We start from the raw sequence: 72,089 nt of genomic DNA, 5'->3' as shown, positions 1-72,089 counted from the left end.
TTGCTGGTACATATTTCATTCAAAATGACATGATTTTACATTGCTAAAGGCATTCCAAAAGCTGAGGTATCTCTGGTTCGACCAGTCAATGGATCCTGTTTATATTCTTTTAACAAATCGTATTTTGGAACAAATTGTGTTTATCCAATCTTCTCAATATGATACTCCTATTGCAGAATCGTATATGAATATTCGACGTGGAATACATTTGGTTCTGACACCATCACAATTGTTGAGCTCCAGCTACTTTGAATCATCACAATAAAGTCATTGTCCATCATGAAACTAATCTCTTCCCTTATTTGAGCTAATTACTCAGGGTTGAGTCTGGATCAATGTTATTTTATGGGTCATATATTCCCTAAATTAACATCATATATATTAAAAGATGTTTTTCCTGGCTTATAAATGCAAATTAATTTCTGAGTCAGTAATAACTTTTATAAGTCACATTGATAGTTTACTACCTAATAGCATAATATCTCATTTAATTTCTCAATCACCTCCATGCTATTCAATCTGACTGTTGAAGAGTCTATTTTAGAAATTTCAATTCCTGAATCTTTCTCCATTCACATTGATATCTTTGTTTCACTCCATATTTCTTTCACCGCTGCACATATACTCCTGTTCTGCATCTGCTCCCTGTCATGATATCAGTTTAACATATTAACATGACCCATTCTCTGATGTTTTATCCGTCTGAAGTACTAACTACATAATTTACACTATTGAGTATCTTTCTTATTTATCAACGTCCAATAAACTTTGCTTTTAATGGTTTCCAAAGACAGGTAACATTATTAACATCTTATCATTTTTAATTTGCTCAAATTTTCCATGTTTGTTAAATACTTTTCAAATGATATTTGGCCAACTCATACACTTTAGTTGGTTCTTCTTGGAAACTTGAGAAATAAGTTGGAAGCGTAATCTCTCAGTTTTGGTTAATATATTTTTCTCTAATTAACTGAAGGTGTCCTCTCACTTGATGTCAATGCATCAGCTGAAAATTTGATCAAGACTGGAGAATAAAGTATGCAAATGAAATTGCAGGGAATGTAGAAACTGACTATTGAAGCTTCTATAAATAAGTGAAAAGAAAAAGATTAGTAAAGAAAGTTGTAGATCCCCCACAGCCAGAAGTTGGGAAAATTATAATGGGAAACAAGAAATGGCAGAAGTATCAAATATGTACTTCACAAGAGAGGACATAAATAACCTTCCAAAAATATTAGGGAAATAAGAGTATTCTGAGAGGGCATAATCAATTATAATCAGTATTAGGAAGAAAATGGTGTTGAGAAAATTAATGAAGTTAAAGGCTGATAAATCACCATAGGTTGACAAACCACATACCAAAGCAGATGACCATGGAAATGGTTGATACATCAGTGGCATCATTCAAAATTCTATAGACTTTGGAGCTGTTCCTACAGATTGGAAGGTGGCAATGTAACCCCCCTCATTTAAAAAGGAGGGAGAAAGAACAAAGTCAAAAAGGGTGGTGTGGGGGAAAAGCATAACAGGTCAGGCAGCATCCAAACAGCAGTTGACATTTTTGGCATAAGCCCTTCATCAGAAATATTGGAGGGGGCTGAGAGATAAATAGGGGGGTGGCAGTGAGGCTATGGGAAAAGTAGCGGGAAAAGCAATAGTTGGATGCAGGTGGGGAGTAATTGTGATTGGTTAGTGGGGACAATGAATCAGATAGGTAGGAAAGAAGATGGACAAGTTGGACAGGTTAAGACAGTGGTACTAAGTTGGAGGGATCTGGGATGAGGTGGAGGGACAGGAGATTTGAAACTGGTAAAGTCAATGTTGATGTGGTGTGATTGAAAGGTTGCAAGGCAGAAGATGAGGTGTTCTTGTTCTAGTTGGCAGGCTGGTTTGATTTGGTGGTGGGGGAGGCTCAGGATTTGCATGTCCTTGGGGATGTGGGTAGGGGAGTTGAAGTGGTCAGCCACAGGGCGGTGGGGTTGTTTGATGCTCATGTCCCAGAGATGTTCCCTGAAACACTCCACAAGTTGGCGTCTTGTTTCCCCGATGAAGAGGAGACCACATCGAGAGCAATGGATGCAGTAGATGAGGTTGCTGGAAGTGCAGGAAAATCTCTACTGGATGTGAAAAAATCCTTTGGGCCTTAGACAGAGGTGAGCAGGAAGTGTGGGCACACGTTTTACACCTCTTTTGATGGCAAGAGTAGGTGCCAAGTGTGGAGGGAGTGTTGGTGAGCGATGTGGACATAACAAGGGAGTCACAGAGGGAATGGTCTCTGTGGAACACAGATAGGGATGGAGACGGAAATATATCTTTGGTAGTGGAGTCTGATTGTAGGTGGCAAAAATGGTAGAGGATAATGCACTGTATTTGGAGATTAGGGAGTGAAAGGCAAGGACCGGGGGGGATTCTACACTTTTGCTTCGGAGAGGTGTGAGAAGTGGAGGAGATGTGCTGGAGGGCATTGTTGATCACATGGGAGGGGAAATTGTGGTCCTTAAAATAGGAGGCCATCTGGGATGTCTTGGAGTGGAATTGATCCCTCTGGGAGCAGATAGAGTGGAGACGCAGGAATTGGGAGCAAGAGTTCGCATTTTAACAGAAGGGAAGGTGGGAGGAAGTGTGGTCCATGTAGCTCTGGGAGTCAGTGGGTTTGAAGTAGATATCTGTATTGAGTCAGTCACTGGAGATAGAGATGGAGAGGTCTAGGAAGGAGAGGGAGGTGTCCGAGATGTTCCAGGTGAACTTGAGGGCAGGATGGAATATGTTTGTGAAGTTGATGAACTGTTCAACCTCCTCGTGGGAGTATGAGATGGCGCCGATACAGTCATCAATGAAGTGGAGGAAAAGGTGAAGCGTGGTGCCAGTGTAACTGAGGAAGATGGACTGCTCCACATACCCGACAAAAAGGCAGGCTAAGCTGTGGTCCATACAGGTGCCCATGGCTGCCCCTTTGACGTGGCAGGATTCAAAGCAGACATTGTTGAAGATGAGGACCATTTCTACCATTCGAATGGAGGAGTACTGCCTGGCTCAGGGGAGATGAAGAAACAGAGGCCTCCACACCCAGCACCTTCCCTTTCTGCAGCACGAGGTGTCAAACCTGCACCCACACCTCCCTCATCACCTCCGTCCAAGGTCCCAAAGGATCTTTTCACATCTGACAGAGATTTTCTTGCTCATCTACTCCTCCGTTGCGCTCAATGTGGTCTCCTCAATATTAAGGAGACGGGACACCAACTCACAGAGCGTTTCAGGGATCATCTCTGGGATACAACCCCACTGCCCTGTGGCTGACCACTTCAACTCCCTCTCCCACTCCCCCAGAGATATGCAACTCCTGGATCTCCTCCACTATCAAAACAAACCCGTCCGCCAACTGGATGAAGAACGCCACATCTTTTGCCTTGAGACCTTCCAACCACACAGCATCAATGTCAACTTCACTAGTTTCCAAATCTCCCCTACCTCCACATCATCCCAGATTCAACCTTTCAACTTGGCACTGCCTTCTTGACCTGTCCTGCCTGTCCAAAAATTGATCATTTTCCAAGTGGCATCTAGTGGCTCGTGGGGTACTGCAAGGATCAGTGCTTGGATCCCAGTTATTCATGATACATTCAGGTTCAAATGGCCTGGATGAGGGAACCATAAGAACTTTTTCATGTTTGCTGTGATGACACAAAACCTGGGCAGGATAGTGAGTTGTGAGGAGAAGGCAAGGTGGTTTCAAGGTAATTTAGACAAGTTGAGTGAGTATCAAACACTTGGCAGACATCATACAATGTGGCTAAATGTGAAGGTATACACTTTGGTGTGAAAAACAGAAGGGAAGAGTTTTACTTAAATGATGATATATTTGGAAGTCTAGGTGCACACCGAGACCTAGTGTTCTTGCACACTAGTCAATAAAAGTAAACAGGCAGGTGCAGCTAGCAATTAGGAAGGCAAATAACACATTTACTTTCATTGCAAGGGGATTTGAGTTCAGAAATTGGAATGTCTTCCTATAGTTTTACAGGGCCTTAGTGAGATCATATCTCAAGTATTGCAAGCAGTTTTGGTCTTCCTACTTAAGAAAAGATATACTTGCCATTGAGGGTGTTCAGTGTATGTTCACTAGGCTGATACTGGGGATGGCAGAAATGTCCTCAGAGGAGAGATTGGTTAGACTTGGGCCTGTATTCACAGAGTGTAGGAAGCTGAGTGGAGATCTGATTGAAACACATAAAATGCTAACAGGACTCAACAGACTAGATGTAGGGCAAGTGTTTTCCCTGCTGAAAAATGTGTTGCTGGAAAAGTGCAACAGGTCAGGCAGCATCAAAGGAGCAGGAGAATCAACGTTTCGGGCATAAGCCCTTCTTCAGAAGGAGGATTCCTGAAGAAGGGCTTATGCCCAAAACATCAATTCTCCTGCTCCTTTGATGCTGCCTGACCTGCTGTGCTTTTCCAGCAACACATTTTTCAGCCCTGATCTCCAGCATCTGCAGTCCTCACTTTCTCCTAGATGTTTTCCCTGGCTGGGGAGAATAGAACCAGGGGACACAGTTTCAGTATACAGGGTCAACCATTTAGGATTGAGATAAGGAAAGATTTCTTCACTCAAAGAGTCATAGATATGTGGAATTCTCTACAACAAAAGACTCCGGAGGCCAAGTTACTAATAAATTCAGGAATGAAGTCATCTTATTCAGATGTTAAAGATATAATGGTCTATGTAGAGAATATGAGATAATGGCATTAAGGTACGGGATCAGCTATGATCATATTGAATGATGGAGCATGTTGAAAGGGCTTCATGGCCTATTCCTCCTGCTAGCTTCTATGTTTTATGAATCCTTTGGACTATTTAGGGCTATTCCTCATGGCAAACAATAACAAGGTTTACCCCAATAATTTTGAATAAACTTGACAAGTTTTCTTCATAACTGATTTTTTTTTCAATGCAGCTTAAGATTATGGATGATGAACTAAAGATCTAAATTATTTTATTCCCAACTATTCACTATTCCTTTGAATATCCATGAATCTTGATCTGTTTGAATTTCTTTGGGCAAACCATGTCTTGTAAAACAATTGTACTAACTTTCCCACGATCATTTTTGCAATCTATTAATACTCTACTCAATGGTTGTTTAAAATATGGTATTGAGGTGAAAGATGAAGGTTAATTGATGTTGGAATTTTGTAATTATCAGACATGTGTGGTGTGTGTCGTAATATAACCAAATCTTTGATGCTTTTATATTTTAGCTTGATTTTTCTTAATACTTAAGGGACTGCCATTGAAATTCTGTGAGCCACTCAAAAAATTTTGTTACAACAGTCAGATGGAACATCAGCCTGAGAGATGACAGGACATTTTTCATAAGCTAGTATCTGATGCAGTCTCCATTTCCATGTGAGGAGAGAGTCTGCTTCTGTAACAGATCACTAGGCATCCACATGAAAAGATCATTAGTGGTGAACACAGAATATGTTGACCACATTGGCATGAAGGATGTCATTCCCTGGCTATCCTACACCTATATATGTTGGATAGCTATCTGAGATCTATAATTCCACAGATACAGCTAGCCAACTAGTAAGCAACGTTGAAGTAGAGGGGAGCGAATGTGCAAAGTATTGGAGGGATCCATTTGAAATGCATACATGTATTGCTACCCATTCTCCTATACAATGTGTTTAATGTTCAGTGTACACTCCCAACCATTGCATCTCAATAATGCCCATTGAGTGAAGGTGTAGGGCACTATTAGACATCTACACAAGGACAGGGATAACCACAGGAATGGTGAAAAACAAGGGTTTATGAAACGAAGAATCTATTCAGATAACGTTTTGTGGAAAACGATATATCTACATTAAATTCGATTGACTCCACATATTATCAAGAAATGATTGGAGGCATTGGAAACTGCAAAGGCTATGGGCCCTGACAACATTCAGGAAATAGTATTGAAGACTTGTGCTTGAGAACTTGTTGCTCTCCTAGCCAAGTTCTAGCTAGCAAAATTGACATCAATGGATATCAGGAGCAAACTCTTCTCTGGCTGGAGTCATACATGGGACACAGGAAGATAGTTACAGTTGTTGGAAATCAGGCATCTCAAGTCTAGGACATTGATGCAGGCATTCCTCACGATAGTGCACAAGATGGCATTGCTGCCACTGGTCAGTAGAGGTGTTCAATGCATTCCTCTGATCACCTGGTTAACAGTGGAATGACAAGTGTTACTTACTTGAGTCCTAGGTCATGGATGTCTCTGCATCCTCACATGAGTGGTCCAGTGAGGGTGTGTTCTTTCCTCAGAGGAGCGAAGGATATAGCTGTCTGGCAGCACACCCAACCCCACTACTCCAACCTCACTTGCCTAGTTGTGGGATGTCTTCTCCTGTAATGGCAAACAGATGGGTGGCACAATGGCACAGTGGTTAGCACTGCTGCCTCACAGCGCCAGAGACCCGGGTTCAATTCCCACCTCAGGTGAGCCTCTGTGTGGAGCTTGCGCATTCTCCCTGTGTCCACGTGGGTTTCCTCCGGGTGCTCCGGTTTCCTCCCACAATCCAGACATGTGCAGGTTAGGTAAATTGGCCATGCTAAATTGCCTGAAGTGTTAGGTGAAGGAGTAAATGTAGGGAAATGGCACTGGGTGGGTTGCGCTTTGGCGGGTTGGTGTAGACTTGTTGGGCCGAAGGGCCTGTTTCCATACTGCAAGTAATCTAAGGTGCTGAATGAGTAAGTTGCAAGTGGATGGCACAGCTAAAGAGCCAGTGTACAGTTGTTGAAGCATTCCAAGTGAGTGAGAAGGCAGTGCAGGGATCATACAGGATTAATGGTATGGAAGGATAGGCGTGTGGCAATGAGAACAGATGGGGGAAGGTAATGCATGTAACAGAGGGTGTGTCAGAGCATGAGACTTAATAGGTGGCAGGTTTGGTGGCAGAGATAGAGTGAGTGTGAGGTGGCAAAGAAGATCATTCACCTTTCTCCCACACAGCAGCCCAGTTGTCATCAGCTGGAGATGACACTCTCCTAAGTAGTGATCGCTGATCAGGTTGGCATGATATGGTGACATGGCTGCCTCTACCAGTCTTTCAGGAAGAGAGTTCATCTTCTCGTGATCACTTGTCCAGAGGAACCCTAGATCTCTGTGCCAGCCTCCATATCGCCAACATCTCTCCTGACTCCTTCATTGACTGTGCAGGACAGCTTCCAGATGTTATTATTCCTGCAGATACCCTACAAGCTTTGAAAAATGGTATGGATGCAAGGGGTAATTCAATGAGTGGCAAGTTGCTCCATGAATGGTGCACAGTAAGGTGGGGAAGACACCATATATGGTTCTCACCACAAGGGCTGGCACACCAATTGATCCAGTGAGTTTGGTAAGATACAATAAAACAACTCACTCGGCTTCATAGTGAGCATGATTCCACCAAACTCAACTTTGAGTAGAATAAGGCTCATAAGACTCAACCCATGGTAGAGCTATTTAGTGGGAAACAAAGAAAAACAAAGAACAAAGAATATTCCAGCACAGGAAAAGACCCTTTAACCCTCCAAGCCTGTGCTGATCCAGATCCTCTATCTAAACCTGTCACCTATTTTCAAAGGATCTGTATCCCTCAACTTCCTGCCCATTCATGTATCTGTCTAGATACATCTTAGATGACGCTAAGGTGCCCACCTCTACCACCTCCGCTGGCAATGCATTTCAGGCACCCACCATCCTCTGCATAAAGAACTTTCCACACATATCTCCTCTAAACTTTTCCCCTCTCACCTTGAACTCGTGACCCCTAGTTTTGGTCCCCCACTCTGGGAAAAAGCTTCTTGCTATCCATCTCATGGTTTTGTAGACTTCATTCAGATCCCCCTTTCATCTTTCTAATGAAAATAATCCTAAACTCTTGAAATAAACAAAAGCAAATATATAAACCAGCTCTGCTTTGCAGAATTTCCCGAAAGAAATACATTTGGATGCAAACAGTCTCTCAGCTTTGTAAAAAGTCAACAGGAACTTTATTATTACTGACATTATCCTGTTTGTAGCTGACACCATCCTTTCTTCACCCCAACCCCCATTCTGAGACAAATTATATCCAAATAAGAAATATGGAGATTTTGACAGTGAACAGACAAATGGCATGTTACACAGCATCAAGGACACAAAGTCAATAATCCTGTTGAGAATATATTAACCACCCAATTGTCTTCTACAAAGTTCAATATGTTTTTGGCTGATAATCATTGCTAATCTGTGCTTTAACAAGTGGTGAAGATGCTGAAAATGCTGTGAACAGCATTCAAATAAAAAAAGACAACTCTACTTTACTGATCTTTACTCCACCAAAAGCCACCTTTCTGAGTTTTCAATTGGGATGTCAAGGTAAGTTTCAACATTCTATGAGGTTTATATTTGCATCTTTACAGCATATTCTAACCCAATTTGTCAACTTCAGTGACAACTCATTCTTTACTCCTTTAATTTGCACAGTTGTGGAATAGATAAGGATTTTTAACATCAGAGAAAACTTTTTACTGCATCAGGCAGCTGTGACCAGGCAATAACAAATAATAACAAAGAGCAACATTGTAATAATAAGACAGCTCTCAGTGATTATGCTGCAAACATGAACTAAACGTCTAATATTCTGTATCCAAAATGGCTGTGCCAAATGCCAAGGCTAAGTTTCCCACAATGCACTTTGTCCATGATACTGTACCCAAGGCTACCCCCTTGGATGGCTTGCCTTAAGGGCTATTCTGGTGTATATTGCAGATCTCTTCTAAAATCTCTTCCAGACATTTGTATTGTGTTTTGAGGACCAGAGTCATGTGTTGAATGATATTTTAATGTAACAGAATGGTTATTATTATATGCATGCATGCGGTTGAGTTGTGGAGGTTCACCTTATCACAAGTAGCCATTTTCTGATTTGACAAGGTGGCTCAAACACTGATGATCTCACCAACTGGTGCAAAATAGTGGCATCATGAACCATCAGCAGGTTTTCACCAACTGAACACTCGGGACATGGAACATTGGTAAACTTCTGTATTTAGATGTGACGTGCATGAAGCCATATATGTATGCTAATGAGATTCTGCATTTTCAGCTTAAATACCTTTCCAGCCGCAGGACTCACATTGAGCTCAATCAGTTTAGAACATAAACTCTGGGTTTCTCCACGAAGTGTCTATCCTGCATACTTCCAGTGTATGGTAACATCCACATTAATGTCCACACCAAAATGAAAGGCCAAGCTGTGAAAATCAGGTCCATGCCCCCCTGACCACCCACCCTCCCCTCCTGACACCTTCCCCTGCCACCGCAGGAATTGCAAAACCTGGACCAACACCTCCCCCTCACCTCCATCCAAGGCCCCAAAAGAGCGTTCCACATCCATCAATGTTTCACCTGCACTTTCACACATGTCATTTACTGTATCCATTGCTCTCGATGTGGTTTCCTCTACATTGGGGAGACAGGATGCCTAATCGCAGAGCCCTTCAGAGAACATCTCCAAGATGCCCGCACCAATCAATCTCACTGCCTCATGGCTGAACACATCAACTCTCCCTCCTAATTTGCCGAGGACATGCAGGTCCTGAGCCTCCTCCACCGCCACTCCCTTACCACATGATGCCTGGAGAAACACCTCACCTTCCACCTTGGGACCTTCCAACCCCATGGCATCAATGTAGACTTCACCTGTTTCCTCATTTCCCCTCCTCCTCCTTAAACCAATATGAAGCACCAGAAATATGTAGAACCATATCAACAATTCAAATAAACCAATGAGGAACTAACCAGAAAGTACTGAATAAGTAACACTAATGTATCCAGAAAAACTAGAAACAAAACATCAAATGCAGCAGGGACCTCTGCAATAGTAACACTAATATCAGCTGATTAACTAATGATCTGGGTCCTCTGCATACTTCCAGTTGACATTCACTATACGCATTAATGTCCGCATTAAGATAACCTCAGGTGTGATGTATACCAATGTGCTTGCATGCCATTTTTGCTATTTTGGAATTTCAATGCTACTTGTAGCATACAAAACATAAATACTACGAGGCCCAATTTCTCACCTATATATATATGCAGAAGAACTTATACTCCAGTTACGAAGTGCATGAAGAACATTGTAGTAGTAAATGACAACACAAGTCATTATTTCCTTTGTTTTCATTAAGGAAGAGTGAAATCGAGAAGAAAATTACATCAAATAAAAGTAAAAATTATAACTAGTGATGTGAATATTTAGTGTATTTGTATTACATTTTTCTCCTCACTACTTCTGTGGAGAGCTCATTTAAAATAAACAGGTTAATATCCTTGTTAAATAGTGGAGAAAGCAATTTAATGTGAGCACATTATTGTAAATGTCTGTCTAACAGACCAATAGTAACTTTCATTGTATACAGTTTCAGGAATGTAATACATATTTAATATGAAAATGTAACATTATTCTGGATGATGTGTTTCCATATTGTAAATTTTTCAATAAGCAAAATATGTGAAAATGTAGGGATAGCAAATGAAAGTGGAAATTTATGTGCAACATCCAAAGAGAGTTAATGGGAGAAACAAGTATTGACTTATTCGAAAGGCAGCAATCATTGCTGGCAGATTTAATTTTGTCAGTACCTGATGCATGGAAACCCACCATCACACTTAACATTTGAGACCATAACATGGTGTTTATCTGTTGATATAGGCCTTATTCCTTCTCCATAGAATCACATCCCAGCCACATAGGCCCAGACAACACAGGAGTTTGTTATGGGGTTTAACTGCATTACATGATGCAACGTAGCAATGCAGAACACTGGGAAGTCTCCTGTCTTTGATAATGTTGTCCACCACCTTCTTGACCATCTTCAGCAAGAGAATACCTAATTACAACACTTTGACATTCAGTGCCATCTCCATCTCTGAATGCTCTCAGTATCAACAACGAGAGGGTTTCCATTGACTAAAAACTGAACTGGACTATTATATATGTAATGGCTACAAGAGTAGGTCTGAGGTGAAATCCTGCAGCAAGTAACTCACCTCATGACTCCCCAGATCGTGACCACCATCTACAAGGCACAAGTCAGGAATATGATGGAATACTCCCTACTTGCTTGGATGGGTGCAGCTCCAACAACACTCAAGATGCTTGATACCATCCAGAACAAAGCACCCCACTGGATTGGCATCACATCCACATGCATACACTCCCTCCATCACCGACAATCAGTAGCAGCATTGCGTACCGTCTCTAAGATGCACTGCAGAAATACATCAAAGCTCTTTACATAGCATCTTCCAAGCCCATGATCACTTCCATCTGAAAAAACATGGGCAGCAGATACATGGGAACACCACCACCTGCAAATTTCCCTCCAGATCACTCACCATCCTGAGTTGGAAATATATTTCTGTTCCTTCAGTGTCGCTAAGTCAAAATCCTGGAATTCCCTCCCTAAGGGCACTGTGGGTCTTCCCACAGCGCGAGGTCTGGCGGTTCAATAGGCAACTCATCATTATCTTTTTAAGGACAACTAGGGATGAGTAATAAATGTTGGCCCAGCCAGAGTCACTCACATCCCATGAATGAATAAAAAGTAAATTAGCAGCTGTGGCAGCATCTATGGACAGAGAAACAATTAATGTTTCAAATCAAATCAGATTTAAAATGTTAACTTTGCTTCTGTCTCCTCTGATACTACCAGATGCACTGAGTTCTCCAGCACTTGCTGTGTCTATATTAGATAATTAAATCTCCACTGAAGATCAGCAAAGAAAGATTTGTGCACAGCTAGCTGGTCCCAGTGGGGTAGCAGTTATTGTTGTGGAACTGGTCTCTCAATGCCCTTTGCACAGTGTACCATATTATTTTGGCTTCAACTTCATCCTAAAGAGATCCCACTATGTCTTACTCCAGTAGGTTACTTGTTTGGTGTGTCTTAAGTATCGACAGTGACACCTCATTAGGTGGGCAGCAGGTTCCAGGAATTCCTCACGAGAATATGATAAGCATTATTACTCACCATGAAATATGTGACTGTAAGATCACTATACTCTCGGCCACAGGCTGGATGCATACTGTGGTCCATCAAATGGTAGTTCCGTCTGTTCAGAGTATAACATTTTAACAAGAACCATAACAATCAAATTGAACTGAGCAATATGATTTTTAATGAACAAATTCTGCTCTGCTTTCTGTTACTTTTTTTAACATTTATTTTCCTCAGCAACAATTTGCACTCATACAAGTTCAACATTATAAGACACCCCAGACCATTTTCCAGGAGCATTATCAAATACCAGTTCACAAATGACCAACAGTTATTAGTAGTGTACTGAAAGAAGAGGAAGAGTTAGAGAAATAAGGATGTTTATAAATGGAATTTCAGAGTTTATGGCCAAGGAAACTTAAAATACATCTTCCATTTAAAACCATGGTAGCATTAGAAAACAACAGAATAGAAGTCCTACAGTGTAGAAGCAGGCCAATCAACCCATCGAGTCCACACTGACCCTCCAAAGACCAGCCCTCATAAACCCCATCCTCTCCTATCCCTGTAACCCTGAATATCCCATGGCTAATCCACCTAACCTAAATAGCTTTGGACTGTGGCAAGAAACCGAAACACCCAAAGGAAGCCCATGCAGATTCAGGGGGAATATGCAAATTCCACACAGTCAGTCAACCAAGGGTGAAATTGAACTCGGGTCCCTGGTACTGTGAGGCAGTAGTGTTAACCATTGAGCCAACGTGCCACTCAAAGCCAAAACTAAGGAGAGCAGGGATCTTGGAGAATGTACGATTGGAGGACATTACAAAGGTAGAGAGAGTTGAAGCTGTATAGAGACTGGAAAATGAGGAAGAGAATGTTAAAAAAGAGAGTTTGTTGGATTGGAAGCCAATTGTAGATAAGTGAGCATATTAGTAATGGGTGAATGGGACTTAGTGCAAGTTAAGTGTCTGGGGGTAGTGAGAAATATAAGTTTCCAGGTTTATCCTATCTGGAATCTGCAGATTTATTATAGGGTACTTTTTTCCAGAACCTACACCTTTTTATCTTTTCCATCTTCAAGGTAGAGTTTTCTCTCATTTTAATTGGTCACAAAGAGTTCCCACATGAAGGATAAACAGAAAACTTGGGTTTTGAGCCACCTGATCAAACCATCATGTTCTCAAAGGCAATCTGGGTTGGCCAGTAAATACTGACCATTCCAACAATGTCAATATCCTACAAAACATCCTCATCAGAGTCTGCCCAATTTTCTGTCTATTTGTTTAAAGGAAAAGAAAACAGAACAATCTCCATGCCCAAACTTTCTCAATGTTCTATGACCAAAGATGAGAATCTGTCATTAAAATGTTGGGCACTAGATACTGCCAGTCTCATCTGAAGTAGCCACCCAAGTCAGTGTGATGTCCACAGTTTACTTAACCTCCCTCTGCACATTTTAATCATTCACTTAGTGTACCTCACATCTTGTCCTGCCTGATATCTGTGCAGACAGATTCATAATCACTAAGGGGATCAAGGGTCATGGGGAACATGCAGGAAATTAGAACTGAGCAACGATCTGATGGAGCAGACTGCATGGAATGAATGGCCTTCTATTCTTTTATCTTATAGCTCTCTGATTGGTTTACTGGTAACGCCTGAACAGATTGAACCTGGACTGCAGGAATGACCCCTGCCCAATTTCTGGAATGTGATAACATGGCTCCCCAGACCCTGATCACACCAAGCATGCAACTGACCGTGCCCATTACCCTCGTCTGAGTTTGGCTGATGCCCTTAGCAGTGGTGGCTAGCATTCCCCAACACTTCAGTGTACACTTCCTGGCCATTTACCACTTTCTCCCATTGTCCATGGGAGTCAGCATCTGCAATACATCAATCTCATCACATCATCATGGTACATCTCAGACAAAATTCTAATATCGTTCAGAACTTTAATACTGCAATTTGGAATTCACCTACAAGTGAAAGTAGCAATGCTGCTGTCAAACCACTTTGCATGCGGGACAGGCATCCATCTCCTGTATCTGAGCAGAGTGCAGCTCAGGGCTCTTAGCTCTTAAGGATTACCAGGCTCAATCACTCCCCTGATATAATTACTCTTGATCCACTACTAATAACTTATTCCCCTTCAGGTTTGAGAGATGGCCATTTGGTTCAAGCAAATGCCATGTTACCACATAAGCTGCTGCCACGTGTTGTAGGTGTGATATGGTTATGGCACGATGACATACAACAACATGTTCACCCTTTGACTGCTGGCAAACATGATAAGCTAGCTGGCTTATTTTTTGTCTGGCTTTCTGTCTACATTAAAGAAAAGAAAAAGGCAAGATAGAATTGTGTCCAAGTAATCCAAACAAAAACATTGAAGCTTTTCCATTCTTTCCTGAAAAAAGAAAATAAATTCTCTGCACCCAACCTGACTTTATTTCTTCAACCAAGACCCATTGCTTTCTGGCATTTGGTCTTTCTCCTTTGCTATCACAGTTCTTCTCTGAATTAATCACTTTACATTTAATTTTGAACAAACTGTATGAGAGTTTATTAAATGTACAAAGGTGGATAGATTGCACTCTGCTACTTTGAGATCTATGATTACTGCTGCCACAAGTTCACGAGCACCGTATCTCAGTGAATTTATGCCAGAAATTATTCAGCAAGTTCATTGGAAATTAATCAGACAGAGAAGCCCCTAATTAATGACTCTTAGTGAATCGATGTTAAAACTATATCAAAGACTCACAAAATAACAGTTATCTTAAAATGGCAAACAGCTTTGAACATATTCAAGGTTCCTTCAGGCTATTTTTCTTTCTAACCTAACTAATGAACCAATAAAGCACTGAACACATGAACTTGTGGACTAAAATCTCAGCCCCCTCTCTGAGGAGATAGCTGTCTTCTTATTACAGTCCTGACTACATGAGGAACTGAGACCAATGTTTCTGTCTTGTATAATGTCCCATTAGTGCATTCTCTGTGTCATGATTCAAGACTCCGCAGCATCAATCTAATATTGCTTTATATATACCCACATTCAGCTGGGACAGCAGGCTTTAGTGTGGCCATGATTTAGGTTACTCTGAAATTGATTTAACCTCATAGCAAAGCTATGCTGTTTTCTCCCCAGTATGCACATTAACAAGCAGTGGGAATCATATTTCTACTCAACCCTGATCTTGAAGCGGGATTAAACGTTCAAAGTTTAGTTATTTCTGAAGTTGCACTCAATAACACTTACCATTTTGTGATCCACAAATAACATTGTAATATTGACTTTAGACAACCTACGTTACTTACTAAACTTACAGTTGCTCTGCAGATCAGATGTTCAGGGATCAGATATGTTTTGAACAGTTGTTAAGCACTCCCATTCCACATTCTGTGTCAGATGTTTGCTGAAAATACAGTAAACTAGGTCATTGACACAGGGAGTTCAGCACAGAATTAAACTTAAAAAGAAATGTTATCCATAGACTCATCCCCACCAGTGAACCCTTTCATAGGAACCCACTTTACTGTGGCTACCTTACAAGTAGTACGATATTCCAAGGATAATGTAATTATATCCCTTTGTAATTAATTCCATAATTTTCAAACCTATTCCTGACTAGATTTTTGTTTTACTCTTTTAATTTTGACCTTACCCTTCTTGAAATTGATGGTAACAGCTTCTATACGTATCAGCCATCATTTAACACTCTGCTGAAATGCCGAACCTTAATGTGTACCAGTGAATTCCATCAGTGTATTCAACAAGGAAACATTAAGTTGAAGTAGGAGCCTGCTTTTCCTAGCATACGGAACTGAGGTCAACTTTCACACCATTGGATGAGATCGAGTGACTGGTTCTAGGCCTATCTGGTACTGTCCCAACTGGGTTCATTGCCAACAGAGCTCCTTATCTGAAGAAGTTAACACAGCATGAATTGCTTTTGTTGTGCGTGTTTGCCCAATATCTGTAATCTGTGGGCTAAATGTTTGCTTTTTCACAAATTCATTTGGGACTGTTAACTTCAAATTTGCATACTCTAGTTCTGCAATCACAGTTCAGCCACGTTGATATTTACTCATGTTATCTCAATGACTTGAGTCTATTATACTTTTATTTGGGCTGTTAATGAGCTGTTAGTGTGAAATCCATTTTTCAAGCAAATAAGCCTGTTTCCTAGTATTTGCCAGTACATTTACACACTCTTGGCAATGACTTCAAATCCAGTCTTGACTAATGGTATAAAAATCCTGACAAACTACTGAAATTATAAGGTATTTTAGTATCTTTGTGGAGTTTTGTCATCCTGTAAGGCCTTTTTAATAGCTCTTATATTTTCACTTCTGAGTAATGTGGACCAGTGTCTGGAGCTCTAAACCAGTTGGTAGGAAGGTTGTGTTGCAACGGCAGACAAATTATGACTGAAAACATCATTGCACCTTTTAGAAGCAGGGGTATTTTACATACACACACACACACACACACACACACACACACCATCGCCCCCGAATACCTCAACATGGCAACATATAGAGGGACTCTACAACTTTATGATAAAACACAATTGAATTTTCTGATTTAAGACATCACCTGATACACCAACTGACCAGGATCAGAAAGGGTTATAAAGCAACAATACACAAGGATGTCACTGCTGCAGCCAGGAAGTCCTGTATAGTTAGTGACAGGGAGATGTGAGGAAACATTTTTGGCACAGTGAACAGCTGGTAATGATCGTTTGTACATGAAATCTCATTGTTAAGCAACAAGTATTGTGACTATTGCTGCAGCAGTTAATAACGAGTTTCCCCATAAAGTGAAGACTGTATTCATAATTTATTGCATAACATTGATATTAAAGTATGGCGTAAGGACCTTTGTGGGTAGTGAGGCCCCACTGTTTAATAGACTTATCCAATCTACTGACAATGCACAGTTTTGGCTGTACTACTCAAAACTGTACTGCTGTTGAATACTATATAAGCCATAATAGTTCATCATTATGGACATTCACATAGTCGAGCTGATTTCATTATTAAGACGTAAATTTATTTCATTTATTTACATTCAGAAGGCCTTCAGAGAAAGGAATCTCGAGCATTGTTAACAGGTTTCAACATATCATTCCTTAATACCATTTGGCTCTAACATTGTTGCCTCCAGAAGGACCTAGGTAAATAATGATGATTTTGGAAGAATATTACTAATATGTAGCTGGGACAAAATAAATAACGATAAAGTAACTGAATATACCTTAAAAATAACGCTTGCGTTGTTTAAAATAAATCATTTAATTCACAATATTTCCAAGTCTTCTTTGCAATTACAAAATTGAGTTTATGAGAAACTAATAATATCAATAGAAAAAAAAATGAGATACAGTATAAAGACTGAATTTTGAAATTAAAAGCAGATTTAAAATGTAAGTAAACCGTGATAATAGAGTTGGGATCATGATGGGAGATTATCCCATGCCTGCTCCTTCTGTGGCTGGCAGGATGCAAAATTCACACTGCCAGCGGATTGAAAATGATAGCAGCATGAAGCCCACGGAGAAATGTGAGGCTAGCACCAACTATAGCGTGTCATTCCTTTAAATCTTTGCAGTCTGTGCCTTTGAAAGGGGAGGTACATTTCAACTGGAACAAATACTGGAATTGGTTGACCAATTTATTCTGAGCAGAAAGTGATGAACTAATAGTGCAACAGAGCACGGAGCAGGACCAAGGTTCACAGCTGCAGCATCAAACATCTTCTGGTGCAGGAAATGAGCAGGAAGATGGATGTGCTCTTCCAATGAAATTCGAGTAAACTGAAAAGAAAGAGGAGAGATGGCTATTGAATTCATTGTAACCAGGTTCACACCAAGAACCTGGACTTAGTGTGAAAGAAATTTTGTGACTTTCCATTAGTAGTCAATATATTCATCTTTAAATGCCACATCATTAAAACTGACCTACAAGCAAAGGGCACTGCTCAATTCATCAACACTTCTCTTTCACTCAGTTACCAGCAATTTTTCAAACAATCATAACTCATGTTTCTCATTCATAACTTGAGCTCCCTCACACACATTTGTGAGAACTATTGCAAACTTCAAAGCTTGCTGATGGCATACTCTCCTTCCAGGATAAAATGGCAAAGATAACTAGCCTGGTGAGAGAGAGGTTGCTAATAGTAGTAGCCAATGCTAAGATTGTGCCCAATCTTTGAGGGTGAAATCTTTGAGAGTGATTGCATCTTTATGTTTCATTATCCTTTCCACATTTTATTTCCTCCTCATTGTGCAGTCTCTTCTGAATTACAAGCTGCAGATGGTTTCAGCTTGCACCTTGCTCTAGCTTCCTCCCACTGCATCCTACAATTTGTACCTTTGTACTTCGGATTTCCAAGACCAGCCAGCTGGTCAGACACTGCATGGAAGAATGAGAGGTGAAAGAATAGGAAGGCAGAGATTAAGAAAATTCTCTCGATTGCTTTCATACCTATAGCCACCAGCTTGGGCACTGTGCATAATTTAAAGCATATCCAGAATTAGGATCTGCGCATGATCACACATGACTGACCTACAGTTGGCACATGACACAAGGTCATCGGAAGAACAAATTGTGCATGCATTTTCTCTGGCAAGTTCAAGAAGAGAATTTAAATGGGGCAGTCTACCAAAGAACACTGATGGATATGTATAATAAAGTATTTGATGCATTACAGGAGATCCGCAGGCAATGTGAAAGAGCATGAAAGATTTCAGCACCAACTTGGCACAGCATTTTGGACAGATGTTAGAGTCCATATTTTTTGCTGTGAAAGCAGTGGCCAGCTCCACAAGAAAACGTGTAAACATGTCTGATAGTCAATGTCTCAACTTCCATTGTGACACAAGCAAAGGTCACCTGACGTCAAGGCATTGCAGTGGAGATTCTGACTGAAGTCACATAAGCCCCAGCTTGCTTCCCCTCAGTCCCGGTCTGCTGTCAGCATGGTTGAGGATACTGGCATGCAAAGGATCATTCCAAGAGTTACAGAGATCCAGTCATATATCCTCCAACATGGAATTGTTGGGTTACCACTTCTGGTAAAGTGTCTACATGGAGCAGACACTCTTTCCTTCCTTGCTGTTCTCTATCAGCAAGCCAGACAGCTGAAGCCCTAGCTAAAACACTGCAGACAAAGCTGGTCATTGTCGGCCCAAAGATGTTCAAGATTGTAAGACTGTCTGTGTTCCATTTATTTATCAGCAGCTTTCCACCAGCCATATCAGAGTCTCTAAATTGGTAGCAAGTACAAGCTCTCAAACTAACAAAAGTACAGAGATGACAGGCACCAAGTTAATGGACAAGAAATGTATTTGAATTTTGTATGAAATATTGGGTCGTTTGAATTATATCTTTGATTTCCTGTGGCCTATATTTTAGCTGATAGTTATGAACAAGCAAGTGCAAATTGGATTTGGAATTTGCTCACTGGTACCACAGTTGGTGAGTCTTTCTTCCTGGCTAGAAAGAAAATGTGTTGCATGTCTCCTTCCTCCTCAGCTCTCTGCCAAATCCCCAGTGGCACAATGTAGTCCTTAAAATTGGACACAATACTCCATTTATGCAAAATCAGTATTTTATCGGTTTATCATGACTTCTTTCTTTTATACTCTAAACTTCTATTCATATTGAGCCTTCATAATCTTGACATAAACTCTGCCAATCATTGAAGTCTCTACCAGAATGTTCCAGGCAGGAGATGGGATGATCCAGCATCCATAGATCTGCTCTTGGACATTTTTTGTATCAGCCTGGTTTTCCTTATATTGGCATTATACACTGGAGTAATAAGCCAAGCAGTCAGTAGACTGCCCTTGTCACTCAGTAACCTTTCTCTGATTTGTCGTGCTGGCAGAAATGCAAGTGGAGCAGCCAATGTTGGACATTGACCTGAAGCTACATTCCATATGACTGTACACCTGTTGTACATTGAGAATCTGCCATCCTTTCTGCAACGGACATGTAACATGTGCATGGTAGTGTGTGTATAGTATGTGGCAGCCTGCATCACAGTGAAGTTTTAATTCTCTTTTTTTCATGTAAAACTTCATATAAAATACATCTACCATAATATAGGGAGGTCATGGTGAGAGAAGCTGCCATAATATGCTACTTTTGCATTTGTAAATATTTTCAATGATCAATGAGAAATAGTAGGTTTAGAAAAAGTAAAGAAATAATTGCATTCCAATATTAGAAATATCAATGTTCACAATTTTAAATTTTGACAATTACAATTCATTTTCTCCCCCAACTATTATTGAAATCTGATAAATATACAATGCATGTATGCACAGAAGTATCATTTAGACTTTGTGTTAAGGTTGCTACAATAGCTAAACAATTTGATTTTTTTTGACGTTCAAATAACATTATGAATCATATCATTTTTGTAATCAGATCAAAACGCCAAGTTTCCCTCACTTTGATAATATCATCTGCTAACACTAACAAAAGTAATTCCTCCTCTTTATGTTATATTTCCTCTCATCCATCTTCAAATGTTCTATTCTTCTTCATAAGATAAGTACCATTGAAACAGATCATTTAATTCTGTTTAGCTCATTCATTCAGAAAGTCTCTTCACTCTCCCTCTTGTGTCAAATAATCATTTCATAAATGATTTCAAGTTATTACCTTTACTAGCCTATCAGGAAGCCATCACCTTATGTTAATCAAGCTTTAGTGCGTTAACATAAAAAATCCTGATATCAGTTTTCAATTCAATTTTCAATCTATAGTCCTACTCTCACAACTTAATTTTATGTAAAAGCAATATTCTGAATTTACTTTTTCCATTCCCTAAGTTATCTGGTCTACATTTACAAGCTCACCTCCTAAGTGCTGCCTATGAGACTCATGTTTCTTCAGTACTTTGTCATTACTCAGAACTGTAGATGATCAGTCTTATGGTTTTTCTCTGCACTGCCAACTACACTAAATATCTCATTTGTTTCTCATTGACCAGTATTGGGTACAGTTCTGTGTGAACTTTCAACAATAAAACTGTGGAACTAAGACAATTGTCAATAAGTTCATTCCAAGTATTAAACTCTTACAATGAAGAATGTGTACAAAAATAGCTTTTTTAAAAAAAGTTTGCAGAGTTGAGGAAATGAAACATCACAATTTGGAGTGCGCCCATGCTGCAAATGCACATTTTGGCATGGGCTGCAATTCAGTGTGAGTGTAAGTGTGAGTGTTAGCAGTGTGTTCTGCATTAGATGAAGTAGACAGATTATGACCTCGTCAGCATGTAGGCCAAATTGGACTGCAATAATTAGATTAGATTAGACTTAGATTAGACTTACAGTGTGGAAACAGGCCCTTCGGCCCAACAAGTCCACACCGACCCGCCGAAGCGAAACCCACCCATACCCCTACATTTACCCCTTACCTAACACTACAGGCAATTTTAGCATGGCCAATTCACCTGACCTGCACATCTTTGGACTGTGGGAGGAAACCGGAGCACCCGGAGGAAACCCACGCAGACACGGGGAGAACGTGCAAACTCCACACAGTCAGTCACCTGAGTCGGGAATTGAACCCGGGTCTCAGGTGCTGTGAGGCAGCAGTGCTAACCACTGTGCCACCGTGCCGCCCACTGTGCCACCGTATATCCTCAAGTTCACTGCCTGAGGTAACAACTTTCCTTACCTTTCATAGTTGAACTTATGGTCAGCAGCAGTATCCTCACACCAATTCTAATGATGGGGACCATCAACTACTTTTCAATTAGCTGTTGATTGATTATGACTTTCCATTGTCGAGTGTGTGGAAACTTTCGTTTATTTCCATTGTTAATCCAAGTTGGGTTCTCAGTTATCCATTAGCTATTGAATCCAGTGTGCAAGCAATGCACATGCATAGCAAGTACTAAGGTGCCAAGGAAAATGCCATTGCACAGACCATTGGAAAATCCCTGCAATATTTGCAAGAATGCATTTCCTGATTTATTGTGGTCTCCTCCATCCTGCATAACCTCACCATCACAAAGGCACAGCCCTTATCACAAAGAATACATGAATCAACTGAGGAGGAGGAGGAGGAGAAGGGAGTGAAGGATGAGTGAGAAGGAGGGATATAAAGAGAAGGCAACAGAGGGCATGAAGCAAATGTGTAACCTGTATGCCCTTTCTGCTCAGGCTGTCATTGCCACTCCTATGATGGTAAGCATAATCTCATCCATCAGGTTGACAACATGCATTCAGGCTTGGTATCACAATTAGCCAGTTTAATGTTTATATCCGTAATTGAGAGATACATTTCAGTTTTCAGAACATTCAATCTGTAAGTGCAAGGCACTTGCCTCACTACCACAGTTCAAGGCTGTCCTATGTTTGCTTATTAAGCTCAAAATAGAAGAGGAGACTGAGATGGCAGCTGGGTTGGTTTAGCAAGAAATCTAAAGAGAGAGTTTTTGAATTGCATTGTCTTACCTTTGTTTCAATGCGGGGTTCAGGGCCAAAAGGTTTGATTTTGAATTTAAAAGTAAATTAATTTAAATCATCAGGTAAAAATCTCCACCAGCCTTTGTTACCACAGAGAAAAGCATTCTAGGGTGGAGTCTTGGTTAGAATTCTGGAAGGATGAGTGTGGGGACTTTCTCAGAAGGTCTTTGGGGTTGGGGCTGAGTGCAGCCATTGCCGTGGCCCTGAGTTCAAAAGACAGCTGCAGCTCACTTGTTGCTAATTGACTCAAGGGAGCAAAGCAAATATATCATCATCACAGCCAGTCAGGCAGCATCTGAGGAGGAGGAGACTTGATGCTTCAAGCATGAGCTCTTCATCAGGAATGTGACATTAGGTTTGGGGAATCAAGGGCTAGAGGGAATCCGTTTAAGGTTAGAGGGGAAAGAATGTGACATTCCTGATGAAGAGCTCATGCTCGAATCGTTGATTCTCCTACTCCTTGGATGCTGCCTGACAGGCTGTGCTTTTCCAGCACTACACTGTTTGACTCTGATCTCCAGCATCTGCAGTCCTCACTTTCTCCAAATATATCATCATTCAGGGCATTAAGTATAGAAGTTGGGAAGTTGTGTTGCTGTTGTACAGGATGTTGGTGAGTCCACACTTGGAGCATTGTGTTCAGTTTTGGTCACCTTGCTTTAGAAAGAACGTTATTAAACTGGAAAGCAAACAGAAGAAATTTAAAAGGATGTTGCCAGGACTCAACAGTCTGAGTTATAGGGACAGGTTGGACAAACTATGACATTTTTCTTTAGAGTGTAGGAGACTGAGAGGGGGATCTATAGAAGAATATAAGATCACGAGAGGCATGGATAGAGTGATTCCACTCAGTCATTTTCCCAGGGTTGGGGAATCGAACACTAGAGAGCATCAGTTTAACGTTAGAGGGAAAAGAATAAAGGGGAACCTGAGGGGCAACATTTTTGCACAGGGGGTGATATGCATAAGGAATGAGCTACTGTAGAAGTGGTTGAGGTGGGTACACTAACAACATTGAAAAGGCATTTAGACAAATACATGGGTAGGAGGATATGGGCCAAGTTCAGGGAAATGTGGTTAGCGTTGATGGACCTTTGGTCAGCATGGACCAGTTTGGGCCAAAGTGATTGTCTCCATGCTGGTGAACTCGATGACTCTCTAATCAGTCCTGCACTTTCAGCAAAAAAGAAGACCTCATCATTCAACACACATGGCAGAGTTTGTGAATGTAAAGAGGCTGGCAGGCTTACTAAGCTTGGAGCTAGAGGAAGAAATCTAATCCTCATGTAAAATCAAGCAGTTCAGCCTGCAGCAGCAAGAGGGTTTTGGACTTAGCACTGAAAGCAGACAAGTTCATGTAGAATCTGAGTTCACAAGGGAAAGGAAAAGAACTTAACAAGAGTTGTCAAACAACTGCGTGTCAGGAGAATGGAACTACTAAACATCAGGGATGTTTCTAATTTTCTGTTGAAACCACTGCTCGGGAATAATGAGCAAAGTTCAAGCTTTATCTAAAAAGACAAGGACTTCAAGTCAGCTGCAGAAAGTTCCAAGAAAGTGGATAACTTTGTAAAACCTGATAAGTGGCCAAAGACTTCCTGGAGTCAAAGCGAAAAGAGATAGATTGAGCAGATGATTTCAGTGTAAATTACAAAAGGCTATGTGTCAGTTTGATTTTAGATTTTAACGCTGAAATACCTACAAACTCTGAGTTTAAGTGCCTAGTAATTTTTTTAAAAATCTGTAAAGTTTAGTTTTGTTTTAAAAATGTGATATTATATGTCATGGTTCTTTCAGTTAATTAAAGTGATCAAATTTCTTTTCACATGTAACAGTATCTGTGGGGATTATAACACAGTTTCCTATCAGTTTGACGCTGCTACCGTCTGTTGTGTGCCACCCAGTCCTGAAAGAGACGGGAAGTGTGTCAGTGAGTGCTGCAAAGTGTTTTGGGGTAATCTGGTTGTAATAGCTTAATAGCCGCAGTGCGTCCAACCTGAGTAAGGGAGTGAGGCTAGCAACAGAGCTAAATGTGTGATGACACTCTGCATTACTTATGATTGACAGGATAGATTGGTAGGTGAGAAATGAGGCATGGCTCTTTGAGTAATGCATGAGAGTAGAGGAGGAGTTGGTTAAATGTGAAATTTGAAAATGGGTTTACTCACCTTGACCAAGCATATGATATCAATGAATTCATTTCAGCATTCTATCCAAGCCCTTAGGGCTACTCTGTGGGCATTGACTTGCATAGCTATCTGCACCAATTTCCATTTCAGACTTTGCCTGAAGTACCATTCAGGCCCTGAGCATAAAGAATCTTTTTGTTCTGTTGACTTCCTGCATCAACACCTTCAGTGGTGTTATAACAAAGAACGCTTTGGAGCCTGCCCTCTGTCTTATTGTTCCATTTCTGAATCTTTCCCAGAGCAATGTCTCTTGTGAGCCTGAGGTGTGTGGTTACTCATTAGTGGGGTCATTACAGATTGCACCAATGGAACCTTTAAAGTGAGGAGGCCGCATAACCTTCACAAAGGGTCAGTTAGAATCGAAAAGTCAGTTCTTTTCTCTCCTTACAGATGCTGCCAGACCTGCTGAGATTTTCCAGCATTTTCTCTTTTGGTTTCAGATTCCAGCATCCGCAGTAATTTGCTTTTAACCTTCACATGTTGCCTGTCTCAGAACAAACATAGAGTCATAGAGCTGTACAGCATGGAAACAGATCTTTTGGTCCACCTCATCCATGCCAACCAGATATCCTAAAGTAACCTAGTTCCATTTGCCAGCACTTGGCCTATATCTGTCTAAACCCTTCCTATTCATATATCCATCCAGATGCCTTTTAAATGCTGTAGTTGTACCAGCCTCCATCACTTCCTCTGGCAGCGTATTCCATACACATACCACCCTCTGTGTGAAAAAGTTGCCTCTTAGGTCCCTTTTAATCTTTCCCCTCTCACCTTAAAGCAATGCCCTCTAGTTTTGACTCCTCTACCCTGGGGATTCACCTTACCTGTGTCCCTCATGATTTTATAAACCTCTGTAAGGTTTATAAGGAGCCTCTGATGCTCCAGAGAAAACAGCTCCAGCATATTCAGCCTCTCCCGATAGCTCAAACTCTCCAACCTTGGCAATGTCCTTGTAAAGCTTTTTTGAATCCTTTCAAGTTTAACAACATCCTTCCGAAAGCAAGGAATCAAGAATTGAAGGCAGTATTCCAAAGGTGGCCGAACCAATGTCCTGTAGGGAGGTGCTCCTGTACTCAATGGACTGACCAATAAAGGCAAACAGCTCAAATGCCTTCTTTGCTACCCTGTCTATCAGAGACTCCACTTTCGAGGAATGATGAACCTGCTCTCCAAGGTGCCTTTGTTTGGCAACACTTCCAGGACTTTCCCTGATTTGCCCTACCAAAATGCAATATCTCACATTTATTTAAACTAAATTCCATCTGGCACTCCTTAGCCCATCAGCCCATCTGACCATTCTGAGATAACCTTCTCTGTTATCTACTACACCATCAATTTTAGTGTCACCTGCAAATTTACTAACCAAACCTCCCATATGCACATCCAAATTGTTTATTTAGATTGTTGGGGGTTAAATGTGTGTTGTATTTTGCACACCCAGCTTCAGGCCTTAGCTATTTATTTCCCTTTCAAACTCCCACCTGAAATTTGAAAATTAAAAAGTATTTGGAAGAAATGAAATGGAAAACCAAAAAAACACTTCTGGTTGTGATATGTCGTATGTTATATAATGTGTAGAAAAGGAATTCTGACATTTCCCTTGAGGTAGTTCAAGTTCCTTTCCTGTGTCTGGTATGGGTATCGAGAGTTATTAGTCTGCTCTTATGGGTTGTAAGATGATGTGAGTTGCTAGCAGTATGAAGTGTCTGAAGCCTTTTGAGCCAAATTGCAAATGGACTGACTGACACAGTGATTTAGTGTCTTGTTCTTCCACTTGCATTAAAATCCAAGTTAGGTCAGCAAGATAAATAGTCACTTTTTAACAGCTGTAAGTGAAATTATTTGGGGCAATTTCAACTTGGTCCCTAATGGACATGGATTTCCAGCACAAAGGTTGATCCAAATTATCAGGAATCAGTGCATCAGTCAAGTCAAAAGGATCATTGACGTGGAAAATAGAAACAAGTAATAGTGTCTTCCGAAGGTTGAGATTATGTGAACCATGTACTTACAGAGAGTCTGATGACTAGAAGTCTTGTAATGACAGTTGGTGCAATTTTTAACTCAACAGACTGAACGGGAAACTGGCATCGTGGATCACCAGAATGAAGACTGGGCAGATTCTACAATGAGAACACAGTTCATTCTGCCAGGTAACAACTGGTCAGGAAAAGGCATTTAAAAAACTGGCTGCAGTAACGAAAATGATTTTCCAGTCATAAATTCTCTCATAAGATTCACAGGGAAAGCAAATTCTGTACAGTTTGTTACCACACCAGGAGGTGTCAGATGAGTACTAATCCCACAGTGTTTTCATTACATGTTCACATCTTTCTGAAATTGTGAACATTACACATACACATTCAGATACATAAGTGCAGACAATGCTGCTGACGAGCTCTGACTGAATGACAAATACTGATGAATCACTAAGTTCTTTTCAGACGTTAAAAAGTAACTTGCTCTTTGGTAAGATTTTCATGCTACCTTCTTCTGCCCTGAAGTGGACTGTATTAATATAAGTTACTGATGCATGTGTTTGCCTCTATTACTGCATTTTAATGCCAGTTTAGCAGTTAAGGGACATTAAGGTAAACTAAAATAAAATCACCAGAAATTCAACAATACAACTTATAATTTGCCTTGCTTTTATTTGATTAGTTCAATTCTCCTAAATACTATGATTTAGAAAATATGCATTTAAAATATTGCAAAGAAATTCTCTCAAAAGGGAAAAGTAGACCAATCAAACCCAAACAGAAAAGATGTGCTTATGAGAGTTGTCAGCACAAAAATACAACTGAGAACCAAACTGAATACACAATGTTCAAAATGGAGTGACAAGCCAAATAAGAGTGGCAAAGGGGGAATATGAAAAAAACCGACAACTAATGTAACTGGAAGTCCCAAAATCTCCTATTGAGACATAAATAATAAAAAGAACAGTAAAAGCAGAAGTAGAAACAATTAGTGACAAGAAAGGAAATGTATATATTGAGCCAGGGAGAATGGTTGCATCTTGGAATAAAGCAAATATTATCCAGGCCGTGGTGACTGGAGGAAATTCAGTCATCAGAAGTGTTCAAAAATGAGGAGGAGGAGGAATTGGACAGGTACTTACCGTTAACAAGGCACCTGGTCTAAATGAGATTCATTCAAGGATGTTGAAAGAAGTGCGATTGGAAATTACATAGGCACTGGTCAAAGTCTTTCAGTCTTCCCTGATTATAGGAGTGGTGCCAGAGAACATAAGAATTATAAACATTATGCCCTTGTTCATAAAAGGTTGCAAGGAAAACCACCACAATTACAGACTAGTAATTTTGCTAGTGGGAAAACTTATAGAACTGGGATAGAATCAAGAGTCACATGAATAATTATGAATTGATCAAAGAAAGCCAGCACAGATTTATATTTTGGCAAAATTCACATGTAATAATTTCCTGGAGTTCTTTGAAGACATAAAACAGAGGGTTCACAAGGGTAATGATGTTGATGTCGAGAATGTGTTACTGGAAAAGCACAGCAGGTCAGGCAGCATCCGAGGAGCAAAAGAATCGAAGTTAAGGGCATAAGCCCTTCATCTGGAAAATCCTTCCTTATGGCTTTTGCCTGTAACGCAATTCTCCTGCTCCTCAGATGCTGCCTGACCTGCTGTGCTTTTCCAGCACCACATACTTGACTCTGATCTCCAGCATCTGCAGTCTTCACTTTCAGCTAATGATGTTGATGTGGTATACATGGACCTTCAAACAGCATTTGACTCAATGCTACTCAATTGACTTGCAAAAAATGTTATGGATTTTAGGGGACGTAATCAATGTGCCTACAAAATTGACTGAGTGAAAGGAAACAGAAGTAATGGTTAATGGATATTTTTCAGGCTGGAGTAAGTTTTGTTGTAGTATTCCTCAGGGGATGGTATTGGGACCCTTGGTCTTTCTGATTTATATTAATGACCTTGATTTTGGAGTAAAGATGATAATTTCAAAGTGTGCATATGACACTAAATGTGGAAGCATTGTAGACTAGCAGGTAGTAGAACAGGGATATTATCAAGTTGATGGAATGGGCGGATAGTGGCAGATAAAGTTTAATACACAGAAATGTGAGGTGATACATTTTTATAGAAAGAACTTGGGCAGACAATATAAAATGCAGTGTATTACTCTAAAGATTGCTTGGAAGCAGAGAATCCTGATGAAAGGCTTATGCCCAAAACATCAAATCTTCTGCTGACTGACCTGCTGTGCTTTTCCAGTTAGACATGAACTGTAATATCATGTACACTTAGGGGGGATGGGGGGCACATGATAAAACATACGTGATGCATTAGAGAGAGTGCAGAAGAGGTTTACAAAAATGGTTCCAGGGATGAGAAACTTCAGTTTTCCTTGCAGAGGAAAAGGCTAATAGGAGATTTGACTGAATCTTTCAAAATCATGACAAGTAGATGGGAAAAACTGTATCTGCTCATAAACGGATTAAGAATGAGAGGGCACAGATTTGTCAAAGAAGTAACTGTGGTTCAGGCGTGCACTGCACTGTCTGGAAATATGTTAGAGGCTGAGACAAGTGAGGCACTCAAGAGGGCATCAGATGGTTATTTAACCCGATGTGCTAGGTTAAAAAGAAAGGAGAATGGCACTAATTCACGGTAATCGTTCAGAGAGCTTGGGCTGACATGATGGTTGAATGACCTTCTTATGCACTATAACAATTCTGTGATTCTGTGACTTACTCTCTCAAATTTCGACCACAGGTTGGGTATCCCTTATCTGCACATCTCAAAACTGAAGAAAACCTCAAGACCAAAGACCTTTTTGAAAGTAGATCCAAATGGATCTATAGATGTGCTGAGTTCAGGCCTTTGAGAAAAACACTTCTCTTTTAGGCCTAGTCAGGCCAAGCTAAGCTTTTTTGCAAAGGGCCCAAACAGACAAATGTGTGCCTGAAAGCCAAAAGTATCCTTTATCTGAAGACAATTGTTGCTGAGATTGTCAGATAAAGAATTCCTGACGAGTGTATGAAAAGGGTCTTGCACATAGATGCAGCTATATTTGGGCTGGATCTTCAAGTCAGAGTCAGAAAACCAACTTGCAGTTGAATTCTAGGTCCTGAACTAACACCTGAATTACATCGCTCTTGTTTCTCTAATTTTGAAGTGTAGTGTCTTAATTGGGCGAGAGGTAAACTCGGTACCCAATGAGTGATGAGGAGTTCCCTGTCCAGCAGCTTAGAGAGAGATCAGCCATATCGGATCCTGCTGCTGTCTCAATGATTCAGGTAACTCATAAGAGGGCCAGAAGGACAAATGTGTGTTTTAAAAGGGTGACCAGATCAACCTGAGCCCAAACACCCTGTTTACCTGAAAGCCAGATAATTCTTATTACCACAAGGAGAACTTTTCTTTGACTACAATGGCTTGTATTCTAATCATGCTATTTGGGTTCATCAAAATTACATTTGAGAATTGACTTTTGAATGTCTAACCCCCAACAAGTTTTGAAAAAGCTTAAAGGAGATATTAGAGACTGTCGCGATGTGTTAAAATCTTGAGGTTACTGACAGGCAACAGTTTTCAAACCATGTCTGCACAAGATCCCAAAACCCACTTGGAAAAGCTATTTAAAAGACCGGTTAAAGCTATCCAGGTGGCATGGTGTATAGCACTGCTGCCTCACAGCACCAAGGACCTGGTTAGATTCCAGCCTCGGGTGACTGCGTGGAGTTTGTACATTTTCCCCATGTCTGCGTGGAGTTTGCTCTGGTTTCCTCCCACAGTCCAAGGATGTGCAGGCTGGGTGGATTGGCCATGGAAAACGCAGAGTTATAGGGTGGGGTGGGGGGGACGGGGTCAGTTTGGATGAGATGCTATTCAGAGGGTCGGTGTGGACTCAATGGACCTGCTTCCACACTGTAGAGATTCTATCCCACAACTCCTTCCAGATGTTTGTACGGTTATTAGCTCACAAAAAATAATTAAATTGGGCATTTAACTAACTACTTTGATAAATTTGTGAAAAAGTATGCTGCTTGATAAAACAAAGAAGGTTAATATCTACGTTACCTGATTTCAGTGTCAATTGTCTGGGGAAGAAAAAAAATCAATCCCAATGCTAGAAAATGAGAATATGAGTATAAAGTATTGAGAAGATTTGATTCTTTTATGCTACTCCACTTCAGAACTGGCTAGGTACACAAACAAAGAAAATGTTGTTTTGGTCAACAGAGCTAGTGTCCTTGAAGCAGCAAGATTCAGCATATCAGATAAAAAAAAGGGAAGAAATTGGAGGAAAAATTACTAAAATGAATAATTCTAGCACAATAGGTGCCCTCAGCGAATAAACTGATTGGAATTTATCATGCTACTAAGGTAGTTGATCTCTTATACTGGGTTTGCCCCCATGGAATTTATTAGGAGCCTTGCAGTACTCCCACCCTACTGTGGTAGGAATTGGAATTATTTATTTGAGAAGAATTAACTGTTATCTGGCATTAAAAAGTGTGCTTTGATTAAAAGCTTGACCTAGTTAAGTCACAATGTGTACCATTTGCCCAGAAATGAGCGAGGTGAGGTAAATTTGATCCCCAATTAACTTCTTGCTTTCTCAGGTGTATCTAATTCATATTGAACTGTCTCAAAACAAAATGATCTGGCATGTGATTGAATATATCATGCATTTCATAGCCGTATCAGATGTACACATGCACTAATGAACACCAAACAGCCTGTGCCTAGCATACAGCATGGTGGAATAACTTCAGCCTTCCTGTGGGGCTTTGAGTCATGAGGTGAATTTAAAACAAAACTGCAGCCAACAATCTTTGTGACTCAGTTTTCAAGGCAAATATTTCAAGTTAACACAAATGTGACATACTTTGGGTGGATTAGCTCATTTCATTTTACTCTCCAGATCTTATCATATAAATGAGACACTGATTTATGCTCGTTGCAAAATAAAGTTTATTTCATTTCTCTAGCCCCATTATTTTATTATTCAGAAATTTTGCTAAATATATTTCAAATTATGCTTTACTGCAAATCAGCCACCACATCCATTTTATCCTGGATGTTTATGGTTACTCTCTCTGTATTAAGTCAAAAAATCACACAACACCAGGTTATAGTCCAACAGGTTTAAATGGAAGAACGAGCTTTCAGAGCGCCGCTCCTTCATCAGGTCAATGTGGAGGGCACAATTGTAAGACACAGAATTTATAGCAAAAGTGTACAGTGTGATGTAACTGAAATTATACATTTAAAAATACCTTGATTATTTGTTAAGCCTCTCATCTGTTAGAATGACCATGACAGTTTCACTGCTTTAATACGTAAATCACAAAACTTTTTAAAAAACAGTTACATTATCAGGTTAACTGTAACAATTGGTGTCAGCGCAGATAAGATGTTGAGATGTTGAAGGTGTTAGCCCCCTGTGTATTGAAATTGATACTGTAGTAAAAACATCTACTCTCTCCACCACTTGCTTATTGTGACTACTCAGAAAGTCCTCACGTCACAAACATGCAGAAACCACCATCATTACCTAGCAACTCAAGAGATGCAGTTCTAATTGGGAAATGATCAGCTACAAGTTCCCTTCCAATTCACAAACCAAGCTGAGTTACATATATCTTGTCTTATTTTCATAGAATCATAGAGATGTACAGCATGGAAACAGACCCTTCATCCAACCCGTCCATGCCGACCAGATATCCCAACCCAATCTAGTCCCACCTGCCAGCGCCCGGCCCATATCCCTCCAAACCCTTCCTATTCATATAACCATCCAAATGCCTCTTAAATGTTGCAATTGTACCAGCCTCCATCACATTCTCTGGTAGCTCATTCCATACACGTACCATCCTCTGCGTGAAAAAGTTGCCCCTGAGGTCTCATATCTTTCCCCTCTCACCCTAAACCTATGCCCTCTAGTTCTGGACTCCCCGACCCCAGGGAAAAGGCTTTGTCTATTTATCCTATCCATGCCCCTCATAATTTTGTAAACCTCTATAAGGTCACCCCTCAGCCTCTGACGCTCCAGGGAAAACAGCCCCAGCCTGTTCAGCCTCTCCCTGTAGCTCAGATCCTCCAACCCTGGTAAGATCCTTGTAAATCTTTTCTGAACCCTTTCAAGTTTCACAACATCTTTCTGATAGGAAGGAGACCAGAATTGCACGCAATATTCCAACAGCGGCCTAACCAATGTCCTGTACAGCCACAACATGACCTCCCAACTCCTGTACTCAATACTCTGATCCATTGGTACTTGGTTGAAATCTTTAGCTTTGTGACCAAACAATGTTGCAAAAGCAGCTTTACCACAGTTGTGGTAAAGGTCTAACATTACCTTCCTAAAGAACAACTCAGAACCAGCATTTGGCCAACTGTTTTTGAGGAAACAGAGCATTCATTACAGGCACCCACCAAAGACGGTTAGAATGTTTAAAAAATACTTAAATGTGGAGTTGGAAAGTGTAGGCATGATCCTTTTACAACTTTCATACCATCAACCCAAGCTGAAATTAAACACAAGTCCCAAAACTGAAGGAATAGCTTCATAGGAACTTGAGGTATTTGATGCTGCCTTCCCTATTAACTACTTTTTGCTTGTGATTAACTTTTCAAGTGTGTGCGTCCACTGAAGAAAATGAATGAAGTGATAAATCATTCCCACTGCTCGGGTAAGATTTAAGTAATTTTCTTCAAATAAAATCAAACATGAATTCCCCCAACATGAACAACCTCACACTCATGTAGACTTCTAAGAATTGCTCTCAAAGTTGCTGGGTCTCAATGTACAATGTCATTGTATTTTATTTGACAGATGTGTCCAAAACCAGAGGAGAGGCTTTGCTTTATTGCAAAGTAAATTATAGTGTGCATTTAAGCCTGTCTGTGATGTGCAGGTTTCACATTCTTCCTTTCAAAAAATGACATAGTGTAACAAGCCTGTTATTATTCAATCTCTAGGAAGCTGCATTTGGATGAAGTGTGGGCTGTATAATTACTTCAGATAGGGAGAATCTCATTCATTAACAGATTTACCCAGATGAATTCCTTTACTAGCTAAGATGTATTATGCTAAACAACTCACAGAAGTGTGAAAGAACTGGTGTCATACATAAATCTGTCTGAATTTAGTGCTGACCTGCATGAGATTTCTTCTACTCTTAACCTTTTAGTGTTCAATTTAACCCATTCAAGACAGTAGTACCATAGTTTTCTTGTCCAAAGCTCCCCCTTTTCTGTTGCTTAATCAAATTTGATTTTTTTCTCCCACTTACGTCTCTTGATTCCCTGACTTTTATCGTAGTATTCACTACCATGTCTTTCTATTCTCTCTTTATGCCCCATGCTCCTCTGCCACTGCCTAGGCAAGAATTTCCTTGAACAGGTTACCTTTGGCGCCTTTCATAGCATTTTTGAAGGGCTCCAGACACTTTTGTTTGTCTTTGAAAAGGTTTATTCTATCTGGCCCATAACTCTCACCAAACCCATGATTAACACTCCCTATGTTAATCCATTGAGCATTATTATTCCCGTTACAAGCTCACAGGAAAACTGTCTGGCTTCCACTGTGTCTTCAGTAAACTGATGGATGCCTGCAGTGTATGCCTCATTGAAGAGATCACATGACTATGACATGCCAGGAGGCACATTAGCACAGTAGTGCATCCCCCTTTTCATAGAAAGAAAATAGAAGAATACTGTTTGCAATATCATTTGCATTGTCAGTTACCCAAATTACTCATTATGCACACAACTGCTCTTCTTGCATTAGCAGTTTATATCCATGTCAGTCTCTACAAATTCATTGTATTCATAGTCTTTAACTCATGCCAGTCTGTTACTGGTCTGTGTGCCTGTTGTCACTGGCTATTTATCTGGGGAACATTGTTCTTGTGTTACCAGTTTTGTTTTTTTGTACCTGCTGTTATTCCATGTCCATTGATGATGCTGTGGATTTCTGGAACTGATAGTTGATCTGTGGTCTGTGCAGTTAGTGAATTAAAAAAAATACCTTCCTGAGTGGCCAACTGCAGTGGAAGAACGGCTTCTCCAGTTGTGTGCATGTGCCTGTGGTTACGATGGTAATCTGATTGTTCGCTCCTACCATATATGACTGAGGTCACAGTTGCTATACACAGATCCCAAACCACTTAGTCTGACTCTTATTCAGAGTACTGAAGGTTTGAACCATGATTGGCTTTCTCAGCGATCATGATTCCTGAAGAAGGGCTTATGCCCAAAACGTTGAATCTCCTGCTCCTTGGATGCTGCCTGACCTGCTGCATTTTTCTAGCAACACATTTTTCAGCTCTTTTTCTCAGCGATCAACCCTGACATTGGTTTGTCAGTCTTGGCCAAAGAAACTTTGGCTTTCTGCCATTTCCCTGAGATTTTGTCACTCATGTCAATTGTTATTTCCAGTTTCAGTAGCTTTTTGTTTTGCTGTTAGAACAGTAGGTTGGGTGCAAGATGCTGTCCTGGGCTACTTTTTATATCTTCAGTAGGTCTCCACTTGAGGATTGCTTTGTATACATCTGTGCTAGCTTTGCTTGGTTTCACTATGGCTCTTTTGGCAATTTTCACTGCTGCCTAGGCCTTTCCATTTGGCTGGGTATATTAGGGCGATGACATATAGTTTTGAATTCCTTCATGATTTCTTTAAGTGGCTGAATTCTTTCTTTGTGAATTCAGGGCTGCTGTCACTCATTTTAATGGCGGGAATGACATAATGACTGAAGTGTGCTTTTCGGCATTCTACATTCTTATCAGTAGTCATTAAAGTCACCCAGTCTACATCCACGTAGTCAGAATAATAATATACGTTATCTAGATAATCAGTTCCTTTCAGATTGAAGAGACCTACTCTCAACTCCATCCATGGTCTGTCTGGGTTGTCATGTGTCAACAGTGACTCTCCAGCATGTTTAGCTTTGTACTCATTCCATTTACTGCACTGGCTGGTGTGGTCATTGCTCATGTTTGGCCAATAGAGCCCTCCTGGGATTCCTCCTCAATGAACAGCATCAAAATAAGTTAAATTACTACTTCTCCTTTGTTTTCTGTAGAAACTTATTATGCACAAGTCAACTGCTGTTGTTGTCTTCATAACAATTAATTTTCAAAATTATTTAATTAGTCGTGAAGCACATGACAAAGTGCTACCTAAATACAAGTCTTTTATTTCTTCAAAAAACATCTCATTTAATCTCCTACCAGAATTGGGTACTCAGCTCTGCCATAGAGTCATATCACTCAAATACGCAGAATTGAGTACGTAACACTCTCATCCTGTGCATACCTACACGAACTGTGCCATGGCTTGAGAAAGTTTGCAAGCTTCCTATGCTGTAACTTATTCACAAAAAACTCTGAATTATATCAAATTGATTAAGTTACAATGAGTAATGTAAATTGATGAATGAAGACTCAATGGTTTACTGTTGTCAGACTGCCATCTAGTGAAAAGTTATAGAATTGATGTGCTTACAGATTGTTCATTTTTGCTTTTAGAAGTACATTAGGCACTCACATTTTAAGTTTCTTTTCGTCTGATTGAGCTATAAATCTCATTCAATAAAGGAAACTAATTTCTAAGCCTTGTCCTGGCTGCTAGAAGATGCATGAGATCAGCTTAGTAATGGAATTCTTTCTGATTATCTTCTGGCTGTATTTGACACATTTCTGAGGATTTAGAACCAGGATTTAGGGAAATTTGGGACAGCACTAATGAGGAATTTCTGCATTCATAGTATAGTGAATCTTTGGAATTGGATGGTCAGTCATCAATATATTCAAAACAAAATCAACAGATTTCTAGATATCAAGGTAAAAAAAAAGGTGGATTTGCCATAGTCATACCAGACAATAAAGCTGCTCTCCCATTAGAATGGTGGTCTAACTGAGGGTGGGGTCCCTGCTTCTCAGGTGAGGGGAAAGTTTGAGAAGGAGAGACCACCACAGCATCCTCAGCTGGTGAGGGAAACAATCCCCTTCAAGATAGCAAGGGACATAGAAAAGTGTGGAAAATGGTGATGCAGTGGGATACTGGCCAAAAAATTGTTGAACAGCGGAGTAGATTCAATGGGCTGAATAGCCCACTCCTGTTCCTGTTCCTGTTCCTGTTCTTGTTCCTGTTCCTGTTTCTGCATGAAGAACTCTATCCACAACAGTACAACCAAAAAGAAGGAAATCAGCAGACAGAGGATCAATAATACATTCCTCCAAGCTGTGCAATAATAAATTGATATTTCTGTAGCACTGTTCTCCACTGCTCAATTTCAGCATTCGCTGAGATACAGTCCCAGTGATCTCAATAGTTTGCCCAGGGCACTATTAATCAGAAAGAGAAACCTCCGCAATCCTCAATTTACTTAAATACATACAGTATGAATGCTGATTGGCAGTAGCCAGGGATTAGCGACCTCTACATGATAACATTGACTACTAGAGTTCAATGAACTAAAGTCATATCTTGGCATCCAGCCAAATGGAAGCAAGTGGGAAGGATCCCAGTCTCTTGTAATAGCTTTATCCCTTGTCATGCATTATGATTCTTGATCAAATTTTTTTTCAGAGTGAAGATTTTGGAGTACCTTTTGTGAAAGCATTATGGTTTTAAAATACACATTTAAAATGTCCAGTACAAGAGTAACAGAGACAATGAGAATTTAAAGTAAAAAACTAAGTAACCCAATTATTCTCAGTGCAAATGGGAGTTTAATAGTGGATTCATTATCTGGTGGTAGATTTTCAAATTCCTGCATAGACATAAGATTCGGATTAGCTGCCTTTTATAAAACTAATCAATTTTCCTTTTACTGGAGAATTTCTATAACAAGTAGACAATCTACAGCACTATTAATTGCCTGGGTGGTAATATCTACCTCCCTGATTCCATACTTAACAAAACTTAGCCACATAAAAATTATGAGATAAGTCAGCTGTGTTATGAACAAACCCTGAAATGCTTCTAGACAGGATACCCCAATCCGTTAATCTTCTTAGGGGAAGTGGGATGAACCGGTTCCCCTTCTTTATTTGCTCAACCCCTTGGTTTGTTGCAAAAAGATTGATTTAGAAAGGATTCGTTCCCCCACCAAACTCAAATGATCGTACATCTTAAATGGAGTCATTTTAACCAGGCTTTCTAGAATTAACAAAAAATAATTAGCTTAATTACTACACGCACGGAGAAGTATGAATGATTTATGCAAATTAGAAATGAGTTAAAAAACAATAAAAGATTATACAGAACAAATTCTGAATTATTCATGAATAGTGGATAGTTGAATGCTGCAGCTATTGCAGGAGAGGTGACTGGTGGAGGTGACGTTATTAGTTGAACAGTCAGTTTCACAAACTTTGGTTTTGCAGATTGGTTAAAATTCTGTTGTTTGGATCCTTTTCAAACGTGATTAACTTCCAGCATTCAGAATGAGAGAGAGAGTCATTTTTTTTTTCTTTCACTTGTCTGGATTGGAGGACTTGGAGTAAGAGATTGTCTTTACCTGTGACACAAGAGTGACTAGAACATGATTCTTTGATTTGACCTTCACAACATGATAATGCTGAAGTACAGCATTATGTACCTATCGCAGGTTGGTACATTCGAGAACCACTTTCATTCAAGTGGTATCCCTAAGCTCAGTCAGACCAGCAAAAGTGTCCAATTCCATCAGAATACCCTATAACTCATATGCTCCACTTGCTGCATTTTCCAATGCTGAAGCCATTTTGAAGTCCATTTGGGCTTCAGCCTTAGCTGTTTTGCATATCCTACATATCAAATGGTCTTTCAGCATTTCATTATCTTACTAAGGGTTACACCAAAGTCACATGTCTCTGTCACTTGGCTTAACCTAGTCAAAAAGCCCCATACAGATTTAGAGAATTAGAGGACACTTGAATTGTAATATTGCTTAACTAAATCAACTTTTGAAAAGGTTTGGTATCTGATTCCTCATGGAAAGTAAGGCTCTTAATAACCAAAAAACATATGGGTCTTCAAGCTGTCAGGACAACTGCTCATTTGTTTACATTAGCAGGATTGAAAGAGTCAAGCTTCTCAAATAGCGGCATTATGCCAGAAATGCTCACCCCCAACTCAAAGACAACTGTTGCAAGTGAATTTCTTCAGGAGTTTGCTTTTCTCTCATTTGGGCAGCATGGTGGCACAGTGGTTAGCACTGCTGCCTCACAGCACCAGAGACCTGGGTTCAATTCCCACCTCAGGCAACTGGCTGTGTGGAGTTTGCACATTCTCCCTGTGTCTACGTGGGTTTGCTCCGGGTACTCCGGTTTCCTCCCACAGTCAAAAAATGTGCAGTTTAGGTGAATTGGCCATGCTAAAATTGCCCGTAGTGTTAGGTGAAGGGGTAAATGTAGGGGAATGGGTCTGGGTGGGTTGCTCTTCGGAGGGTCGGTGTGGGCTTGTTGGGCCGAAGGTAAGTAATCTAATCTAATCTAATCATTGCCACAGAATAACTCCACAGAGGCCACTATCCCATCACCAAGTCACCTTCTACTTACTTGTGGAGAGTCCTTGACACTGATCCGACTCCCTCAGAACCAACTGTCCAAATCAATAGGATATCTGACACTCCTGTTCTTTTTTTTCTCTTTTTCTTCTTTTTTCAAGTTTTCCCCTACACTACTGCCTAACAGAGGTAGTGCTTATTTTTTCCCCAGCAACCATGTTGTGTGTGTGCAGGTGTAGGACACGGTGAAAAACAACAAGTGCGCAAATCTTTATTTATATTCCACCACCAGGAAGAAAGGAAACAGACACTCCTGTTCTTTTTTTCTTTTTTTTACTTGTTTTTAGCACAAGAAGCAGGCCCAGGCTGCAGCAGGAGTAGCAGCAGCAGTAAAAGAAAAAGAGAAACTCAAAAACAAACACAAAACCAAACAATCAAAAAGAACACCAGAAATCAAAATGTCTCTTAGCTCAGAGAACTCTCCTCCTCTTCTTCTTCTTCGCTCTCCTTACAGTACACTGACTGTGGGCCAGCCAGTTCAGAGTCAGTCCCCTCCTCTGACACAAAATGGCGAGTCCTTCACACACTGGTCCACAGAGCCAGATCTCAGAGTGAAAAGAACCTCTGACACTCCTGTTTATTTTGTTTTCTGGTGCTTATTTTTCCCCAGCACCCACATCATGTGTGTGCAGGTGTAGGACACAGTGAAGGGCAACAGGTTCGCAAATCTTTATTTATAGTCCACCAACAGGAAGAAAGGAAACAGACACTCCTGTTCTTGCCTGTCAGCTGGGGCTCCTTAATTGGACCAGATTAATAGCTCCAATCAGTGAAGTCATATTCTATGAGGCTGACCTCATTACAATCACTACAGTGATACAATGGATACAGGATTGGCTAACTAATAGGAGAGATTTAGAATAATGGACTATTTTTCAGATGGAAACCATAACTAATGGAGTGTCACCAGGATCAATGCTGGGATGACAATTATTTATAGCGTTTATTAGACTTTGATAATGAATGTACTATGGCAACGTTTGCTAATGTTACAAAAATGGATGGAAGACAAGTGATGGATGTTTGATGACCAGCATGGACATGATGGGTTTGAAGGCCCTCTTTCCACCCTGTTGAATCTCTATAATTTTATAAGTGTTGTGAAACTTGGAAGGGTTCAAATAAAACTTATAAGGATATCAGGGTTAGAGGGTCTGAGCTAGAGGGAGAGGCTGAATAGGCTGGGACTGTTTTCCCTGGAGAGTCAGAGGCGGAGGGGTGACCTTACAGAGGTTTATAAAATCATGAGCGACATGGATAGCATAAATGGATAAGGTCTTTCCCTGGGGTAGTGGAGTCCAAAACTAGAGGACATAGGTTTAAGCTGAAAGGGAAAAGATTTAAAAGAGGCATAAGGGGTAACCTTTTCAAGCAAAGGGTGATGCATGTTTGGAATGAACTGCCAGAAGAAATGGTGGAGAATGGTATGATTACAATATTTTAAAAGCATCTGGATGGGTATATGAATAGGAAGGACTCAGAAGGATATGGGGCAAATGCTGGCAAATGGGATTAGATTAATTTAAGATATCTTGTCAGCATGGATGAGTTGGACCGAAGGGTCTATTTCCATGTTGTACATTTCTGTGACTGTGGTGATGATGATACAAAGAGTCTACAGAGGGATATAGACAGGTGAAGCAATATAATATAATGGGGAAAATGTGAGGTCATGCACTTTGGCAGCAAGAATACAGAAGTTGAATTTAAGTAGAGAAAAACCACAGAAAGCTACAGAACATAATCAATTTGGAATCCTCATGCATACATCACAAAATGCTAGCATACATATTCTTCAGACAATGGGAAAGGCAAATTGAATGTTGACCTTTATTTCAACAGAATGGAATATAAAAATGGGGAGGTCTTGCTAAAATGGTATAAGTCAGGAGTTATATCACAACTGTAAACAGTTCTGATGCACTTATCTAAGAATAGATATACTTGCACTGGAGGTAGTCCAAAGACTGCTGTCTAGATTCATTCCGGTAATGGAGAGGTGTTTTTTTGAGGACACCTTGAGTAGGTTGGGCCTGTATTAATTAGACTTTAGAAGAGGTGACATTATTGAAACATAAAGGTTCTTAAGGAACGTGACAGAGTAGATATGGAAATATTGTTTACCCTTGTGGGAGAGTCTAGGACGAGAGGGTATAACCTCAGAGAAGAAAAGGAATCACCCAGATAAGATAGCTGAGGAGGTAAATAAATAAATAGTTACGCATTCAAAATAAAATTATATCAAAACTCAAAAATCTTTTTCTTTTCAATCAAAATCTTTACAAAAAATAAGATAGCTGAGGAGGATTTTTTTCTCTTGGAGAGTAGTGAATCTGTTGCTGTAGAGTCTGGGTCATTAGGTAGATTCAAAACTGACGCAGACAAGTTTTTAGTCAATAACGGAATCCGCATTATGGGAATAAGGCAGGAAAGTGGAAATAAGGATTAGCAGATAAACCTTGAGCTCATTAAATGGTGGAACAGATGTAATGGGCTGAATGACCTGTATCTACTCGTGTGTCTTATGATCATATGGAACATTCACTCCCATTAGCATTCTCCATTAAAATTGAAACTGACTTTTTAAAACTTTGTCCTTGTGTATCCTTCAAAGGGTAAAACACAAAATGCAATTTTATTCACATTATTCTATCTTCACATGACTTCTCTCTCTTTTTTTAAAGAAGCTGTTGCTGTCTGTCTGTCTAGGCATTATTTGCAGGTTTACCCTCAAAGTTTATTTCTCTCTTTTTTTGGAAATGTTTTGGTTGGTTTTTAAAACTTTCCTAATCCTTTATCCTTCTACTATTGTTTGCTACATTTTTATCCTTTCAATTTGATGTTATCCTTAGCTTTTCTGCAATTTTGGTATAATACGTAAGGGTGGCTTGCTGTTCATTAGCTCAACATTATTTGTGTTGACACGAGGTGTCAGTCCAGAATGTTTAGACTTGCCTTTACCTCCCCAGCTCCACATAATCACTTAATTTGTGTAATCGGTCTTTTTTAAAATTATACCTCTCATCTTTAAAAATAAATACATTATGGATGCACAAATTAAAAATACCCATAGTATTTCGGGATTCTAACCTGACAGTTGTTTTGAATTGTAGAAACTGAAAGCTATTGCTTTAGCTGTCTGTCCTACTGAAGAATCCTGAAGTTCAGAAACAATTGAAAGAATCAGCCCTCCCACAATGAGAAAAAGTAGACTGGAAGAGAAGAATTTGTAGCCAATGAGTTTTTAAACAGGAAATTACAAGGGATAGGCCTGATCCTTGAGGTGAAAGCTAAGTTGTAGAAGGTCTATGTATAAAACTAAAGCTAATTAGAAAGAAAGATAATGCCAAAGACAAGAAAATTATCTCATAAATGAGACAGAGTTGTGGTTTATTATCTTTGCAAAAACAGAAATGTGATTCAATAAAATAAGTTCAGACTTGCCTGAATTATTACTTTCATCTTAATTTACAGTCTGAAAAACAAAGCAAACTTAACAATTCTCATGAATAAGATAAAGCAATCTCACAAGCGACACATCAGTCCTCTGTAGTTCTGTTAGTGAATGATGGTGAATAATTAAACAATTAATGAAAGGAAGGTAGGTAGGTCTTGGGGCTCTTGTAATGTGGTGATAGTGACCTTACTTCTGAGCCAGGAAGCCCAGGTTCAAATCCCATCTGCTCCAAAAGTGTGTGAAGCCACCTGTGTGACTTGACACAAATACCAAGAAGGAAGCTTTATGAAAGTTCTCACCCTCAATCATGGTGAAGTCCAACACATCAATGCAAAAGACTGGGTAGAAGCATCTATATCCATCTTCAACCAGAAGCGCTGACTGGAACATTCATTTCAGCCTTTTCCTGAGGTCTTCAGCATTACAGAGGTCAGTCTTCAGTCAACTTGCTTTACTCTACCTGATAGTAAGTAACAGCTTAGCTCAAGTGATATAGTGAAAGCTGACGTCAGATATGGACTTGTGCTTCAGAAATAGCTACACTATTAACCACGCTGTTACAGTGCAGCTACAACACTAGCATTCATCTGACCACATGAAATGTTGTTCAGATAGGTCAGTAAGATTGAACCCAGGAAGAATCTAACCCAACCAATTAACATGCAGTATATGCTCAATCATCAACAAAGTGATGGAAAATGCTGTCAATAATGCCATCCAGTGGTATTTGCTCACTAATGCTGCTCCTCGATGCTTTTTGCATTTCACCAGGACCAGTTGGCTCCAAGCTTGGTTAGGGCAGGGGAAAGCAGTGGTGTGGCAATATCTCTGGACCAGCGATCCAAAAATCAGGTTAATATTCTGGTGAACGAAGGCTTTGAAACCCACCATAGCAGATAGTGAAAACATGGGATAAAACACAAGACAAATAGTGACCTTGTAACACTGTAGGTTGTTGTACAAGCCCATTCTAATCACTAATGTCCTTTAGGAAGGGGAATCTGTCATCACTACCTGCTCTGGCCTATACGTGACACCAGACCCATTAGCAGTTTGATGGATTCTTAACTTCCCTTTGAATAATCAGGGATGGGAAATAAATGCTGGCCTAGTCATGGCTTTTCACTACCTGCAGGACATGTCAGGACTGTGATTGGATGGTGCACCTCCAACAAAGCTCAGCCAGGACTAGCAAGCCTGCTTGATTAGCACCCCATCAACCATCTTAAACCCTCACTACCTCTGCCACCAATGCAGTGACAAGAAGATGCAGGTGGCAACTCACCAAAACATTTTTTTTAACTAAGGCATTCTAAACCCATGACCACTACCACCTAGAATGACAAGGGTAGCAGATGCATAGCAACTCCACCATCTGTAAGTTCCCCTCCAAACTATACACAATAGTTGAAACCATATCACTATTTCTTCACCATCATTGGATCCAAATTCAGGAGCTTCCTTAACAGCATTGTGGATCTACATACACCCCATGGTCTGACATTCACCACCATCTTCAAAAGGGCAATTAGGAATTGGTAATATATGCTGGTTGGGTCATATTAGCCCACAAACCATGAAAGAAAATAATTGTAGTATGCGATAATTAAAGAATCATTTGCAAACACCCCAGGTGTGAGTTCTGTTGTCATGGAAATGGGAAGAGCTTAAGAAAGCTCCCCACTTCAAGTTAACTGGATGCATTCTGGAATAATTAATTGCAACTCAAATCTAATGTGTGCAACTTGAAACTCATTGACAAAAGCCAAATAACAAATAGACTTGCCTGGAAGCACGTTAAAAAAAACTTCATCACTGACCATGTGGTGATGATGCTTTTCTCTGAGTTAATGCGGGATCAGAAGCTGGAACATTGCCAACATAAAACTAGTGGAAGAATCAACAGCAATACTTTACAGTTTTTTACTGAAAAGTATCTGCAGGCAAGAGATGGTAGGTGAAAGTTTTACCTTTGGGAATAGCTGCAGCTGAGCAAAATTAATAATGTTTCCAGAGGGTTGTGAAGTGTGCATGGGTCATCCCCTTTGGAAACAAATCACTTTATGATTAATGTATTTTAAAGAATACTTGGGGGAGTAAAAGGTACATTCAAATCCATAACATGGGTAACTATAAGGTATATTAAATTACTATTCCTAATTTTATTTCCTTTATATACACTAAAACTTGTTTGTGAAGAAGTGAAATCTTATGGCTTGTTTCTATTAGTCAAAACAAAGTATTTGGATTTCTTTCAGAAAGATCAACTTCCCAGATTATAAGAAGATATTTGTAGATCAAAGGTCATGTTTGGTAAGTAAAGGCTTTCTTCTCTTCATTTACAGGATGTTAGGCTAGCATGCTAGAGGTAGTGAACACTTAAGATGGTTCATGAGGTCACTGTGTCCTGGATGAACTTTGTTAGAACTGCATCATCCAGGCTAAAGAAGAGTATTCCATCACACTCCTGACGTGTGCCTTGCAGACAGTAGAAGGTGATAGCTGGGCCAGTATTTATTGCCCATCCCTAATTGCTGCGAGGGCACTTTCGAGACAGCCACATTGCTGAGTGTGGACTCACATATTGACCAGATCAGGTAAGAATGGCAGATTTCCCTCCCTAAAGGGCACAAAGAATCAGACAGGCGTTTCTCAGCAATGGTTTTATGGTCACATTTAACTACTTATGATTCCATATTTTTATTGAATTCAAACTCAGGTCCCAGAACATTACCCAGACCTCCTGGGTTAGCGGTCTAGCGATAATACTATTAGGCCATCACCTCCCCATTGTAATTACTTAAAATGTTCTATTTTGAACATTCCAAAAGTGCAATACTACAGAGGTAGATTGCAGGATTTTTTTTTGGTTTTCTAATGTGATTTTTCACAGAAATAATGTACTTTACATCTGAAGTTGAAACAGCTTGGAAACACACAGAGTCACCACTAGTTGGAGCTAGGGAGCAGCTTTGAGAGGCTGCAAATTTGCCAGAGCAATCGGCTATCAGAAGCAAAGAACTTTTCTGATTTTAGAGTAACTTAACAAAAGTGCAGCAATATCCATTCTTGAGCATGCAATCATTAAATGCGTAAAAGTGGAAGGTCACCTTACTGGGTGCTGTGGCAAGGACCCCAAGAAAACTAATTCTTTAGAATAGCAGAAATATTGGGGAGCTTCAAAGTCCTGAGCACAGTGGTATACATTGGCTTGGTCCCAGATGTTGTGAAAGAATCCGCAAGATCCTGTGAAGTATATATTTTGGAAAGTTAGTAGTACTGCTATGTTTTATTCCTCTACTGTAAACATTTATTTGAAATAGAGTCATAAATGTACAGTATAAACTGACCCTTCGGTCCAACACGACCAGATTTCCCACCCCAATCTAGTCCCACCTGCCAGCACCCACCCATTTCCTCCAAAACCTTCCTATTCATATACCCATCCAGATGCCTTTTAAATGTTGCAATTGTACTAGCCTCCATCACTTCATCTGGCAGCTCATTCCATACATGTACCACCCTCTGCATGAACAAGTTGCCCCTTGGGCCTCTTTCACATATTTACCCCCTCACCCTAAACCTATGCCCTCCAGTTCTGGACTCCACCAACCCAGGGAAAAGACTTTGTCTATTTATCCTATCCATGCCCCTCATGATTTTATAAACCTCTAAGGTCACCCCTCAGCCTCCAACGCTCCAGGGGAAACAGCCCTAGCCTATTCAACCTCTCCCTATGTAAAATCTTCTGGTGTACTTCTTACAGTTAATAACTAGAAGCTTGATTTTAACCATAATAACAAAGAAAGCTTCACAGAAATTGGGGGACACACATTTTGAATATCTTTACAATGCATGGACATATTTTTGCATGCAGATCCAAATGTAGTTTTTGATAACAAAACCAAACAGGTGGAAGAGGTTATGAAAGTCGAAGTCCAGTGGTATAAGTTCTCAACTGGAGAAAGGCTAATTTTATTAAACTGAGATGTGGTTTAGCAAACGTGAGCAGGAAGCATTACTCAAGGATAAATCAATGTCAAAGCAAAGATTTTTAGCATTTTTTCCACCCAGCACAAGTAGAAGTGGCAGTTGTTTTATTGAACGTACAAATACAAGTACATATAAATTAGCAGGACTAGGCCATTATATGCCACCATGACTGATCTGATTGCAACCTCAATTTCACATTCCTACCTACCCTGAAAACCATTGCCTTCTTGTCAATTAAGATTCCTCCAACTGCTTCCACCTTAAAAACATTCTTTGGCCTTATTTCAATCACTTTCCACTGAAGCCAGAGAACAAATTCCTCATCTTGCTCTTAAATGGGAGATCTCGTTTTTAAACCATGGCCCTTGCTCTTCTTTCCCACGGTGGGTCACATCATTTTGTGATCCACCATCAAATCTCCTCAGAATCTTACATGTATCAGTAACATAATTTTTCATTTATAAACTCCATTCTGAAGACGCTCAGTCTATCAAACCTTTCTCCATAAGATAATCTCCCTCAATCCCAGGTAATATTTCTTTAAATTGCACAGCCAAGCAGACACTCAGTGGTTCTGAATATGTTGATCAATGTATGGACACATCAACTTCCAATTCCATTACCATGTACAGACCTCAGAGGAACATGTAGCAGCAAGATAAAATTATATTGCATGTAGATCCCACTTATCATTTGAGTGAACCTTCACTTAACAGCTAAAACATATACATGCTTTTTTAAATATGCAGACCAAAACTATACAAATTACTCCAGATGTGGCCTCACCAATGCTCTATAAACTTGTTAGGATATTTTCCTGAGGTTCCGCACATGATATGTAATTTGCACACACCAATTTCTGCACAGTTAAAACTTATTAAAGCTTGTACAAGCTAGGTGACCCCCTCCCCCCACCCCCCACAGGCATGCAAGGTTGAGTCAAAATGAAGCCCTGAACAAGCAATATACATCTACAAGTATGTCAGTTGGTCATGCTTATACATGCTCTGGCCACTCCCCCATAGTCACCTGCCACTCAAGACAATCCCCAGTCACGTTACCCCACATACAATGGTAGGATAAGATCATCCTTGGAGATAATGCAAATGCTAATGCCCTTATCCTGGAGAATACTTATGCAGACAATTTCCTTATTCAGTGATTTCCCCAAGACAATATAGATATGAGGTATCCTAGTTTCGGGAATGGCTCGAAAGCATTTCTGAATGGAAGAGATCGAATGATAGTTTAATTTGATAATAGTAGGACAGTAGTAGCGAATAACTGTCTAATTGGAGTCACATTCTTGCCTATCTTTCGTCCCCACCCACTTCCAGATTGTTCACTCAGTACAATTTAACTCTTTAATGTCCAGAGAGATATTCCCATTTAATCTTTTAACATTACAAACTGTAATATGAATCTACTGTTTTCTCAGGATGTCAGCATTTCTACTCCTAGCACTACCATTACTTGCCACATAACCAGCCCAGATTGCTGCCTCCCAGACCAAGACAGTACATTTGCAGCACCAACCCTTCCAGGGCTGGAGGTGCTTGAAGACATGCATTAGGACATTTATAAAAAGCTTAGAGATGATTGACAAAAGATGCACACATGGCAGATCTAATGGTATTCAGAAAATAAATTGAAAGGTGAAAATAGTCCATGCATTAAATAGGTGAAACTTTGTGGTAAACTCATGAAATTTGAGAGAATGGAAACAGCCATTCGCCCCATGTCTGTAACCTTTCCCAAAAGCTTTGCTCAGCTAATTCCATTCTCCACCCCTACCTTATTAGCCCACTAAGTCCATCATAATAAAACATAAGAACTGCAGATACTGGAGATCTAAAACAAAAGCAAAGTGTTGGAGAAACTCAGGAAGTCTGGTAATATTTGAGAGAAAAATACAGTTAATGTTGAGTGCAGTTACCTTTTGTCAGAACTAAATATTACCTATTTTTCTCTCCACAGATGCTGTCCAACATGTAGAATTTCTTCAGCGCTTTTAAAACTTCAATTCAAATTAATTATTTTTGTTATTTTGTGGGTTTTATACCAATTAGACTTACCAAAGCATATTTTAAAAAGTGGTGTAGTTAGATAATCTAACTGCTGTTGAGGAAAGACTTGCAGTTGGATCATAGACCATGCATTTACAAACAAGCTCCTACTGTAACATTCATAACTGATTCAATTGTCTTGAGTTCTACTTTAATGATCTACCCAGGAATTTATTCTGCTCATTCATAAATCTTTTGTGTTAAGAATTTCATGACTTTTATTCAGGGAATGTTTTCATTTGAAGTAATTTTCCATATTTACCTTTTCTACATCTTATGCTATGTCATTTTTTAAAAAATCATCCATAAGACGTGTGTCACTGGCAGTGCCAGCAGTTATTATCCAGCCCTTGAAAACGTGGTGGTGAGCAGCCTCCTTGTCGCCAAAATGATTGCTCCTCATTAGCATCCCACTAAAACTAAAACATCCAAACTTTTACGTTTACACAAAAAATCAGCCTTGTGGACTGTCTCCCAACCAATCTTTATTGCAGTGGAAAGGAAAGGGACAATAAAAAAAATCAAAACCATTGACTTACAAATAATTTCTATGTCAATTAATCATTGGGTAAGAAAAGGAGCAGGAGGAGGTCAATCTGGATAAGTGGTGATGTAATCCAAAACAAATCTCACAGGCACGCATCAAACAAATCAAGTGAGAGGCACTGTATTTTCCCATCTATGTATCCATTCAGTCCATAATCCTTGACGTGTCCCAAATCTAGAACCTAATTTTTGAGGAGACTCCATTTTCTCAATAACTACTAAATATTAAAGTAATAGAAGTCACAACATTAATTCTGAAACTTTATTAAAACATACAGAAGTTAGGTAAAACAAATTCTACCATATTTTATGATTCATTGTGCTTCTTTTTGCAATACTTGTCAGAAACACCAAAATCAAGTGTGCACGTAAACACTGATCAAAACCAACTAAACATTTCAGCAACCTTCATATCCCATGCTGATCTAACCATTACAATCATTGTAAGCCAATTACATTAGTTATTTTGCTTTAGGAATTTGACAATTTCTGAAACACACATTTAGTAACTGAAGCATCTCTTCTTAAAATGCAAACTTATCCATCACTCAGGTAATAGTAACCCATTCCAGAAACCAATTTTCAGTAAAATGATTTTCTGACTCAAACCAATAATGTAACATTTAACAGTTTCAAATTTCTAGCACTGAAACATCAAGAAAATATAAACTAAAAATAAAGTACACGATTTAAGACATCGCACTGAATATTCTGAAAAAAGTACCGTGCTTCTAATAATATATTCTAGAAAGCTAATAAAATATTCTTCACATTTCAGTAGACATGTACTTTGGAATAATGAGGGGGCAATATGCAGTTTTATAACAAGGCATTCTCCTAAGGCTATAGGTATATATTACCCTGGTTTTGGCTGATGTACCATTTAACCTTACAAGTAATATCTTAATAGCAAAGGGTCTTAAGACAAATAATGATATGACACCCAAAGAAATCATTTGCCACTTTTCATGACTATGTACAATTTTAACTGGCCCCTAATAAAGAAATTACAATCAATAGCCCCATGACTAAAAATAACTACACAACTTCTGTCATTGAATCATTTCTTCAGAATCTGAATTGGATGTGAACATTAATCTTGTATAAAATTTAAGTTAGCTAGTTACAGCTGTCCAAGTTTCAGATCCTAGAGTTTGTGAAAAATTAAATTCTGAAAGGCATTAAACCCAAATAACTTGATTTAAAGTCTTGTTCAGATGATCCTTGTTAGTCAGCTAGGTAGATTGTTCTTCCTGACTACTGATTTCAGCAGCTACCAAAGCAATGTTTGATTCAATGACAATAGGTATAATAATTCAAAGAACCATTTCAGAAGCTATGCTTTTATCAGATGCATTCTCAAAAGGTAGTGTTGTCATATATATTTTTTAACATTTTTGTTTATTTTATTTGAAAGTGCAAAGATTTTTTTTAATGCTGACAGAAAGGACTGGATAGCTATGTTTAGTGTTAATTGGCCACCAGCAAGATTTTGGAAAAAATTGAAAAAATGCAACTTTATTTACTTTTTTATTAAAGTTAGGAGTAATGCTTTTAGAAAATGTAGTCTTTTGTAATCTTAAGTGATGGCATAGCATCATGTACATTCTGGTCCAAACGGTGATATTCAATTGTTCTTGAGCAAAGACTATCCTTCCATCGTCTGCTTTGAACTAAGAGAATGTAAATCTAAAAAAGGAAAAAGAATAAACAATTACCAAAATTTGGCAAACAAGTCCTCATTTTCATTAAAATGAGGGAGGAAGTAACATCAAGTAAGTATTAATTTACAGTAACCTTTACATTTGCACACAAAGTATTGTACTTAACAAAAACAATTACCAAAATAGAATAACAGAATGTCTAGTGTGGAAGCAGGCCATTTAGCCCATTGGATCCACACCAATCCTCCGAAAAGCATCCGACCCAGTCCCACCCCCCACTTTATCCCTTTCACTCTACATTTCCATTGGCTAATCCACCTAGCCTGGACACTATGGGCAATTTTGCACGGCCAATCCATCTAACCTACACATCTTTGGACTGTGTGATGAAATCAGAGCACCCAAAGGAATCTCACGCAGATATGGGGAGACTGTGCAAACTCCACACAGACAGTCATCCAAGAGTGGAATCGAACCCGGTTCCTTGGTGCTCTGAGTCTGTGCCATCCTGCTAAAACAATAAAAGTTCTCACATACACATTTTGATATATTATGAAGAACAAAACAGAAAGCAGCTGTATCTCGAGTCATTAAGTAGTCTTATCCATTGCTTGGCTCCCTTAGCCGTTATGGACATCCACAGTACATTCTGTGCAATTGCCATCTTTAGAATAATACTAGGTGTGGGGGTAATACAGGTTCAGCAGCTGAGGTGACAGAAGTGGTAGTTGGTAATCAGCAAGTCAGATCTATGTTTGACCTGATGGCATGAAACTTCAGGGACACCAGTCAGTGTTGAACACTTCTTGGGAAATCCTCTCCAAACTGAATATCCATATCCCCATCTCTGATGGTTCAGTCCTATTGATAATGAGAAAGCATACTCAGCAATGGTGATAGCAATGTCTAGGATATATGGCACGATTCTGAAAGTATAAGATATCAGGCTGCTATTGTGTACTATTGTGTACTATGTTGGCGTAAGACCTTTGCCATTTTTGTCTCCAGTGCCTCAGTAAATGCCAGCAGGTCCATTCAATTTGATTCCTTTTAAACCGAGTGGCTTACTAGTTCAGTCAAGAATCACCCACAGCTATGCATCTGGTTTCACATGTAGGTTAGACAAGGACAGCAAACTTCCCAAAGAGGAATTTGTGAACTCGATGGGTTTTTATGGGAAACAATGGTAGCTTCAACACTATCATTACTGAGACTAGTTTTCAAATACAGACTTTTATTAATTGAATTTAAATTCAACCAACTGCCAAGGTGACATTTAAACTAGTGTTCCCATAGCACTGGCATACCACTGGGTCGCTGGCAAAACCAGTGGCATCACAATTACACCACTGCCTCCCCACTGTACATAGAACATTTTAGCACAATACAAGCCCTTCAGCCCTCGATGCTGTGCCAACCTGTGGAACCAATCTGAAGCCCATTTAATCTGCACTATTCCATTCTCATCCATTTGGTTATCAAATGACCATTTAAATCCTCGGAAACTTAGGAAGTCTACTACTGTTGCTTGCAGGGTGTCCGACGCCTTTACTACTGAGTAAAGAAATGACCTCTGACATCTGTCCTCTATCTATCACCCCTCAATTTGAAGCTATACCAGCTCATGCTAGCCATCACCATCCAAGGAAAAAGGCTCTCACTTGTCCACCCTATCTAATCCTCTGATCATCTTATCTATCAATTATGTCACCTCTCAACCTTCTTCTCTCTAACAAAAACAGCCTCAAGTCCCTCAGCCTTTCCTCACAAGACCTTCCCTCCATACCAGGCAACATCCTGGTAAATCTCCTCTGAACCCATTCCAAAGCTTCCACATTCTGTACGCAATACTCCAAGTGCGGCTGTACCAGAGTTTTTTTTTTAAGATTCCCTACAGTGTGGAAACAGGCCCTCAGCCCCACTTGTCCACACCAACCCTCTGAAGAGTAACATACCCAGACCCATTCCCCCTAACTAATTCACCTAACTCTATGGGCAATTTAGCATGGCCAATTCACCTAACCTGCACATCTCTGGACTGTGGGAGGAAACCAAAGCACCCGGAGGAAACGCACACAGACACGGGGAGAATGTGCAAACTCCACAGACAGTTGCCCAAGGCTGGAATCGAACCCGGGTCCCTGGCACTGTGAGGCAGCAGTGCTAACCACTGAGCCACTGTGTACATTTGCAACATGACCTCATGACTCCAAAACTCAATCCTTCTACCAATAAAAGCTAACATACTGTATACCTTCTAAACAATCCTATCAACCTGGGTGGCAATTTTCATGAATCTGTGCACATGGACACAGAGATCTCTCTGCTCACCCATACAACGAAGAATCTTTCCATTGGCCAGTACTCTGTATTGCAGTTACACCTTCCAAAGTGAATCACCTCACACTTTTCCCCATTAAATTCCATTTGCCACTTCTCAGCCCAGCTCTGCAGCTTACCTATGTCCCTCTGTAATCTACAACATCCTCTTGCACCATCCACAACTTCACTAACCTTAAATGTTATTCGCACATTTACTAACCCATCCTTCTAAATACTCAAGATCATTTATAAAAATGACAAACAGCAGTGGCCCCAAAACAGATCCTTGCGGTGCACCACTAGTAACTGAACTCCAGGATGAACATTTCCCATCAACCAACACCCTCTGTCTTCTTTCAACGAGTCAATTACTGATCCAAACCACTAAATCACCCTCAATCCCATGCCTCCATATTTTCTGCAATAGCCTACCCTGGGGAACCTTATCAAACACTTTACTGAAATCCATATGCACCACATCAACCACTTTACCCTCATCCACCTCTTTGGTCACCATCTTAAAGAACTCAATAAGGTTTGTGAGGCACGACCTACCCTTCTCAAAACTATGTTGACTATCCCTAATAAAATTATTCTTTTCTAGATTATTATAAGTCCTCTCTCTTATAGTCCTTTCCAACACTTTACCCACAACCGAAGTAAGGCTCACAGGTCGATAATTTACAGCGTAGTCTCTATTCCCCTTCTTGAACAAAGGGGACAACCTTTGCTATCTTCGAGTCTTCTGGCACTAGTCCTGTAGGCAATGACGACAAAGATCCAAGCCAAAGGTTCTGCAATCTCCTCCGTAACTTCCCAGAGAATCCTCTGTTAAATCCCATCTGGCCCAGCCGACTTATCTATTTTCACACTTTGCAGAATTGCTAACACCTCCTTATGAACCTCAATCCCGCTGGTCTAATAGCCTGTATCTCAGTATTCTCCTCGACAAAGTTGTCACTTTCCAGTGTGAATACTGACGAAAAATATTCATTTAACGCCCCTCCTCTCTCTTCGGACTCCTTGCACAACTTCCCTTGGCAAAAGCCTCAAAACTGTCGTCTTCTTCATGTGCAGAAATATATATTGGTTGATCAGAGAGCTCACCAACTCTCTTTGACTGGCTGTAATCTTATTCATTTATTCCTGACATACCTATAGGAAGTTTTAGGGTTTTCCTTGATCCTACCTACCAAAGACTTCTCATGTACCTCCTGACTTTTCTTAGCTCTCTCTTTTAGGCCCTTCCTGGCTAACTTGTAACTGTTTCTTCAACTGTTAGAAGACAAGAGGCCCAGAGCACCAAGGTATTCCTAATTCAGTACATATTTCTCATCAGAAAGCCATAAGGTGGCTTGAGCAAGAAACTGAGTGGGTTTTTTTCAACACTTGGAGTGAAGTACAATGTTGAAACATCCAACTGTCAGTCTTTTGCTTTAGTTACAGATATAGCAAAAACCCAGAGGCTTCTAGAAAGAACAGAAGACCTCACCTTCTGATTTAAAAGTTGATGAGAAGTTTGATCCATATAGTTTTAGCAGAAACTCACCTTTCTTTTATTGTGATATGTAATATAAACAACAGCAATTAGAAAAGCAGCAGCAACAAGGTAGAAAAAGAAGTGACTGTCTTCTTCTTCATGTGCAGATATGTATATTGGTTGATCAGGGAGCTCAGGAGGTTCATCCATATCATCATTTTCCAGATCATCCTCATCCAATTGGTTTATATCAAAGTACTCCTCTGCCCCCTTTTCTTCATCTGCTTCATAATAGGATGGAGAATTGCCTTGTCCAACAAGCAACAACTGGTTATCCGTTATTTCATCCATTTTCTCTGGATCTGTATTCGAAATTATACTTTCATCCTCTCCAATATCAGTGCCAATTACCATAACTTCTGTATCTTGCTTGTCATTAATGTTGTTACCTTCTACAATTGAAATATCCTTTCTAGTTGGTATAATCTGGTCAGAATTTTGGAGAGCAGTTGCTTTCTGTGTTATTGCTAGAAGAGATTCTGTACTCCTGACAGCTTCCGTTGATGTTGTTGAAGATTTCAAAGTGGTTGTAGATGTAGTGGCGGTGGTGGTTGTTTTCAGGGTTGTAGCATTAATGGTCAATTTCGTCTCTGTATTTTTGGATTGAATTGCTTTAGCTGACTCACTTCTCTGAGATGTCAGATTGTTGGTAATATTGGCAGCCTGTTGAATTACAGTCGTTCGTGTTACATTTCCTGTAGGGATGCTGTTGCTGGTTGCTGTGAAAAAGGCCACAAAATGGAAAAGTAAAATTAGATGAGTATCCACAGCAATTGTGCATACCTTCTCAACATTGCAAAGTTGTATTTAATCCATCCTAATCCTAGCAATGATAAACATGTACAAATAAATAGTAAGCACAGTAATTCTTTCAGCATTTCACAGAGTCATTTTCCAAGCTGGCTATGCATTAACATCCACCTGAAAAACACAGGCTGCAAAATATGCAGAAGTCACACCTTTTTCTCATATATTCATCAATACATATTTATTTTGAAACGAGGAGAAAGAATGGAATTAGGTAAAGATGGTTAGCAAAGTACTCAAATAGAACCACTGCACTTCAGGATATTGCTGCAACGTTTGGCAACACATTTTACTTTCCAAAATTCAATCAACACACAAAAACTAATTTAATTTTTAAAAATGAGTCGCGTGGAAAATGCATGGACTGTAATGAGGTCAGCCAGGTGTTTGGGGCTGTTAGCCTAGTCCAGTCAGGGAACCCCAGCTGAAAGATAAAAACAGGAATGTCAGAGGTTCTGCCCATGCAGAGTTGGCTGAGGAAGCAGGACCAGTATCAAGTACTGTGCACGTACAAATAAAGGGTAGCTTAGTGATGGGATATCAGCCTCTGTGGGATTACTTCAAAAAATTCATTAAAGAGCACAACTTCAACAGTGTTAAACTGATGCAAATGGAAACTCTCTGGTATGTATTTTCAACCTGTAACGATTAGGATTAAGAGCAGGAGAATGACAATTTACAGACATTTTCCAATCAACCTGTTAGAGATGTCATTACATACCTCCTTCATGAATGGACTTGAACTTGGAGTTCCTGGTCCAAATACAGAGACACTACCACTGCAATACAATGAAGGGAGCAGAACTATGGTAACTAAACTTACACATTACACAAAGATAGGTAGAAACAAATGCTTTGGAGAGGACATAATCACTCTGTATACTCATCACGTGATTGGACAAAAATCTGGCCAATGAAGCATAGTGTGGCAAAATATGAAATATTTCAATCTGGCAAGAAGAATGACAAAAAACTTATTACTTAAAACAGAGAACTCCAGAATCCCAAGATAGAGCCATACAACATGGAAACCGATCAGTCTGTCCAACCAGTCTACGCTCGTCTGTTTCCATTCTGTACATTTCTACAACTCCACAACCATGTTCCCAAACTAAACCAGTCCTGCATGCCTGCGCTTGGCCCATATCCCTCCAAACCTTCCCTATTCATGTATTTATCCAAATATTTAAACATTGTAACTGTTCTACTAGCACCTACCATGTTATCTGGTCGTTCATTCTACCACACGCTAAAAACATTGCCCCTCATTGTCCTTTCTAAATCTTTCTCCTTTCACCTTAAAAATGCACCAAGTTGCAAACCTCCCACTACAGGAAAAAGATCCTGGTCATTCACCTTATCCTCATGAATTTATAAAACTCCATAATGTCACCCTTCAAATTCTTATGTCTCCAGTGGAAAAAGTTGCAGCCTAATTTATATCTGAAACCCTCCATTCCTGGCAAAATCCTGGTAAGGCTTTTCTGAATCCTCTCCAGTTTAATAACTTCCTTCCAAAAAAGGTATCTGGAACTGTACACTGTACTCCAGAAGAGACCTCACCAATGTCCTGTGAAACTCCACTTGACACCCCAAATCCTATACCCAAATGTCTGAGCAATGAAAGCAAGCTACACACCTTCTTAACCACCCTGTCTACCTGTTGCACAAATTTCAAAGAATTATGTGCCTGAACCCTTCTATGCTCTACATTACCGGCCCAACCATTAGTTGTATAAGTCCAGTCCTTGTTTGTATTACCAAAAATGCAATATCATACAATTATCCAAATTAACCTCCATCTGCCACTCCTCAGCCAACTGACCCAACTGATCACAATTTCTTTGTAATCTTAGATAACTTTCCTGTCCCACTGCACCCCAATTTTGGTGTTATCTACAAACATACTAACCCTGCTTCCTATATTCTCATCCAAACTATTTATATAGACAAGAAACAAAAGAGATGCAGAAGAATCTAGATATTCTACTGCACAATCACAAAAGGATAAAATGCAGGTGCAGTAAGCAATTAAGGCTAATTAAATATTATCCTTTATTACTAAAGGAATTGAAAATTAATGATGTTCTGCTTCAGTTATCCAGGCATTTGAGAGACCATGTCGTAAATAGTGTGTGCAGATGTGGCCTCCTCACTAACAGAATGATATAACTGTTTTGGAAGTGATCAATAAGAGGTTTATTAGATTGATATTTGGAGTGAGTCCATGAGGTAAGGTTGGGTTTGTTTTAACTGGACGTGAGAAGAATGAGGCTTGGAAGTGTAATTGTAGTGTACAAGATCCTAAATTGGTTTGACAAGGTCCTCTTTTGAACGGGCCCAGAACTAGAAGCCGTCGTTTTAACATGAAAAGATAACATTGTTACAACTGAGATAACAATATTATTTTTCTCTCAGAGGATTGTATGACTTTGGAACTCTCTTAGAAGGTGGTAGAGGTGGATTCACTGACTATTTTTGGAATGTAGGTAAAATATTCCCTTGCCCAAAAAGATACTAAGGTTTACAAAGGTAGATGAGAATATGGAATTCAAAATATTAACAGATGACCCATAGTCTTATTGAATAAGGCAGGGCTATGCTAAAGGGGACAAATAGTTCTGCTCCTAATTTGTAAGTATGCTCATATGTTAGGGCAGATGACTAAAAGGATTAATCAAGTCTCTGATCAATGCCTGCTGAAGTAACTTACAGGTTACAAAAGCAGATCATAAAGTTAGTACCTGGAACATTGCTAATTCAATTATCTCATTCAGCGTACAAAAGAGAAGTTGAATGGCCTTTTGCATCAAAACAATCTGAGATTTTTACCCAAGATATAGTGAAAGGGACAGATTTGCAATGAAACACATCTAGTCTAGTGTGCGATCAGTGTCCTCAATTTTCATTGAAAATCTTTTAGTGAGGAGCTTGATTTAAGTAAAGATACAGTACTTAAGTCATCAAATTTCCACAATGCTTCACTGAGAACTGTGTGCATAAGGGTCAATGTTTTGCCTTGCATTACCTCAGCACTTACAGTACACTAAACGTTCAGACTCTGGCGCCTTTTAGTGCTATACAGGCTTATTCCCTCGTGGCACAGAAAAATGGAATTACACAGCTATTCACACACAGCACAGTATATTACTGCTGGAGCTGAATAAACTCATTCATGCATTGCCAAAAGGTTCTAGACCTCATTACAGACCACAACTATTTACTTCATGTCTTTCACGAAAATGTCTGTATTTATGTAACTAGTGGCTTGAGACTACATAATATTCAAGTCTATTTCAATAGCACTATTAGTTGAACATATCCAATGTCAGCTCAACCTTTCAATATAGAAAAGTAGACTGCAAACATCTGAATCTCTTCCCAAACAAAATTAGTAAAGATCTACACATTGTTTTACTGTAGTGGCTATAAAATTACCAATCACATAGCTCTATTATATCCTTTTAATATAAACTATTAAAATAGATGGCAAATATGCAACCCTGTATTTTCAATGTCGTCTGCTGTCTGTGTTAGTTCTACATCAGGTTTCTATCTTTCACAACATTATCCTTGTATTACCGGAGCACACATTGGGTCACAGTCACATTAAACACATTTACAAAAATAGAAAAATCTTTCAGAACTGATTTAAAGGAATTTTTTTTTAAATCTGTACTACATTCAAATAAATGTGCAAAGTACAAACAAGCTTAAAAAGAACAATTCAGCTTACTTGACAGAATTACATATACAAAGAAGTGTATTTAGCAGCCCAACTGATTTAAAACAAGGTGGTTAATGTACAAAAGATAGCAGTATCAAATGTTGCAAAATTGACCTCGTGGCTTTTAATGGACACTGTACAGCTGACTGACAAGTTAATTAAATACTCAGTCCCTCTTTCTGTGTGTGCTGGTCAGGAGGTTCATACGTGTATTTTATTACAGCAGTGAGTGTTGGTCAGCTATTAAAGTAGGAATGAGCTCCGAACAACACTGCACAATCTCAAGACCTTTTACAGTTTGAAACACAAACTACCAGAAATACTGGCAGGTGAATCAGCAACTGAATAAAGGTACAAAAATGAAAAATGTTGGAGTGAGGCTGGCTGAAAAAGGAAACAATAACAATTTACATATTTATGGCAGTTCTTAGCAAGATAAAGACGTTACAACTTAACAATTGTGTTATAAAGCAAACTTTTACAGCGTCACAAAAGGTGACCAAAAGCTTAGTTAAAGAGCTAGGTTTTAAGAATGAATCAGAGGAGAGAAATGTAGAAAGGGCAGTGAGAGAATTTGAGGGCATAGGCTTTTATCAACTGGAGGCACAGCTGCCATTGGTGAAGCAATTAAAATTGAGGGTGCTCCTGAGACCAGAATAAGAGCAGCACAGGTGTCCCTGAGATTAGCATTTTAAAATTGAGACAGGTCTTGACTGAGAGTCAACCTGAGTCAGCAAGCATAAGGGTAGTAGTGAACAGGATTTAGTACAATTACGGATACAGGCAGCAGTGTTTCAAATAATCTGAAGTTTACAGAGTAAATCATAGGAGACTGGTCAGGAATGTTCTTGCCTAGTCCAATCTAATAAAGGCATAGAGGAGGTTTCAACAGAAAAGCTGACGCAGTCACAGGTTCACAAGAGGACAGACGTAGAAATGGTTTTCATAATAGCTTAAGTGGTTGGAAACTCATCTCAGGGTCAAATATAACTCAGCCCCAGCATGTTGCCAGGTAAAAGGAGAGTGAAGACACTGCTTCAGTCTTCCTTATATTGAAGAGGATGAAAGTTTGAGCATGCAATGCTGGATGTTAGACAAACAGTACATTAATTCAAAGATAGTGGAAGAATCAAAGGTGATGATGACATAGGGTTGACGGTCCTCATATCACGAATGGCAGTATGTGAATGCAAAACGGAATTTGGCCAAAGGTAAATCCCTTTGTCAGAGCACAATGCTGGCACAGGGAATCGATGCCTGTGAATAATATCAAGAAATTCTTATTTACTCTCATCAACTCCTCAGTTTTGAGCACCATTATTAAATCTTCTCTTCTTTGGGTTGTTAATGACCAAATGTTTCTTCAATTCAAGGCAAAATGTACAATCTCAATTTACGTTTTTATTAATGTTTTTTAAATTACAAAAATGAGTGCGCTTCAAAGGACTGTGGTGCCCTGAGATGTTAAGGACATGAAAGTGCTACGTAATTGCACTTTTTTTTCTGTAACCATAACAGTACATAAATGTCTTGTCGCATGAATACATTTGAAAGTGTAGAAATAACATTACCTCCAATAGTTACCTCAGTTTAACAATTCAATAGCTGCACATTTTACTTTTTAGCAAACCAATAACAAACATCAAAGAGCTTGGCCATGAACCAGTAGAACAAAAAAAACCTTTTTAACAGTTTTCAAATTGATATTCAACTAGCACAATTGTGAATCAAGAAATGTGCTGGACTGAAGTTTTTTTTAAAATCAGCCTTTCAAAATTAAATTCATTTCTCTAATCAAGTTGATAATATTTGTTTTGAGTCTATTACGGGAAATATCAGACATATTACAACCCAGCCAGAGATATTAATGCTTAATTTATAAAAGAAAATAGTCTGGAATCAAGATACACTGAAGCACGGCGTTCCAGCAAATACAATAGTTTTTCCTGGAAAACTGATTATAAAGGAGTTCATGTAATGGAACATTACTCACAAATGTAAAAAAGATGAACTTTCAGATTCAAACTATAGATCACTCAACATTTGGAGAGCATATTCAGGCATGGCATTTTTTAAGAAGTCATTTAATTGGATAGGATGGGCTGTCAAAATAATAACTCAATTTTATCCCATGCAAAAGGATACAAAAGGTTGAACACATCGGAGATCTTTATTGCAGTTAAAGAACGGTGTTCCCATGAAGTATTAGAAGGAAGTCTCAAAAGACAGCCCAATCTATCATTCAAAGAGTCTGTAAAGGTGGATAAATCCCCAGGACCTGATCAGGTGTACCTGAGAACTCTGAGGGAAGCTAGAGAAGTGATTGCTGGGCCTCTTGCTGAGATATTTGTATCATCGATAGTCACAGGTGAGGTGCCAGAAGACTGGAGATTGGCAAACGTGGTGCTACTGTTTAAGAAGGGCAGTAAAGACAAGCCAGGGAACTATAGACTGGTGAGCCTGACCTCAGTGGTGGACAAGTTGTTGGAGGGAATCCTGAGGGACAGGATGTACATGTATTTGGAAAGGCAAGGACTGATTAGGGATAGTCAACATGACTTTGTGCGTGGGAAATAATGTCTCACAAACTTGATTGAGTTTTTTGAAGAAGTAACAAAGAAGATTGATGAGAGCAGAGCAGTAGATGTGATCTATATAGATTTCAGCAAGGCGTTCGACAAGGTTCCCCATGGGAGACTCATTAGCAAGGTTAGATCTCATGGAATAAAGGGAGAACTAGCCATTTGGATACAGAACTGGCTCAAAGGTAGAAGACAGAGGGTAGTGGTGGAGGGTTGTTTTTCAGACTGGAGGCCTGTGAACAAAGGAGTGCCATAAGGATCGGTGCTGGGTCCTCTACTTTTTGTCATTTACAAAAATGATTTGGATGCGAGCATAAGAGGTACAGTTAGTAAGTTTGCAGATGATACCAAAACTGGAGGTGTAGTGGACAGCGAAGAGGATTACCTCAGATTACAACAGGATCTGGACCAGACAGGCCAATGGGCTGAGAAGTGACAGATGGAGTTTAATTCAGATAAATGTGAGGCGCTGCATTTTGGGAAAGCAAATCTTAGCAGGACTTATACACTTAATGGTAAGGTCCGAGGGAGTGTTGCTGAACAAAGACACCTTGGAGTGCAGGTTCATAGCTCCTTGAAAGTGGAGTCGCAGGTAGATAGGATAGTGAAGGCGGCGTTTGGTATGCTTTCCTTTATTGGTCAGAGTATTGAGTGCAGGAGTTGGGAGATCATGTTGCAGCTGTACAGGACATTGGTTAGGCCACTGTTGGAATATTGTGCGCAATTCTGGTCTCCTTCCTATTGGAAAGATGTTGTGAAACTTGAAAGGGTTCAGAAAAAATTTACAAGGATGTTGCCAGGGTTGGAGGATTTGAGCTATAGGGAGAGCTAAACAGGCTGGGGCTGTTTTCCTTGCAACGCTGGAGGCTGAGGTGTGACGTTACAGAGGTTTACAAAATTATGAGGGGCATGGATAGGATAAATAGACAAAGTCTTTTCCCTGAGAGTCCAGAACTAGAGGGCACAGGTTTAGGGTGAAGGGAAAGATATAAAAGAGACCTACAGGGCAACTTTTTCATGCAAAGGGTGGTGCGTGTGTGAAATGAGCTGCCAGAGGATGTGGTGGAGGCTGGTACAATTGCAACATTTAAGAGACATTTGGATGTGTATATGAATAGGAAAGGTTTGGAGAGATATGGGCCGATGCTGGCAGGTGGAACTAGATTGGGTTGGGATATCTGGTCGGTGTAGACAGGTTGGACCAAAGGGTCTGTTTCCATGCTGTGCATCTCTATGACTCTAACCAGTGAAATCAACCATTTCGTCAGAAGCTTTGAACACAGTTAGTAGCATATTTCAGATAGATATTGCTGTGATATTTAGCTGCTGGAAGTTACATATTTGTGAATTCTAAATATTAAATATCAGAATGCTGGAACTAAAAGAAAAAAGCAGTTGTTGTATTTGCTTTTGTTACATTGCACTCTCTTTTCTCAACCTGTTAAATCCACAATGACTTTTGTAATCATTTTAATTTTCCTGCAAGCATTTTGGAAGGCAACCCTGTTTTAAATCTAAAGCCAGACGTTCAAATTAACCAATGCAATTCAGCATAACCAACCCCAACAGCGCTTCATCAATTCCTTAAAATATAAAAGGTCAAAAGATTGAAAAGTGGGATATTTTCAAAAAGATGAGAACCCTTACAAATTTCACCCCCAACATATGCATATTCTGTCATTTGGTATTTCAGTATTGCACATGACAGCTCAGATTTTGCTGAAGTCTAGTATCTTGCACTGCGCCACATTAACAGTTCCTTTGCTGTTCAGCTCAAATGCTGTAAATTACTGGAAATCAGAGCTGAGAACAAGAAAGCTGGAACCATGGTGAAACATGAGACTTATAGGCTAGCCATATAGAAGGAGATTTAAGGATTGAAAGGAAAAATAAAGAATGACAGAAGTCAAAAGAGTGAATTTAGATGAAATTAAATACAAAATTTGAGTTTCTACTTGATCTTTCATGCCAGTAAAAGAGTGTGGTAGTTTTTAAAAAACAACTGGGGGAATTCTCCTCCATTCTCTAATTCATTCTTCAACATACATCATAAAAATAAATTATATGATCATCTTCACATTGCTGCTATGGAATCTTATGCACAGATTGACCAACACACATCTAAAATTACACTTCACTGATTGTAAGTAAATTTGGAATGTCCCAGGGGCATGAAGCGTGCAACACAAATGAAAATCTCTATTTTTTTTTATTCATCCCAAATTGACACACAATTTACACTTCAAGAACAGAACAGCCATTAAATACCGTTTTCCTAGCAAATTCTGGACCTAAACAAGTACATCAAGTAGTTGATACAAAAGCAGTTGCATCAACAATTAGCACAAGTCAAAATACATTCCAGGGGCTCTATGAAACAGATATTCAAAGTATTAATATTTCAGTCTTATGCCAATATTGTACATACTCATATTTTACAGTTAAATGCCATCTTCATGGTGCACATCACATTGTCGATCTTAGAAACATGCAAACACATACCTAATACAAGATGCAAATGTTTACTTCGGCCAACTGAAAGACTGATTTTAAAAAATGTCATTCAGGTTCCACAGGTACACAGACAGCCCCTTAATCTACTTCACACCATTATTTGACCTCCGCCACTGCCTTTATTCTTGGACTGTTCACTTGACATTCAGTCTTGAGTAAGATAAAATTTCTACGAACTGTACAGTAGGATGAATGTGGTTGCTGGTTTCAGCCTGCACAATAACTCTGTCCCTAGTATCTGCCTCAGGTGAAACCATACAAAGTCCTATCTGACTTAGGAGGTGATTCCCAACACATATCCCTTCCAGCACCAAGACCATTCACTTCCCTGTCCGCATAATTTCCCATCTCCACTCCCTTAGCATATTTGCTGCAAAATACCTGGATGGTCAATGTACAGACTTGTACATACGAATGATTAATTCCGATCTCTATATGTAAAGAAATAGAATGTATACATACACATGGCATCACCAATTACATAGATATCTTAATAATTTAAGAACAAAGTATATTTTGAAATAAAAAAATTGCTGAAACTTCCAACCAAACTTTTGTGACCTCCAATCTCAAACATTTTAATGTTCTTCTGACTGACCTATCATCTTGCATTTTCCATTAGCTAAAAGTTCAGCCAAAAATTCTACATTTTGCCAAATTCTCACATTGTTCAGTGTACCTATCACCCATACTTGCTTTCCTACACTGGCTCTTGGTTTTAGAATTCTTAAACTGTCATGAAATTGCAAAATATGGACTTAGAATCCTATCAATATATTTATTACCTCAGATTTTTGTATGAAATAAAACACCTTTAAATCAGCCCTTCACTGTTTGAAACAAAGGCTGAAGAAGTCTTGGCAAGAACAGTAAAGTTTCAGAAAACCTCAAACATGGATTAGCATGTCTGGGAAGTTCTCCTGCAGAATTTCACACTTGCCATCAATTGAACTATCTGGAAAAAGCCTTAGAAAATAATCAGATGCCATCTTGACTGCAGAAACTGTTGGAGACAAAGGGAAACCATTTTACCAAAAAGGTGCTGGAGACCTGTTTTCTGATTCATTGGCACCCTGACGCCCATGACACGGGAGATCAAAACCCCGTTCTAAATAGTGCACCAATAGCCAGTTGTCACATGACTGAAATTTGACAAAGAACTAACATTATACTTTTTTTGCAAAAAACATCAAGGTGGCCTCCAAGTAACAACATCTTTCCCTGAAGAGTTTTATCAAGCTCGGACCTGATTGTTGTTACAAGTTGGAATATGTCACAGAGATAGAGAATTCAAATATAAAAAGGAATTTCAAGTGCAAAAGCACCCAGGCTGAGATGTAGTTTAAAACAGACTATTCCCTGGAGAACGAACCAACCAACCTACACTGGCCACAGCAATAGTGGATAACATTAAGATCAACATTTTCTATTATGGAACGTTTTTCAAAATCCCATTTCTTACCCCACCCCCCAACCACCACCCAGCTGGTAATGTTTCACTTCATAGTAACATTTGTCTCACAAGATTCAATACTTTAATACAGTCTTTATTTTTAACTGAATGAGTATACAATAAAATTAGCACCTTACTTCTAACTAACTCAATATCTAGCCAGTTTATTTCTTCATAGCTTTACACGTACATTAATTGACAATAAAAATCTTTTTAATTCTAACTCTGTCATACCAACCTCAGGAATGAAGACAGAATTTTATCACCCTTCAGACTTAGCCGTAACATTGCACGTTAAGGTTCACCCTCAGCTTATCCATTATCTATCACTGTAACGTCCATTAAGTCTGCAACTTTTCAGAAGCCGCACATCAACTCTAATCCATTACACACCCCTTCAAGCTTTTAACCAACCTCTCGAATTGCCCTTCCACAGCCAGCACCCCCCTTTTTCACAGCATATTTAACGAAGTAAACATCAAAAAGTGTTCACTGAAACATTATCAAACAAAATTTGACAAACACATGTAAGATACAAACCCGAGCAACCACACCTGATCAAACAAATAGATTTTGTGGAGCAAAACAGAACAGAAAAGTTTGCATTTAGATTTACAGAACTTGGGACCTGCACTGCTAAAGGCACAGTTGCCAATGATGAAACTGGGGAAGCAATGGGGACCATTATTGGATAAGCAAAAAGATCTTAGAGATATATTGGGCTGCAGGTGTTTAAGAATATCAGGAATGTCTATAAAATGATTTCAAAACAATTATGGGAATTTTAAATTGAGGCTTTGCAGAAAATGTTGGTCAGCCAAAACAAAAACAGAAACAGAAACTGCTGGAGAAACTTAGCAAGGGGAAAAATTAATCAGAATTGCACAACTCTAAAACATTAACTCTGCTTTCATCCCATAGAAAATGCCAGACCTGCTGAGTTTGTCCAGGAGTTTCTGTTTCGCTTCCAAATCTCCGGCTTCTGCAGTTCTTAGTTTTATTTTGGTCAATCATCAGATGCATGGCTAATAGATGGTCAGGACTTAATGCAGTTTAGGATACAGGCAACTACATTTCAAATGATTATATCCCATCCCAATATTTCTTCTTTTGAGTATGTGTCAAGTACAATATTTAAAAGCATCTGAAACAGAAAGGGTTAGAGGGATAGGGGCCAAATGCTGTCACAAATGGGACTAGGTCAAATTGGGTTGCATGGTCGGGGCGGACAAGTTGGACTGAAGGTTCTGTTTCCTTGCTGTATGACTCTATGACATCACCTTCCTTCATTATTCTTGGGTCAAAACACCAAAAATCAACACCTTTTTTGAGAAACCAACACAAGGCTTTCAGTGATTCATACTAACCTATGGTTGGAAAACAATCTTGACTTTTCAATTTATCCCAATCAAGTTAGCTGATTTCAGAAAAGCAAATTAGGATAAGAATTTCATTGGTCTAAGTCATACTAAAAAAGCCAAACTGTTAACAGCCAAACTCCACTTCGGAACTTAATAGGTACCAATCAAATAAAATACACCAGTCAGTCATAGAGACATATAGCACGGAAACAGACCCTCTGCTCCAACTTGTCCATGCTGACCAGTTATCCTAACCTAATCTAATCTAGACCCATTTTCTAGCACCTGGCCCATATCCCTCCAAACCCTTCCTATTCATATACCCATCCGGATGCCTTTTAAATGCTGCAATTGTACCATTCTCCATCACTTCCTCTAGCAACTCATTCCATACACGCACCACTATGTGAAAAAGTTGCTCCGTAGGTCTCTTTAATATTTTTCTCCTCTCACCATAAACCTATGCCCTCTAGTTCTGGACTTCCCCACAGCAGGCAAGAGACTTTGTCTATTTATCCTATCTATGCCCCTCATGATTTTACAAACCTCTATAAGGTCACCCCTCAGCCTCCAACGGTCCAGGGAAAACAGCCCCAACTTAGTCAGCCTCTCCCTATAGCTCAAATCCTCCAATCCTGGCAACATCCTTGTAAATCTTTTCTGAACCCTTTTAAGTTTCACAACAAGTCAATTTGAGAAAGTTATTATAAACTTTTACCTAAATGCCAAATGTTTACTTTACATCAGACTTGATCTGATAACATTTGCTTGACCTCAAACATGAGCTAATGTTTCAGCATGTTTTGTTTGTATTTCAGATTGCTAGAATATGCAGTATTTTGCTTCTGTATTAATGGATCCTTCAGCTCAGTTCTTCTTCTGAAAAGATAGTTCTAAAATTAGTATGCCAATTCTGACTAAAAGCATTACAAAGAAAAGATAAACCCACTTTTGTTTATGTACAGGCATAAATCAAACTACTGGAAACAATGATGCAAGCTTAATGAAGGGCCAACATTGTAGCTTAGAACATTTTAAAACAAACAATTTCATTCCTAAACTTGCTTGCATTTCAGCAGATACATTTAGCAAATTTCCTGTAGCACAAGTTTACAAAATGGTCTTAAATTGATATAACGAAAATTGTTTTTGCAATGTTGTAGAGTTTGCAGGGTTTATTCATTTTGTTGGCATTTGTCTTATTTCTATCACTGCAGTTGGTGCGTAATCCCCCTGATAAGGTTTACTCGATAGGGTCACAATCAATGAGTGGGCATAAACAAAAAAAACCCAACAAAGGTGCAGTCAACAATTTACAAAGCTAACTTTCATTTTGGAATGAAGACAAAAAAAGCCAGAAATACTCAGCAGGTCAGAGTTAAGATTCCACATTGATGATTCTTTATCAGACCATCCAGATAAAAAGTTGACTCTTTTTCACACCATTGGTATTGCCTGACTGTTGAATATTTCAAGCACTTTTTTTTATTTTAGATTCAAAGCATCTGTACTACCGTATTTTACTTTTTGCTTTCATCTCAGATACTACTAAAAAAGAACTTGTCTGAAACACCATATCGAGTTAATACATACGTTCAGTAGCAACTAACTTGATGCTTACACAAGCCCTGCCAACAGTAATCGGTTTGGAGAATCTGACCAGCATTTTTTTTTAACTTTATTGAAATCAAGAATTTCAGACCACAAACATAGTATTCCACATCTACCCAGAGGATCACTCTATAGAATGAATTCGACCCCACTCTCCCAGGCCCCCACTATGTGAGTACCGGTACTATCAGATTTATAATGAGAGCGCCCCACCCCCACTAACCGTTGCTTTCCTGACCATCCGCGACGACCACGGCAGCACTAACAACGATCAAAACCAGTGTGAAAGCGCGCGCCTTCGCCCAGATCTCGGGACCAACGCGCGCCTCCATCTTCCACAATGCCTTCAACTTGACCAGTGACATCAGCATCGCCGCACGATCCCGGCCCCGCCCACTTCCCATCCCACACGCGCACACGTCACCCCGCCCATTTCCCCCTAAACCTCACCCACATCGCCCCGCCCATTTCCCCCAAACCTCACCCACATCGCCCCGCCCATTTCCCCCCAAACCTCACCCACATCGCCCCGCCCATTTCCCCCCAAACCTCACCCACATCGCCCCGCCCATTTCCCCACACCTCACCCAACCACGTCGCCCCGTCCTTTTCCCCGCCGCATACGCACACACATCACCCCGCCCCACACATATCGCCCAGCCCCTTCACCCTCACGCGCATATCGCTCTGCATCTTCATCCCTCCTCACGCCCGCATGTTGCCCCGCCTCTTCATCTCGTCACAGGCACGCACATAGCTCCGCCCCTTCATCCTCTGTCAGGCGCGCACATCCCCGCGCATTTGTACCACTCACCCAGCCTTAGCAAAGAGACAGTTAGACTGGAAACGTCAGCTTTTTTTCTCTCCTTACAGATGCTGCCAGACCTGCTGAGATTTTCCAGCATTTTCTCTTTTGGTCGACAACCCACCCATTGCCCAAATCACATATGTCCACATGGCCCCTTTCACGCCCACTGATCACCCCACCCCATCCCACCTCCTCATCCCAAATACCCCGGCCATTACTGTCACCCCCTCCACTCACCCACCAAGATCGGTGCAATTCCACCTGCTCTCTGCCTCCAGGAACTTACAGAGCTCCATTGTGCAAGGCAGTTCCAGCTTCCAATATGTTCTTCTTTTACTGTTGTACAGCTCTTCATAGAGATGTACAGCATGGAAACAGACTCTTCAGTCCAACTCATCCATGCCAACCAGATATCCCAACTGTGGGAGATTAAAAATGTAGTTTCGGCAGATGGGGGTGGGGAAGGGGAACATTATACAAACGGTCGTGGAATTCTTATAGCATGTAGCATACTTAAGGCTAAAACTATAATGAACATAGAGGGTCTTTTAAAGAAAATAGTTTTAAGTTAGGAAATAACTAAGAAGGGTTGTAGCTGACCATAAAAAGCAGCAGCAGGGGTATTTCACAATAAAGCTTATAGTATGATAAGAGAAACTGGATAAATGAACAAGCTGTATGAAACAAGGAATGCAGACATACAAGGACGGCAGATTGGCCAGATAAGAAAATAACTAGAGAAAAAAAAGTGAGGTAATCGGCTTATGATAGGATGGGGAAAGGGAGGCGTGATTCCGCAACTTTTAACTGAATAAGAATGCTTACATCCTTTGTTTTCACGCGCATATTTGGTTGATTGTAGAGGCGTCCGGTACTTTCAAGGTCATAATAAATTGTTCTTGTTTCCAAGGCTTTGTCTCAGGCTGACTTGAGAGTGAGTTCTGTTTCTCACACCAACCCAATCTAGTCCCACCTGCCAGCACCCGGCCCATATTCCTCCAAACCCTTCCTATTCATATACCCATCCAAATGCCTCTTAAGTGTTGCAATTGTACCAGCATCCACCACTTCCTCTAGCAGCTCAATCCATACACATACCATCCTCTGTGTGAAAATGTTGCCCCTTAGGTCTCTTTTATATCTTTCCCCTCTCACCCTAAACCTATGCCCTCTAGTTCTGGACTCACCAACCCCAGGGAAAAGACTTTGCCTATTTATCCTATCCATGCCCCTCATAATTTTGTAAACCTCCATAACGTCACCCCTCAGCCTCCAGCGCTGCAGGGAAAACAGCCCCAGCCTGTTTAGCCTCTCCCTATAGCTCAAATCCTCCAACCTTGGCAACATCCTTGAAAATTTTTTCTGAACCCTTTCAAGTTTCACAACATCTTTCCGTTAGGAAGGAGACCAGAATTGCACACAATATTCCAACAGTGCCTAACAAATGTCCTGTACAGCCTCAACATGACCTCCCAACTCCTGTACTCAATACTCTGACCAATAAAAGAAAGCATATCAAACGTGGCCTTCACTACCCTATCTACCTGCGACTCCACTTTCAAGGAGCTATGAACCTGCACTCCAAGGTCTCTTTGTTCAGCAACACTCCCTAGGAATATATAAGTGCATTAGTCCTGCTAAGATTTGCTTTCCCAAAATGCAGCATCTCGCATTTATCTGAATTAAACTCCATCTGTCACTTCTCAGCCCATTGGCCTGTCTGGTCCAGATCCTGTTGTAATCTGAGGTAACTCTCTTCGTTGTCCACTACACCTCCAATTTTGGTGTAATCAGCAAACTTACTAACTGTACCTCCTATGTTCACATCCAAATCATTTATGTAAATGACAAAATGTAGAGGACCCAGCACCTATCTTTGTGGCACTCCACTGGTCACAGGCCTCCAGTCTGAAAAACAACCCTCCACCACCACCTTCTGTCTTCTAACTTTGAGCCGATTCTGTATCCAAATGGCTAGTTCTCCCTTTATTCCATGAGATCTAACCTTGCTAATGAGTCTCCCATGGGGAACCTTGTTGAATGCCTTGCTGAAGTCCATATAGATCACATATACTGCTCTACCCTAATCAATCTTCTTTGTTACTTCTTCAAGAAACCCAATCAAGTTTGTGAGACATGATTTCCCATGCACAAAGTGATGTTGACCATCCCTAATCAGTCCTTGCCTTTCCAAATACATGTACATCCTGTCCCTCAGGATTCCCTCCAGCAACTTGCCCACCACTGAGGTCAGGCTCACTGGTCTATAGTTCCCTGGCTTGTCTTTACCGCCCGTCTTAAACAGTGGCACCACGTTTGCCAACCTCCAGTCTTCCAGCACCTCACCTGTGACTATCGATGAT

At 39.9% G+C, this 72,089-nt stretch overlaps 1 protein-coding gene across 1 annotated transcript; it reads right to left on the bottom strand.

The window, feature by feature from the left end:
- Nucleotides 1-49,585: 49,585 nt before the first annotated feature.
- c16h5orf15 (chromosome 16 C5orf15 homolog) lies at nucleotides 49,586-69,322 on the bottom strand. The gene is made up of 3 exons (XM_060836619.1): nucleotides 69,142-69,322; nucleotides 54,873-55,582; nucleotides 49,586-51,026 (listed from the first exon to the last, which is right to left on the bottom strand). The coding sequence occupies exons 1-3, from the start codon at nucleotides 69,320-69,322 to the stop codon at nucleotides 50,892-50,894; spliced, it is 1,026 nt and encodes a 341-aa protein (XP_060692602.1). The 3' UTR covers nucleotides 49,586-50,891.
- Between the last annotated feature and the right edge of the window lie 2,767 nt (nucleotides 69,323-72,089).

The sequence above is a fragment of the Hemiscyllium ocellatum genome, chromosome 16, assembly GCF_020745735.1.
Source record: "Hemiscyllium ocellatum isolate sHemOce1 chromosome 16, sHemOce1.pat.X.cur, whole genome shotgun sequence".
Lineage (NCBI taxonomy): Eukaryota > Metazoa > Chordata > Chondrichthyes > Orectolobiformes > Hemiscylliidae > Hemiscyllium > Hemiscyllium ocellatum.
The sequence above is the reverse complement of the archived record's forward strand: the minus strand, read 5'-3'. Positions and strand labels throughout refer to the sequence as shown.

Coding starts and splice junctions, on each gene's coding strand:
- c16h5orf15 (XM_060836619.1), bottom strand. CDS start 69,322: ATGGGAAGTGGGCGGGGCCGGGATCGTGCGGCGATGCTGATGTCACTG. Junction 55,583..69,141: donor GGATGGTCAGGAAAGCAACG/GTTAGTGGGGGT, acceptor CCTTTTTCACAG/CAACCAGCAACAGCATCCCT. Junction 51,027..54,872: donor CATATCACAATAAAAGAAAG/GTGAGTTTCTGC, acceptor TTCCTTTTTTAG/ATTTACATTCTCTTAGTTCA.